Below are 72,089 nucleotides of genomic sequence, written 5' to 3' on the forward strand. Positions count from 1 at the left end.
AGAGATTGGACTTGCTTAAAGTTAGACAAGCGAAGGACACTGGACCTAGATTACCCACTCCCAGAATCCTTTGGGTTTGTGGCTTTGCCTCTTTCCTAATAACATTCTAGTTAGAGTGGCAGTGTGGGAGTTTATGAAAGTTGTTTGGAGTGGGAATGTTGTGAATGAATTCAAAGCCATTTCCACATAACAAATTTTAAAGTATACAGTGACCTGTGAGTTCAGCATTTTACAAGAATGGAAACTGAGACTCAGAAAAGTTAATGGAGTGATGAAGAATATTTTAATTGACTTCTTAACATTCAAACTGCCACCAATAGCTGGTGGCACTTTAACTTTAACTTTTAACTTTTTAAAAAGATACTGAGCTATGTATTAGTATCTTGTGGTTGGTATAACTAATTAACAAAAATTAAAAGTTATAACAAAAAACAAAGTTGGAGGACCAATACTATCCAACGTCAAGCCTTGCAATAAAGCACAATAGTCAAGACGGCGTGGTACTGGCAAAAGAATAGACAAATGGATCAATGGAACAGAATAGAGAGCTCAGAAATAGACCCCCATAAATATAGTCAATTGATCTTTGACAAGGGAGCAAAGGCAACACAGTGGAGCAAAGATAGTCTTTTCAACCAATAGTAGGACATCCACATGCAAAAAACATGAATCTAGATACAGACCGTACAGGCTTTGCAACAATTAACTCAAAGTGGATTATAAACCTAAATGTAAAACACAAAACTATAAAACTCCTAGAAGATAACACATAGGAGAAAACCTAGATGACGTTGGGTATGGTGATACCCTTTTAGATACAGTGCCAAAGGCATGATCTGTGAAAAAATAATTAATAAACTGAACTTGATTAAAATTTTAAAATTTTTCTCTGTGAAACAAAATGTCAAGAGAATGAGAAGACAAGCCACAGACTGGGAAAATAATGTTTGTAAAAGACGTATATGATAAAGGTTTTTTAGGATGAAAAAATGCAATAACAAAGATTAAGAATTTAATCAATATGTTTAAATGCAGATTGGAAACAGGTAAAGAGAGAATTAGCAAACTGGGTGAGAGATCAGGAGAAGATACTAAAATGAAGCACAAAAAGAGAAAAGGATAGATACTAGAGAAAAATATGTGAGACATTTAGGACGTAATAAAAGTGTAACAAAATGGAACTCAAGTCCCCAAATAGGAGCAGAAAAAAAGGAAAGCAGAAAAAATAATTTAAAAAATAATTGGCAAATTTTCCAAAACTGAACAAAACTCTGGAAACGAAAGACAAACAGAAAATTCTTAAAAACTGTTAAAAGGTAAAGATATTACTTAAAAAATAACAACAACCCATATGGTTGACTGTTCAACAGAGAAATGGAAGCCAGAAAACAATGCAATGCTATTTTTCTAGTGCAGAAAGGAGACAATTATGCCTCTATGATTCTATAAACAACACAAATAGCTTTCAAAAGTAAAGATGAAACTACAGTGTTTTTATTCAGGAAAAAAAACAGATAATTTGGGTTTGATGACCTTCAATAAAAGAAATACTCAAGAAAGTTCTTCAGACAAAAGAAAAATAATCCAAAGCAGAAATACAGAAATGTGAAAAGGAATGAAGAACAACTAAAAGAGTAAATATTGGGTAAGTATAAATAATTACTATAGAAATGACTTTGATAATATTATAATATAAGATCATTTGTGAGGATTAAAATATGTACAGAATGAAAGTACACACAATAATAGTACATAATTGAGGGAGATAAACGGAGCCAAAGTATCCTTAGCTCCTTGTCCTATCTGGAAAGAGATAGATGCTAATTTAAACTATTCTTTAATAAGTTAAAGTGCATTTTGAGATCACTATGTAATCACTAAATAAGTGTATAACTATAAGCCAATAGAGAGAGAAAGAAATGAAGTAATTTAAAAATAATCAGAAAGCAAGAAAGGAGAAAAAGAGGGACAAAGAATAGTCTGTAGAAATAGAAACCAAATGCAAATATAGCAGATTTAAGCCTAAGCATCTTTGTATTTATATTAAATGTAAGTGGGAAGAATGCTGTAATTAAATGATGAAGATTGTCAGACTAGATAAAATGAAAACACAATCCAGCCATGCACAATCCAACTACTTGCAAGAAACGTGATAATATAGCAACACAGGAAAACTGACCGGAAAATAACGGAGAAAAGTATGTCCCACAAACCAAAAGAAAACTCATGTTGTTATATTCACACCAGGCAACATGGACTTTAGAGAAAAAATTACTATAAAATGTGACATTTCATAATGATAAAAGGTTCAACTCACCAGGAAGTTGTAACCAGCCTGCATGCACATCCATGTAATAAGATAGCCTCAAAATAGGCAAAATGACAGGAATGAAAGAATAAAGAAATTCACAATCATAGTAGCAGGATATTGACAAATCTGTCTTAGTATCTATGCTGCATAACAAATAACCCCAAAACTTAGTGGTTTAAAGCAACGAACAGTTATTATCTCACAGTATCTGTGGGTCAGAAATCTAGGCACCACTCAGTGGGGTGGCTTTGGCTTAGGGTCTCTCACAAGGCTGCAGTCAAGGTGTCAGCCGGGAACTAGTCATCTAGTTGTCATCCAGCTCAACTAGAAAAGAATTCGCTTCCCAGCTCACTCCCATGGCTGTTGTCAGGCCTCAGGTCCTTGCTGGATACTGGCTGAAGACATCATTTACCTTCCATGTGACCTTAGGGCAGCTCACAACATGGCAGCTGGATTTTCTCAAGGAGCAGGAGAGAGAGGGTGAGGAAGATAGCAGGACAAGAAGACAAAGGTTATCTCTTTATAACCTAACCTCAGAAGTGACATTCCATAATTTCTGCTCTTCTATTCATTAGAAATGAGTCATAAGATTCAGGCAGGTGATTATACAAGGGTGTGGTAACCAGGAGGTGGGGGTCATTGGGGACCATCTTAAAGGCTGCCTACCACAATAGCTCTCTCAGTAACTGTAGCCGCTGTAGCTGAGCCCAAATGCGAGTGAAAGGGCTACCTAGCTGAGGCTGGCAAAGCATTTGGGCCAGATCAGTCAGGCACATGAGAAGAATCTTTTAACTTAAAAGCAGTGAAGAGCCACTTAACGGGAGTGATATAATCAGATCTCTCTTTTCAAAATACACCCTGGCCATAGCATGAGGAGAGACTGAAATAAGGAGAGAGTAAGGTGACACCAACTGATGGATTATTCAAGCCAAAGACAACAGTGGAGAAAGAAACATAGGAGGATTAAGATGCACTTAGTTGAAAGGATGTGGGGGAGTGAATGGAGTTATCAAAAGCAACATCAAGGTTTTCTGGCTTGACTACCTGGATGGATGGGGGTGTCAGACACTGAAATGGGGACACAGCACCAAGAGCCTGATGGGAGAGGTGAGTGATGAGAAGAGTTTGTAGATGCTAAGTAGACAGTAGGATTAGGCATGCAGGTGACTTGCCCACTGTCATGCACGTATCAGGTGGGTCCAGGCTTCCAACCAAGGTCCTCTGGGTCCCAAAGCCTATCTCCTGATGCCATGCTCAATGGTCCCTGCCAGCGAGGAGAACCAAGACCAGTTAAGGATAGAGACTCTAGTGAGTGGGGATGGGAAACAAGGTTGCCAAGGGTGGTGTTCTAGTTACTACTGCTGCATAACAAAACATCCCAAAACTTAGGGACAATAAACAATCATTTCATTATGATCAGTGATGCTGTGGGTCAGCAATTCAGACAGGTCACAAGAATGGCTTATCTCTGCTATTTGTTGTCTGGGGTCTCAGCTGGGAAGACTCGGGTAGGGGTGACAATTTTGGGGGACTGAAATCATCTAGAAGCTTCTTCATTTATATGTCTAACGATGGTATTAGCTGGCTCCTTAGCTGGGCTTTCAGCTAGAACTCTTCCATGTGTCCTTGCCATGCAGACTCTGTGTGCTAGTTTAGGCTTCCTCATAGCGTGATGACAAGATTCCAAAAACGAGCATCCCAAGAGAGCAAAGTAGAATACAGGGAATTTTTATGTTCCAGCCAGAAGTCACATCACATCACCTGTGTTGTATTCACAAGCCCACCTATGCTCAGGAAAGAGGGAACATTTACCCACTTCTCCATAGGAGGAGTGTCAAAGAGCATGAGGGGACATTGCTGCAGTCAGCTCTGGAAAATACAAACCATTGCCATTGAAAAGAGAGAGTGGGTTGGGATGACGGATGCTGAAGGGAGCACCAGCCAGTTCCCCATCAGGGGCCTAATGTAGAATCTCAAAGGAAGTGGGAACTCATTATGTGACAGAACAACCTAATCCTGTCTCTCACTGCCTCTTTGGTTCTGCCCTTTCTCGTCACCAACTTACAGTCAGCAGCTGGGAAGGAGGCAAGGGTCAGGAGCAGCTGGGAAGCTGAGCCACAGAAGGCAGTGTCTGGCATGGGGTCCACAGAAAGAAAGGGCTCACGACTGAGAAGCTCTGGACGCAATCTTGTGTGCTGGCAGCCGCTGCTCAGAAGAAAAGAGGAGGTGCATTCCTGATGTGGGAGTTTCTCCTGCTCATCCACTCTTCTCTGCCCTGACCAGGACCCAGACCAGGGCACACAGACGAGGTACCACCCCCTCCTTCTGGCTGCGATTCTGGGTGTGCTGTTTTCCCTGCAAGATGAACATGCCAAGCCCACACATGCACACACACACACACACACACACACACACACACACACACACACAAGCCTCCTCAATTCTCTAAAACTGAAGCCATCCTCCCCCTCCAAAGCTCCTTGCTCACCCTAAGCCACTTCCCCCACAGGGGTGCTCTCAAACTCAGGAGTGCTCATCAGACACAGCTCATTCTAACACTGACATTTCTGGAGTGGGGAAGGCAGGGCCCCGTTCCCGTGAGGCCCCACTCCCAGGAGCTCTCCTCCTGCACATCTGCGCAGTTCATCAGAGCCCAGTTGTTGAAACGTTGCAGAAGACTGAGCGCATCCTCCACTGCAGCAAAACTGCATCCCTGGGAATCTTGGATGAGGAAGGGCCCCCAGCACCTCTGAGATGGAGTGGGGGGCCCAACGGAAAGACCCTAGGCAGTAAGGGGGTCCGCCAGGGCCTCTCCAAGCATCTTTGGACCCTTATAACAGTAACTTCTTAGCTTGTGTCTGATTCCTGTTTCACAATCTAGAAGCAGGAACTGTCAAAATCCCACAGCCCTTTCCTCCCATAATAGTCACTTCCTCTTATATCAGGGAGAAAAGGCTTCCCCTCTCATCGCAGAGCACAGAGTCCTGGGTCTCTCCAGAACAGCATTCAGACAGAGCAAGCTCCAGTGGCCACCACAATGCCAGTCCCTGCCTCCCCGCCCCGCCTGCCTCTGCCATCCCTGCTGCTGCCTCTGCTGCTGGGACTCACAGGTAAGCACCACGCCCTCGGGCACCACTGTGCAGGGATGCTCACCTGAGTTTGGCAGTGGTACCATTTCCCCATAGGCACTAGATGGATGGATCTCTGTTCCAGGGCCTCTTTCTTTGTTGCCTCTTCCTCTTTAAGACATTTCTCTGAATGGTTTCTTTTATAATAGGATCTCCCAAAGAAATCCCCCCAGAATTCGTATTATTTGGAGGGTCCTGTCCTCTCCCATCCAGGTCCAGACAGGATTTCTTCCACCCAGGCATTTCTTAGTGACAGGGGATTCCCAGCCCTCCTCACCTCCCACACCCCTGACACCTTGTGAAGGCTCCACGACCCCCTGGGGCCTGATCTGCAGGACTGGGGCCATCCTGAGGGAGGAGGTGGAGGTGCAGCATCTGACTCCTCTGTCCTGCTCAAGACACAGACCTGGGAGGCAGGGCTGCCTTAGTAAAGATGGAGATGGATAGATAGATAAGTCACAAGTCCTACACACGCAATAAGGAACTAGTGAAAAAAATTTAACTGGTTCTGTTTAGACTATTAAGTATCCAGAATCTCAGAATCCTAGGATTATGTTCTTGATGTGGCAGTTTCTCCTGCCTGTCCTCTCCCTTCTCCCCAGAACTGACCGCAGACCTGGACAGAGAGGCGAGGCACCCTCCTCCTCCCAGTGGTATTAACATTTCAGTTGAGAGGACATCTAGTAAAGTGGATAAAACCACAGATATTTCTAGAAACAAACCTGCCAGGGTTGACATCCAAGTTCCATCACTTGTGACCTGTTTCACTTGGGACAAGTTACTAAACTTCTCTGTGACTCCGTTTTCTTGTCTGTAAAATGGGGATAAATAATAACGCCTTCGAATAGGGTTGTGGTGAAATTTAATCAAGTTGTTAATATATGTAAGTGTTTAGAGTGATTTGTGTTACACAGAAGCTTCTGTGGAGAGTCTGGCTATTATATCCTTCCAGGGTTTAGTAAATGCAAATACAAGCATATAAAAATGGTCTCACTAATTCTGGCCATTGCAGCACCCACTCTGTGCCCGTACCAAGCCCGTGTCCTCATTTAACTCACAGCAGTCATGGGAAAAGGCAATGACCCCCCACGCTTGACAGAAGAGGAAACTGAAAGCAGAGGAGGGGAGCGGCCTTCCCAGAATCACCAGGCTTCTCAGCGCTGGAGCCGGGCCCGAGCCCATGTCAGCCTGGTGCCCAGGCCAGGAACCTCCCATTGGACTGAGAGGGAAGAAGGTCATTCAGGCACAGTCCTAGATGTTTTTCAAAGGTTTTCAGTTTCAGTCTGACAACAAAACTGTAAGAGAAGTCCCCTGGGCCAGGCAGGGGACTTGGAGCTGACCTGTATTTCCTTCCAGGAGCAGCAGGTGAGGAGCTGCAGGTGATTCAGCCTGAGAAGTCAGTATTGGTGGCAGCTGGAGAGACGGCCACTCTGTGCTGCACACTGACCTCCCTGTACCCCGTGGGGCCCATCCAGTGGTTCAGGGGGACAGGGCCAGGCCGGGAGTTAATCTACAGTTTCAAAGGAGGCCACTTCCCCCGAGTCACAAATGTTTCAGACAACACAGAGAGAAACAACATGGACTTTTCCATCCACATCAGTAGCATCACCCTAGCAGACGCTGGTATCTACTACTGCGTGAAGTTCCGGAAAGGGAGCCCTGATGCAGAGGTTAAGTCTGGACCAGGCACCAGGTTGTTTGTGCGTGGTAAGTCCAGATCCCTGAAAATACAGCCCACTGCTCTAAGACAAATCACAAGTCAAGGCTCCCACCTTGTTAGCTCCTGGGTCAAGACTGAGGATAGAAGGTGGGGAAGTGAGAAGTCATGGTGAAGGAGCAGACAGAAATGTAATCCCAGGGCCATACATCAACAGAATCCTAACCTGTTAGAACTTTACAAATGTCAAAGGCCATAAAATGAGCTGGAGAGCAGACTCCAGGGCCAAAGTGCGTGAGTTCAACTTCTAACTCTGCCATTTACAAGCTGTATGACATTAGTGAGTTTCTTAAATTCTTTTGCTTCAGTTTCCTCTTCTATAAGATAGCGATAACACTAGTACTTGCATCATGAATTTATTAGGAGGATTAAAAATGTAAAACATTTAGAAGAGTGCCTGCAACACAATAATCATTATATTTGTGAATATTATCAGTATTCAGGATATTAAAACTAATCAGACTTTAAAATACAATCCAAAAAGCATGGAACCATAGATTCACAGGAAAAAGAATGATAGAATTATTGAGGCAGAAAATCATTGAAAACACTTTTTTTTTGGCTGAGGGACATTTGCCCTGAGCTAACCACTGTTGCCAGTCTTCCTCTTTTTTTTTTTTCTGCTTGAGGAAAGTTAGCCCTGAGCTAACATCTGTGTCAGTCATCCTCTACTTTGTACGAGGGTCACAGCCACAGCATGGCTAATGAGAGGTGTAGGTCTGAGCCTGGGATCCAAAACTGCAAACCCGGGCTGCCAAAGTGGAGTGTGCCAAACTCAACCAGTATGCCATGGGATCCACCCCTAAAAATCACATTTTTGATGTGAAATATGTAATCCTTATATTTCCTAAATTTTGTCCTTATTTCTACTAGTCCTGTGTATTCTTGGATGTCGTTCTGGCTGATAGAATAATAGCTGAAGACATAGCCTGCAAGTCTCTAAAGAGCATTCACAAAGGGGAGCCTGGGAAGCTGAGCAGTTAGCTCAGGTCTGTTTGTATTGATGAAGTAATGATTGTAATGTTTTTCCTGTAAAAATTGAGCATGATCACTTACTCTAACGGAGCCATAGAAACATACATCAGCAGAAATTTTGAATCTTTAAAATTTTAGCATGTCAGGGCAATAGAGAAACAAAGAGAATGATAGGCAGTATTTGGAGACAAAGAGAAGTCATACGATTTTCAAGAACTGGACATAAAAAGCAAGTTGTATGTGAACCATTTGAATGTGATCAGCATGAGATGATTAAGGGCAATGTTGGATACTAGAAGACAAGGAGTAGTGCCTTCAAATTCTTAAGGAAAATTATTCCCAACCTAAAATTCTATACCCAGACAGTGTGCCAAGTTTTCAAGATCTCCAAGACTACCTTTCATGAACACGTTTTTTTTTTTTAAGGAAGATTAGCCCTGAGCTAACATCTGCTGCCAATCCTCCTCTTTTTGCTGAGGAAGACTGGCCCTGAGCCAACATCCATGCCCATCTTCCTCTACTTTATATGTGGGATGCCTACCACAGCATGGCTTGCTAAGTGGTGCCAAGTCCATACCCAGGATCTGAACTGGCAAAACCCAGGCCACCGAAGTAGAATGTGCACTCTTAACTGCTGTGCCACTGGGCTGGCCCCCATGCACACTTTTTACTTTACCAAAGTAGGGGTTGAAGAAAGAAAAAGTAAGCCTGGGAACCAGGAATAGGGAATTGGAGACTCCAAGATAACAGCCATGCAAGAGGCATAGGAATGGTCACTGGGCCATTCCAAAATAGGAGGACTGAGCACTTTCAGAGGGGCATCTCAAAAAGATAGAATTGCTAGAATACTAAATAGTCTTCAAACTCATGCTCACCATTTCTAACACTATTTAACATTGCATTGAAGTATTAGCCAATGCTATTAGAAAGGAGAAAGAGATACAAAGTATAAGAATTATAAAGGAAATGGGAAAACTATTTCTCTTTGTAGATCATATGGTATCTGGAAAACAACAGAATTAACATTAAGCTTTACAAACAATAAGATAATTTAGTAATGTAGCATGTTATAAAACCAGCAAACAGAAATCAATAACCTTCATATATACCAAAAAAACCCAGAAGATATAATGGAAAGGATGACCACATATACAATAGAAAATTTAAATTAAATTAAATGCATAGCCCAATTTCTACCAAAACAGTGATAAGGATTGGATTTAATCCCCACTAAAAATCTAGGCAAACTATATGAAACAATGTTTGACAAGACATTCGATATCAGGCGACAAATGACAGTGATTTCTGAGAGATGAGAAACAAGTGAGGTGAGACCCAAGATTGCCTCTAGTTTACTCTCTGAGAAAGATTCCAGGCCTCCATGCAGGAAGAGAGAACTGAGGCAGAGCCTGGAGATCTCCCTGAGTTGATAAGAAGGAGCTGGTTGTCCAAAGAGAGGAAGGTGGCCAGAATTTTCCATGTAGGGTACCAAACACGACAGAGCTTCATGAGAGAGAACTCCAGAGAGGTTGAGTATTCAGCTGAGTACTGAAGAGTGTACGTACATGAGGACATACATATACATGAGAGTAGGTACATGGCCTCAGAGGAAAAATCCCTGGAGAGTACCGAAGGCCAAGAATACAGCCTGCTCCAAACAACCTGAATGAAAAGCTTCATAATTCATGGGGCATCTGGTAGAGTACGCAGAGGCTTCTGCATCAAAAGACGTAAAAGAATTAGCCCTAGACCAAATGATACTGTGGTCCTGCCTCACAAAGCTTAAATACAACACGTGAAGACACCAAACCGTTTCCAGGTAATTTAGCCATGTCCCAAAACGAGCTCAAGCATATTTATAGAAAAACAAAATATCCAATACTCAGCAAAATGAAACTCACAACATCTGGAATGCAATAAAAAATGACCAAGCATGCAAGAAGCAGAAAAATAAAATTTATAATGAGAAAAATCAATCATTTGAAACCCAACTAGAAAAGACAGATGACAGAGTTAAAGTGCAAGGGCATTTAAGCTATTATAAGTACACCCTGTATGTTCAAGAGGCTACAGGAAAGATAGAATATGTGAAGTAGAGGCATAGAAAATATTTTTTAAACATCCATATTGAACTTTTAGAGGTGAAACTGCAATGTTTAGGATGAAAAACAGACTGGATGGGACCAACGGCAGATAAGAAATTGAAGAAAAGAAACTAGTAAACTTAAAGACACAGCAACAGAAACTATCCAAAATGACACACAGAGAGATAAAAGACTGAGAAAAGATAAACAGAGCATCGTCAGCAGCAGGGAAACTGCAAGTAGCCTAATAAATATGTATTAAAGATTCCAAAGGAAGGAGGGAACAGAAAGAAATATTTGAAGAAATAACAGTTGTATGTTTCCAGGTATGATGCAAACTATGAACCCATGGATCCAAAAAGCTGAATGAACCCCCAGCACAAGAAACAAGCAGAAAACTACACCAAGGTACATCACAATCAAATTGCATAAAATCAATAATAAAGAAAAGATCATAACAGCAGCCAGAGGAAAGAGGAAATATTAGCTACACAGGAACTAAGATAACTATGACAGCAGATTTCTCATTGAAAATGATGCAAGGCAGAAGACAGTGGAGAAACATCTTTAAGGCGCTAAAAAAAAAAGAAAATATAGCAATCTTAAATATTTATGCACTTGATAAAAGAGCTTCAAAACATGTGACAGAGAAACTTATACAAATGCAAGGATAGACACATCCAACATTGTGGTCTGAGATTTCAACCCTCCTCTTTCAATAATTGGCAAACTAACTAGGGAGAAAGTAAAAAAGGGTCTAGAAGACTTGACCAGCACTATCCACATATTTGAGCTAACTGATATTTATAGCACACTCCACCCCAAAACAACAGAATATACACACTTTCCAAGTGCAAAGGGACCATTTACCAAGATGCATTGTAATGTGGGACACAAATTAAGTCTCTGTAAGTTTGAGTTAAGTTACACAAATGTGTTCTCTGACCACTGGAATTAGACTAACAATAACAAAAAGATTTCTGGAAAATCCCAGAACACTTGGAAATGAAATCATACAGATGTGAATAATGTGTTATAAAAGAAGAAATAAAAGGAAAATTAGTGAGTATTTTAAACTGAATGAACACAAAAGCACAGCATACAAAATTTGTGGGATGCAGTACTTAGTGGGAATTTATGGCACTAAATGCTGACATTAGGATAGAAGAAAAGTTTCAACTCAGTCATCTTAAAATTTAGAGAAAGAAGAGTGAGTGAAACCCCAAGTAAGTAGAAGAAAGGAAATAATAAATAACAAAACAGAAATCAGAAATAAGAAATGAAAAACTACAGGGAAAAATCAGTGAAATCAAAAGCTATTTCTTTGAGAAAATCAATAAAATTCATAAACTCCTAGCCACACAGTCAATTAGGGAAAAAAGAGAGAGAGGACACAAGCTACCAGTATCAGAAGGAAGGTGACATCACTGCAGATGCCACAGATATTAAAAAGATTATCATGGAACTTCATGAAAAACTGTACACCAATAAAGTCAAGAACTTAGATGAGGGGCTGGCCCGGCAGTGCTGCGGTTAAGTTCGCACGTTCCGTGGTTTGCCAGTTTGGATCCCAGGTGCGGACATGGCACCTCTTGTCAAGCCATGCTGTGGCAGGCATCCCACGTATAAAGTAGAGGAAGGTGGGCATGGATGTTAGCTCAAGGACAGTCTTCCTCAGCAAAAAGAGGAGGATTGGCAGCAGATGTTAGCTCAGGGCTAATCTTCCTCAAAAAAAAAAAAAAAAAAAGAACGTAGATGAAATGGGCAAACTCTTTGAAAGACACAAATACCAAAGCTTATTCAAGAAGAAATAAATAGGCTGATTATCTCTATATTTATTAAAGAAACAGAATTTGTAGTTTAAAAATCCTCCCACAAACAATAGTCCAGGCCCAGATGACTTCACTGAGGAATTCTACCAAACATTTAAGGAAGACATACTAACAATTCTACACAAATACTTCCATAAAATTGAAGAGGAAGTTAAGCTCCCCAATTAATCTTTAAGGCCACCATAACCGTGACACTAAAAGCAAATGAAGAAAACTGTGGACCAATATCCCTCATGAACATAGAATCATTATAAAGCTACAATAACCATACAGTGTATTATTGGCATCAATGCAGACAAGTAGAACAGTGGAACAGAATAGAGATTCCAGAAAAAAACGCATACAGTGGTCTACCTATTTAGAAAAATGTGTAAAGATAATTTAGTGAAGAAAGGAGAGTCTCTTCAACAATGGTGCCAGATCAACTGGAACATTAGGAGGCAGACCAATGAACAGAATAAAAAATCCAGAACTGTATACAGTTCCTCCCCCTGTACATAAAAATAAATTCCACATGGATCAGAGATTTAAAGATAAAAAGTGAAACTGTGCAAGTATTAGAAGAAACTGTGTGTGACTTTTTTTATAATCTGCAAGTGGGTAAAACATCCCCAACTATAATTCAAAATATGGAAACAAAAAGGGGAAAAAAAAAGATAACTTGACCATATTGTCAAAAAGAAACTTGCGTATGGATGTGTGTATAATATTTTGCAAAATATAATATAGAAAAAAAATCACTCCTAACATAGAGAGAGCTTCTAAATTTTTAAAAGAAAAAGATAACTTTATAGAATTATGGGCAATAAATAGAAAAATACAACTCATAGAAAATGAAATATGAATGTCTCAAACATATAAAAATGTGTTCAGCCACCTTTGTATAAAAGAAATACAAATGAAAACAACACTGGGACACCATTTCTCACCTATCTGCTTGGGCAAAAATCCAAAAGTTTAACAGCATACTCTTTTGAGGGAGCTATGGGGAAACAGATACTTCCTATTTTGTGGGTAGAAATGCAAAATCATATAACTCATAAGGTGGTGAATTTAGCAACATCTAGCAAAGTTGCATATTACGTATACATATTACAAAACTACACATTACCCGTACTACATATTAAATTGACACATTACCCATGACCCAACAATCCCACTTCTAGAAATTTGTCCCAAAGATGTACTAACATAAATGCAGAATGACTTATGCTTAGACTTTTCATTACAACACTGTTTGTAAGAACAAAAGATGAGCTGCTAAATAAATTATGGTACAGCCACACAATGGGGTGCTTTGCAACTTTAAAAGGAAGTTTTAAAGGAAGAACTTAGCACACGGCTTTAGAGGAACCCATGGATACCATCAAACAAGAAAGCAATGTGTAGAATGGTGTGTTGTGTACACTACTTTTTATTCTAAGAAGAGTAGGAAGAACAAGCATATGCATGTCAGTTCACACTTTTTTAAAAAGAGGAATAAACCAAAATCTAATTTAAAAAATTTACCTACAGGGGAAGGTAGGAAGAGATTACAAGGGATAGGAATGAAACATAGACTTTTCTGACTGTACCTTGATTTAGGTTTTGACTTAGTAAACACGTGAACATTTTAAATAATTAATAAACAAAATTCAAAATGAAAAAAGTATCTCTAAATATCTAAATTATTAAATCAACAATGAAACTCATTTAGCTATCTATAAATTGACGGCTTCACCAGACAAAGACAAATCATTTCAAGGGACTTTAAAACATAGAATTTTACCTTGGATTCACCAAAAAGCAGACCCCAAGACAAGTATTTGAGTGAAAGACCACCAATACGAAAGTGGTGAAGTCAGACAGTCAATAAAAGGTGTCCTCAAGCCCACTACCACTGTGAGCAACTGGAGCGTAATGCATTTGGGAAATGCTGGGAATGATACAGATACAGAACATCAGTCTCTGATTTGTCCATTTCAAGATGAAAGGAGTTTGGGATAATTATATACCAACTCCCGCTCACTCACTGATTGAGAGCTGCTCCCAGAGGGTCTTAGATGCCCAGTACTTCTAGTGTGCCATGTGCACAGGCAATCTTCCATAAAAGCAAACTTCTAAAAAGGTTTTCAGGTAAAAACATGCAAATAGTGGCATTTTCAAGTAGACTTGAGTGCACTGGAATTGTAAAACTCAAGGAATTTGAGTGGGCCTTGGAGATTGTATGCTACACATAATAATGTGCATCTATATCTCCAGTGAAACAAACCTAAGGACGAAAAGAACTCTCAAACTCTCTTCAATATTTATATTGCTTGGAAATAATATTGCTGTTGGTGTTCATGAATATTATATATATATTGTAGGACAAAGCAAATAAGTTGTGTTGATGTCCTTGGGAACTGGAATTGGGAATTGGGAACTCGGTATGAGGGACAGATACAGAATAGAGTCAAAGAAGTTAGGTTAAACAGCTGCATTAAATTTGAATTAGAACTATTGGTATTAACCCATTTAATTGTTTTTCTACTAAAAAATACTTACTTTATACTCTGTTCACCAAAAAGACTTGGAAACAAAGACAACCCAATACTAATGAGCACTGCTAGGACACCAATTATGGTTTCTAAATAGCAGGTGTCTAAAAGGAACCAGGGCTCCTTTGGGAAATGACTGATTTCAGATCTTGAAGAGGAAATGTGCAAAATGAGCCTGGAATATTCTGTTGTACCAGAAATCAAGGAAGCTACCAATGTCTACCAAAGTCATATCAAAAAGACTCAGCAAATAACATAAAGGAGAATCCCACCAAGATGGATCGATTTGAGCATTAAAAAGAATAAAGACTACAATAGATTGACATTCACTATATGTGTTAAAATCCATGATTTCATAATATTATGAAAATAGAAGAAATTTCATTGGTCACCTTTGGAGGTGCTAAGTCACCAACTCATTGTTCTGAAATCCAAAAGATGGTAAGCAAAGGCATTTTTCTGCCTTTCCCCAATGAACCATATGTCAGGGTAACCAAAAATAGTTGATGAGGGAAAGAATAATTTCAGTTAATGAAGACAGAAGGAATGGTAGCATTAGACAATCATCAGTGTGAAACTCCCAATGAAATGATAGATCTAGACAATAATTATCTATAGTTGTTAAAGACATTGGGCTAAAGGCTGAATGGGGAACTTTATAACAAGTGGATCAAGCTGACAGCACCCAAAGCCATTAATCAATCTGAACACCATAAAAAGGGAGACTGCCAGATATTACATGTCTCAATGTAATGCAATAAAAAGTTGTGAGCACCTTCTATGAAGTAGTCTTGCAAAAATTATGAACCTGTTCTAATCAACTAGATCCTCCATTTCCAACTACAGGCAATACATATAATAATAAGCAATTAGAAATTATTATTAATTATTATTAAATTTTTGTGTGATAATGTCATTTTGATCATGTTTTTAGAAATTCTTAACTCTTAGGTATACATGTGGAGGTAGTTGTGAATGAACTGATATAGTGTCTGGTATTTGCTTTAGAATAACCCAGTGATGATAGAAGTATAGATGAAACAAGATTGCCCATTTGTTGATGACTGTTAAAGTCCCACGATGAGTACTTTCTATTTTTATATGTTTAAAAATTACCATTATACAAGGTTTTTTATTTCATTCCAAGCCTGTGTACCCTCCTGAGAAGTCTTTCCACACTCCAAGGTATACAGTTTCCCTAAACTGAAGTCCACTACAATACTTAGCAGTTTCATACGTACTGGGAGGAGTTATACATATCTGGCAGAAAGTTTGGTGGTGAATTTATCATAGATTTCTAGAAAACTAAGCAAATGAAAAGAATGAAACCACACACCTAAAAGAATTAGAAAAAGAAAAACAAAAGCCAAAAGTAGTAGCAGGAAGGAAATAATAAAGACCAGCATAGAAATAAATGAAATAGAGACTAAAAAAAAAAAATAGAAAAGATCAATGAAACTAAGAGCTGGTTCTTTGAAAAGATAAGCTAAATTGACAAATCTCTGTCTAGGCTCACCAAGAAAAAAAGAAAAAGGGCTCAAATAAATAAAATCAGAAATGAAAGAGAAGTTCCACCTGATACCAAGGAAATACAAAATATCATAAGACACTATTATGAACAATTATATGCCAAAAGTTGGACAATCTAGAATAAATGGATAAATTTCTAGAAATATACTATCTTCCAAGACTGAATCATGAAGAAATAGAAAATCTGAATATACTGATTGCTAGTAAGGTGATTGAATTAGTAACAAACAAAAACTTCCCAACAAACAAAAGACCAGGACCGGACGACTTCACTGGTGAATTCTACTAAACATTCAAAGAAGGTGTAATACCTATCCTTCTCAAACTCTTCCAAAAATTGAAGAAGAGAAAACACTTCAAAACTCATTTCAGGAAGCCAGAATTACCCTGACACCAAAATAAGATAAGGATACCATAAAAAATACAATTATGGCCCAATATTGCTGATGGACATAGACACAAAAATCCTCAACAAAATATTAGCAAATAGAATTCAACAATACATTAAATATATCATATAATACAATCAAGTGGGATTTATTCCAGGGGGCAAGCATGGTTCAACATCCACAAATCATTCAACATGATAGACCACATTAACAAAATGAAGGATAAAAATCATGATCATCACGATAGATGCAGAAAAAGCATTTGAAAAAAACAACATCCATTCATAATAAAAACTGTCAACAGTGTGGGTATAGAGGGAACATATCTCAACATAATAAAGGCCATATATGACAAACATGCAGCCAACATCCCGCTCAACAGTTAAAAGCTGAAAGCTTTTCCTCTAAGATCAGGAACAAGACAAGGATGCCCCCCTCACTACCTTTATTCAACATAGTACTGGAAGTCCTGCCACAGCAATTAAGCAAGAAAAAGAAATAAAATGCATCCAAATCAAAAAGGAAGAAGTAAAATTGTCACTATTTGTAGATGACATGTACTATATATAGAAAATCTTAAAGACCCAACCAAAAAAACTGTTAGAACTAACAAATGAATTCAGAAATCTGTGGCCTTTTTATACACTAATAAACCATTGGAAAAAGAAATTAAGAAAACAGTTCCATTTACAATTGCATCAAAAAGAATAAAATATCTAGGAATAAATTTAACAAAGGAGGTGAAAGACTTGTACACTGAAAACTATAAGATGCTGATGGAAAAAAACAGAAGAAGACACAAATAAACGGAAAGATATTCCATGTTTATGGATTTGAAGAATTAATATTGTTAAAATGTCCATATTGTCAAAGCAATCTACAGATTCAGTGCAATCCCTATGATAATTCCATGCATTTTTCACAGAACTAGAACATACAATTCTAAGATTTGTATGGAACCACAAAAAATCTCGCATAACCAAAGGAATATGGACAAAGAACAAAGCTAGAGGCATCCACTCCCTGATTTCCAACTAAACTACAAAGCTATAGCAATCAAGAGAGTACAGCATTGGCATAAAAACAGAAAGACAGATCAGTGGAACTGGAAAAAGAGGTTGGAAATAAACTCTCAAATACATATACATGGACAATTAATTACTGGAAAGGAGCCAAGAATATACAATGGGGAAAGGACAGTTTCTTCAACAAGTGGTGCTGCAAAAACTGGGCAGCAACATGCAAAAGAATAAATCTAGACCACTAGCTTACACCATACACAAAAATTAACTCAAAATGGATTAAAGACTTGAATGTAAGTCCTGAAACCATAAAATTCCTAGAAGAAAACATAGGTGGCAAGTTCCTGGATATCACAGAGCGATATTTTAGCAATATTTTTTTGCATCTGATTCCAAAGGCAAGGGAAATAAAAGCAAAAATAAACAAATGGGACTACTTCAAGCTAAAAATCTTCTGCAAAGTAAAGGAAATCATTGATAAAGTGAAAAGTCAACTTACTAAATGGGAGAAGATATTTCCAAATCATATATCTTATGGGGGTTAATATTCAAAATTTATGAATAATTCATACAACTCAACAATGAGAAAACAAACAACATGATTTAAAAATGGGAAGAAGTATCTGAACAGACTTTTTTTCCAAAGAAGACATAGATGGCCAAAAGGCACATGAAAAGATGTATAAACATCACTAATAATCAAGGAAATGCAAATCAAAACCATGATGAGATATCACCTTAGGCTCACCAGAAGAGCTATTATCAAAAACAAAAAATAAGCATGGGTGAGGAAGTGGAGAAAAGAGAACCCTCATACACTGTTAGTAAGAATGTAAATTAGTGTAATCACTGTGGAAAACAGTATGGAGATTCCTCAAAAGTTTAAAAATAGAACTACCACACAATCCACCTATTCCACTTCTGGGTATTTACACAAAGAATATGAAAACACCAATTCGAAGAGATATATGTACCCGTATGTTCATTACAGCATTATTTATAATACCAAGACTTGGAAACAACCCAAGTGCCCATTGACCGGTGAATGGATAAAGATGTGGTATATATGTACAATAGAATACTACTCAGTCACAAAAAAGAATGAGATCTTGCCATTTGTGACAACATGGATGAATCTTGAGGGCATTAGGCTAAGCAAAATAAGTCAAATAGAGAAAAACAAATACTGTATGATTTCACTTATATGTGGAATCTAAAAAACAAAACAAACAAACAAAATAAAACAAACTAATAGATACAAAGAACAGATTGGTGGTTACCAGAAGGAAAGGAGGTTGGAGGGTGGATGAAACAAGGGAAGGGGGTCAATTGTATGGTGATGGATGGTAACTATACTTATGGTGGTGATCACTTTGTACAGTATACAATCATCAAATTATAATATTGTATGTGTGAAACTTATGTAATGTTATATACCAGTTTTACCTCAAAAAAAAAAAAAATGATGAGACCGTTAGAAACTCTCCTGAGAAAACAAAAAGCTGTGCAACAAAGGAAATATAATCATAATGTATTACATGGCTCAGTTGTGAACAATGCTCCTTTGGTGATAATAATATAAATGTTTAACTCTGATAAAATAAAAGATTTTGAAGTGTCTATGATAGGAGGATGTGAGGAGGGGAAGTGTGAATGGCAGGTAGAGGGATTTGTAAGAGAGTTAAGTCATCATCTTCCCTAGAAGTAGGTCTGCCTATAATACATAAAACTGAAAAATAGAGAAATAACAGTACAAGCATGGTATTTAGAAACATGGAGAGAAATGTCCAAAGAATCAGGTAAAATACTTAAAAGAGATTGATCTGTCATTTTTGCAAGGAGAGGAAGCTAGGGGTATAATGTTTTTCATTATATACCTTATATGACTTTTATACAATGTATCTTGGGAAGGAGGGTAAAGACAATGACAAGGTTGGATCTGCATTTCAGCACGATCACCATGGTCTGGTTTCTGAGTGTGGGCGGGAAGGTTGAGAAGCAAAGTCAGTGAGGCCAGTTGGCAAGCTGTTATGATAAGAAGAGTCATTAAAAAATTATGAAGAAAAGAAAGAAGAGATGAGAGATTGGGGTAAGTCCAGCTGGCTGAACCATAAGGGCAGGAATTGTACTAGAGAGTAATTTACCGTCTTCATTTATCTCTCTCTCTTCCTTGCCTTGATCAAAGCTAAGCCCTCTCTTCCCGAGGTCTCTGGCCCCTCCAACAGGGCCAGCCCAGGACAAGGAGTGACTCTAACCTGCAAATCAACTGGCTTCTTTCCCAAAAACATATATCTGAAATGGTTTGAAAATGGAGTGGAGCTTCCAGCCCTTCAGACTGACATCTTCCCACCTGGAGACGCTTTCTCTTACACCGTCGTCAGCACCACCCTGGTGACTCTTGCCTTCTCCTCACTCCACTCCCAGGTCACCTGTCAAGTGGCTCACAGTGAATTGCAGAGCCCCCTCAGTAGCCATGTGAACATCTCCAAATTCCTCCAAGGTAAGGATCTCCCACTCACCCAGAAGGCCAACCCTAGGTGACCACCCCATGTCCCTGCTTGAAGCACTTCCCCTGCGTCCCCCTTTTCACTCTTCACTCTTCAATAAGCCCTACATGAGGTGGTATGAGGTTCTCTATCTTATATGACCATCCTCTGCTCACACAATGCCTTGATCGGGTCCTTCTTTTTCAGAGCTCCCTTCCCTCTAGTGTATTTGAGAGGTAGAAGCTCAATCATTCATTCAACAAGTCTTTCTTGAGCATCTGTTGTGTGGCAGCTTTATTCTAGGTGTTGGGGAATCCATGATAAACAGAACATGTGTGGTTCTGCCTTGCTGAGTTCACAGTCATGTAAACTCCATCATCCAAGATGCAAACAACTATATGGTTATGACTTCTGACATTTGCTATGAGAGGAAAGAACAGAGTACTGAATGAACAGATGAAAACAGGAGAAATCTAGTTAACTCAGGAATTGCCTCATTGAAGAAGTGATGTTTGAGCCAAGATATGAAAGATGAGAAAGAGTCAGCCAAGCAAAACGTAGAACGTTGCTGGCAGAGAATGGGGATTTGTGGAGAGCGAGGCATGTTTGAAGAGCAGGGATAAGGCTCGAGTGGGTTAGTGTGAAGAAGGTGCGTGGAAAGGAAGAGGCTGGAGAGAAAGGAGTAGGGATCAGACCATACAGGGCTGCCAGGCCACAGCAAGGACATTTCTGCCACTTGGACTCTCCACACGGACTCTCAACACAATTGTCCAAACCACCATGCCACGACTGCTTTGCTGTCAGTCACTGCCTTTGAAACAAGCTTCTTAAACCCACCTTGGCATCAGGGGAGGGAACAATGCAGACAAACCTAAGCCTTCACCTTTCTTGCTCTGACACATAAAGCCAAAGCCCTTTACTGTTGTGTTGAATCAGACTTTGCAGAAATATGGAATGACAGGCAAAGGAAACGAACCTCACTCCTGTGTAAGTCCATCCGCCCAGGCCTTCACAAGGAATTTGCTAAGGGATCTGTACTCTCCTTAGCCACAGCATCCCTCCTCCCCCACCAATGACATCAGCATGGCAGAATCCCACTTACTTCCTGCAGATGGTGGATTCCTCCCAGGGGTCCAGAGCCCCAACTCTCGTTCTCTCCAGCTCCAGCCAGAGACAACCAAAGAGCACCCATTAATAGCATCATAATCTCCACACAACCCACCCCCGCCTCATTGCAGACAATATGTGGTACGATTGTAAAGAAGACTTTAGCTCCTCCTTAACCAAATTCCTCCAGCCCAAAGTGGGAGTTGGGCTTTGTGTAACCTAAAGACACCACGTGAGAGCTGCAGCCTGGAAATGGAATTCTAGCCTCCACCTCGAGCATCCCAAAGAAGCTGTTTGCCCCTGCTTCATCAAGATGAGGAAATCAAGGTCTAGACAAGAGAAGGGCCTTGTCCAAGGTACATGACTCTTTATTAGTGAGCTTTAATTTGAATCCAGTAACATACCTCTTCAGAAGACCATCTATGACCTCCCTCCTGTAAGAACTCCCCAAGCAGAGATACCAGAGAAGGACAGGGTCCCCTTCCCCAAGAGGGGTGGTTCAGTCATGATCTGCCCAGAGATGGGCATTGTGCTGCTCTTTCCACTTTCTCCAAACCCTTGGCTCCTCCTCCCTCCCATATAAATGAAGAGACTCCATAAACCCAGTCAGCCAAGCCAGATACCTGTTTTCGCCCAGTCCATCACCAAGTTCTATCAAATTTCCTTCCAAAATCTCTTCTCAGCTCATACATTTCTCTCTACTGCCACTACCCAGGTTAATACCCAAGGGCAAGCCATCATTACTCTTACCTGGATGCAACAGCCCCCTCTCTCATAGCCACCATGACCATCCACAGTCCATCACCCAACCTCACACCAGCCAAGGGCATTTTATCAAGGAAGCCAGGTCGTGTTCCTCCTTTGTTTAAAACCCTTCCACATCTCACCACTGCTCTTACAAAAAGGAAACAAAATCCTTACTGGAATGTTCAACAGTGATCTTCACCCATTTTTGTTCATTTAACCCTAAAATAATTGTGAAGAACCATGTGGCTCATAGTATATTTTAAAGTTAACATCTAAAATTGTTCATCGTATGCTTAAATAGCTGCAGAGCACATAACTCGTGGGATATTACAAATGTTACATCATTCTGAAAATACTCAATGGAAAAATAACATCATACTGATTTGACTTCCACCATCATCCACTTCAACGTACATAAACTAGCTCTTCTTTATAAATCAGAAATTTTACGTCATTCCATTTTCTTCCCAAATTTGTATTCCCATGCTAATTCCAGGGAGAACTTTGTCCCAGTGTAGCATATTTTATATTTGAAAGTCTTTTACTGACCACAACATCATCCAGTCATAGAGGACTATGAGAACACAGAGAACTAGCACAAAAAATATATACATGTAAGGTGAATTTCTTAAAGTTTTTTCTCAAGACCATAAGGCTCTAAGTGCTAAAAAAAAATTCTTTTGGATTGAATCACAATATTGATCAAAAGAACCCAAATATTTGACAAATTTTGATAAATCATTATTAAAGTAACCATTAAAGTGTTAACAGAAATGCAGTGCGATAGATGGGGGAGATTATGATGCTTTGATTAAAGCTGGCTTTCCGGCCAGTGATATTTTGAACTGTCCTTTTATTTCGAGTCCCGAAGTCTTTACACCAAGGGCAATGCACCATAGCTGATTCGGATGTGTGCAGGAAGGCCTTTCTTTTGTAACATGGGAGAAGGAGAAATGAGAAATAGCGAGGAGGAGAAGGAAGCAACCTCAGTGTTCATTCTCAAGCAGATCAACTTCAGGAAAGAGTCATATGAGAGTTCGGCATCTGGAAATTAGTTGTATTAAACTATCAAGGTATGTCTCCTTAGGATGTCCTTAAGTCCCCGCATCAGTACGTGCAGCACCAGTAAGTGCAGACAGGCTTCAAACTGGCTATGAGTGTGGCTTCATCTCGCTCACGCTTCCCCTCACTCACTTTGGTCATCTTTCTACCCTTGGAACATGCGAGGCTTCACCTCAGAGCTTCTGCCCAGGCCCTTCCCTCTGCCTGAGATGCACTTCCCCACAGCCAACCTCTCCCAGTGCCCTCCGGCTACTGACGCTCCCCCAGCCCCTTTGCCTAATGCTCCAGTTACCAGGACTGCATAACAAATTATCCCCAAACTTATTCCAACATTCTAAACTTAACCCAAATCCCCCAAATTATTATATTCACATATTTTGTAGGTCAGGAATTTGGACATGGCCTAGCGGGGATGGCTTCCTTCTGCTCCATGACTCTGGGACCTAAGCTGGATGATTCACAGGCTGGAATCATCTGAAGGCTCCTTCACTAACATGTCTGGCCATCGGTGCTGGCTTTCAGTTTGGGACATCAGTTCTTCTTGACATGGGTCTCTCCTTATCATCTTTCCATGTGGGCTAGGTTGGGCTTCCTCGTAGCTTGGTGGCTGGTTCCAAAGGTGAGTGTCTCAAGAATCCAAGGTGGAAGCTACATCAACATATCTGACCCAGCCTCAGAAGTCACAGAGTGTCGCCTCTGCTACACTCTGTTCATCAGGTGGTCACAAAGTCCTGCTCACCTTCTAGAAGAAGACTCCCCCTCTGCTAGGGAGTGGCAAGATTCTGGAAGACATTGCGGGGCTTGCTGTGGCCATTTTTGGAAAATACAATCTGCCACATGTAGTTAATTCCTCTTCATCCTTCATATTTCTGCTCAAAGTTCACTTTTTCCAGACACTCCCCCTAACCTGCCCCACCTCAAGACCAGGTCAGATGCCCCTGTGTAGGCTCTCAGAACCCCTATGGGGTCGTGTGACTGCTTTTTTCCTCCACGTTATTCCCCCACAGAGTGGGAGCTCCATGAAGCAGGGCCTGTGTCTGTTTTGCTCGCTGCTGTATCCTGAGAGCCAAGTCTAATGCCTAGAAATGTGAGATGCTCCTTGAGCATCTTTCGTGTGAAGGAAGAAAGTAACAAAGGAAGGGCTGTTGTTTCAGTTGTACCCACAGTGAATGTATCGACATACCACGTCCCAAGTCTCCAGGCGGTCATCCTCATCTGCCACGTGCAAAGGTTTTACCCCGATGGCATACAAATCACCTGGCTGCAGAGGAACAGATGCTCCAGAACCTGTGAGTCCTTCTCCCCCACCAAGAACCCAGATGGCACATTCAGCCAAGACAGTTATATCCTGGTCAACGCCTCAGAGCACAAAAACCTGTTCACCTGCCAAGTGGAACTTGAGGCTCAGACACTGGTCCAGGCCAGCGGGCAGCTGAGCGAATTTAGAGAAGTTCAAGCAAGTTTGGGTGAGTAAGGCTGGAAAAACCAAGCAGTTCAAGGCTCAGACCTGGAGACAGACAGGCTGGGTTCAAATGCTGGCTCTGCATCTTCCTCATGTGTGACCTTGGGAAAGTCACTTCACCTTTCTGAAACTCAATTTCTTCATCTAGGAAATGGGATGGCATTTATAGCAAGTTCTTCAGAGAGTGATGCCTTAGGTACCAAACAGCAGTGAGCGCTGCTGTCATCACACAGCTGCATCCTGATGACACCATTTACCAGATATGGCCATGAATAACTAAGATAATACAAAATATCTTTCCCCAAGTCTCACCCATCCTCCCAAAAGCCATTCAGTTTCAATTACTGAGCATCTATTAGATACTTTCCTCGGGTGCTCCCATTTGATACAAAAACATGACAAAGTTCGTATTATAATTCCCCTTTTAAAGGTTAGGAAAATGAGGTTCTGAAAGGTGAGGTGACTCTTGCCAAGACCAAGGTGCAGTCTTAATACCTGAGTCTGCAATGGGGCTGAGCCTGCCTGGGGGTTGAGTGATGGAAGCAGGAAGCAAGCTCATCCTCATATCTTGTGTCACAGGTGCCAGAGCATCCAGCCCCCTCTTTGGGACCCTCCTCCTGCTTGGCTGGAAGTTGTTTCCCTTGACTGCACTTTCCATCATCTATGTCCTCAGGAGGAGCCTCCTTTCCAAGTAAGGGGGACCCCAGATAGGAGTTGGACTCCCAGGGGTAGAACTTCAGGCCAGCAGGAGGCACTGTGAGGTGAAGCCACAGGATGCTCCAATTTCATCTCTACCTGAACGCATGTTGAATCCAGAGAGTTCCTGAGAGTTGCAGCACCAAATCTTCAACCTTCCCCTCTGCCTTTCACAGCTCCAGTTTGAGGATAAAGGGGGAGCATTCAAGGAGGGAGAGAAGGAGGGAGCTAGTGTGGAGAGAGTGCTCTTGAGGTGGTTTCTGAGCGGAGGTCTGAGAGGAACAAGCCCTCGCCCCAGCTCCCTGCTTCCTCTGTGGGTCACGGGCACTACAAGGCCCTCCTCAGTGACATAGGACCCCCAGTCTCCTCCTATCTTTTTCAGGAGGACTGACCCAGGAGGGACACTTGCCATGATGCCAGTATCTGCTACCCCAGCTTCTTCTGCTTCGTAAGCCTTCTGAGACCTGTCCATCACTGACAGCCCCTCCCTGTCTCCTGTAGCCCCCAGAGTAGGTGACAGCCAGGACCAGGAAGGTCAGTAGTGAGAGGTGGGCTCTCACATCCCCTGCAAGAAAGAAGCTTCTCTCAAGATTCAGGGCACGAAGTCAAGACTCTGAGCAAGAAACCAGCAGAGGCAGGACAGGCTCCTGCCCAGGGGGAGACACACACCTGCCATTCTGAAAGCCCCTGCCCAGCTCCTCAAGGAAAGCCCACTGTGGGCACAAAACCTTTACAGCCCCATCATTCAAACTTGGTTAAAGGAATCACTTGTGGCCAATAAACATGTGAAGAGGAATCCAATCTCATCAGCAATCAGGAAAAGCCAAAGCCAAACCACGCTGAGACGCCATTTTGTCCCTATTCAAACAGCAAAAATAAAAAAGCACCCGGCTCTTTCTTACCTTGCTGATGGGTGTGTAAAGTGTCACAGCTGCTTCAGAAAACAGTCTGGAAAATTTTAAGTTGAACAATCACATACCCCATAACCTGGCATTTCCACTCTTGGGTTATACCCAAAAGAAACTCTTGCACATGTGCACAGGAGATACGTACAAGTACCTACATGGTAGCATGGTTTAAAATTAGAAAAACCTGAGAGAAATCCAAATGTGCATCTAGAGGATGATGGGCAAACGATTTAGTACAATCACAGGATGGAATGTTGTACAGCAATAAAAATGAATGAACTACAGCTACACACAATAATATGGATAAATCTGAGCAAAAAAATATTAGCGGTGAGTAAGTCCCAAGGGTTTCATGCAGCATGATATTCTTTTATAAACCTAAAAAACAGCTAACAAGTGGCCTTTGGGAATACACATAAATATGCTAAAACCATATTTTTTCATAAAAGAACAATGAACTCAAGATTTAAAAGAGTAGTTGCCTGAGGTGGGAGAGCGAGAAGGATGAAAAGCGTGGGTACATCTAGGTAGATGGAAGTTAATATCAGGATTCTAGCTTCATTGCTGGGTGGTGGCCTCACGAATGTTTATATCATTATAAACAAAAAAGATAGAATAACAATATAAGATTGATAAATAGGTATGTAAGTAGGTAGGTAGGGAGACGGATGGAAGATTGGAAGGGATAAATGGAGAAAGAAAGGGAGAGAAAAAAGAGGCAGGGAGGATGGATGGATTGATGGATGGATGGATGGATGGATAGGTAATTAGAGTAATAAAAGAGGGTCATTCACGTATCAATGATGAGGGTTTCATGCAGCAAGATTTATGATAGGTAAAGTTCTATGTACTTAAGATCCAAAGGAAAAAAATAAATGAAAGGACATTACCTAGAGAACCCCAAGATCCCTTCCTATTATGTCAATTGGCGATTCTACATAAGGAGCAAAACACAGTTAATAGGTGCACCATGGGTCTGGAACTTCACATGCTTTATCTTATTTCATCCTCATTTCAATCCCACAAGGTGGACACTCTTCCCCAATTTTCAGGTGAGGGATTTAAAGCAACCTACTCAGTGTCACTCAGATAACAAGGGGTGGAAAAAGAAACCCGGGTTCAAACCCAACTCTGCTCAGTGTTTTCCAAGGAGCCTCGCTGTATATGGTTCTAGGGACAGGTGGGGAGGTCCTGACGCATCCTCATCCTACAGCTTCCTGACCTCTCAGGCCTGCTGTTCTGCACTCAAGCCCACTCTGTGCCTCTGGGCGGAGAGAAGGAAAGAACACTTATTTATACCTTCCAGGTTTGACAGGTGGTCCTGGAGTAGATTTAGGGTTATGCCTGAGCCCCTATGTGACCCTGGTGAAGATCTGGGGGAGGCAGTGAGGTCCAAGTGCTGGAGAAAGGATCTCTGAAAAAAGATAAATATACCCAGGGAAATAAGCATCCTGCTGTATTTGATTCACTGTGGCCTTGAACCTCTGTAGTCACAGAGATGGAGGCACTGAGCCCACCTCCATCACCCCTCAGACATGAATCTCCTCTTCAACATTTTCTACTCAAAGCAGAAAAGCTTCAGCCTCAACATCCCCAAACCTGACCTCCAATACGGGGAGCCTCGGGGATGTGCTGGCCTCCTTCTCCTTCACCTCTGTCCTGGAAGCAGGCCCAGGACAAGAATGAGGCAAGCAAAGTGTTGAGGGAGCAAAATTTAAAGAGACTGTTTATTAGCGTTGAGCAAGGACAGTGTCAGCACTTGTACAACCTCAACACCTCACATTTCGAGTCCTAGATGCCCTTGGTCTCCATTCCCATGAATTCTTCTCCCTCCCATTAATCTTCATGGTTGTTCAGACCCTCATTGGCACTTACCTAGATCGTTCCAACTTCCTCCTCACAAGTCTGCCTCTGGAGTCTCCAATCCATACACCACACAGACATCAGAATAAGCTTTTAAAATTTTTCTCAAAGTCTTTAGATAGTTCCCAATTCCCTAAATCATACCTCAAGAGGTGATAGGGAATGGCCAAGGTGTTACATACTTTGAAACAAAAAAAAATAAAATGAAGCATCCAGAAGTGTCCCAGCTTGGACATGAAGATTCTTCATCCCTTTAAGGAAATAGCTCATGTCCCAAGCAAGCCCAGTCCAGAGCTTCCACACAAATAATTGCTCATTGCAAAGAAGGCTCTGTCTTTATTCCACAAAACAAATGTGATGAGTGCCTTGAGCTATGACGGTGACAGCAGAGTTGGAGAGAAATTGACTAATGGGAGGTGTATTTATGGGTGGAAATGAGGGGACATGTTTGGGGACTGAATGTGAAAGTAATGAAGAGGGAGGAATTGGGGATGGCTTCCTGGCTAGGCTGAGCAATGAGATGGGGAAGACAGGTGGAAGAATAGCTGTGGTCGTGGGAACTAAGGGTTCAGTTTCGAACATGTTAAATAGATTTGTTTGTTGGTCTTCCAAGTGCAGATGTGGAGTACGCAGACAGACATACACATCTAGAGTTCAGGAGAGGAGTCAGAGCTGGAGAGATACTTTTAGAGTCACTGAGTCTGGAAAGCAGGTTGTAGGGCATCCAATCAGCTAAAATAGCCAATGTTCCTTTTCCATCCTTCTCGCCTCCCCAAAGCCTTTGGATACGACACAGTCTCCAGGCTCTGGTATAGAAGGGGTACTTATGTAGGCATGGACTGGAAGGAGAAGCAGAAAGACAAAATGTTTCCATTTGCCATGGTGGCATGATTGTAGATATATTTTTCTTTTACATTTTCATATGATCTCTGCAGGAATTAGGAATGTCCCTTTTGTCCCCTGTCACCTTGAGCTATCCTGGAGATTTTCAGGAGACTGGAGACTGGGGAAAGGACTGCAAAGAGAGTGTCTTATGGGGAAAACTTTCACAGGTGGGCAAGTGAAACATCGGAGATTCCAAGACTATAGCGTTATGGTCAATCTGAGCTGGAAAAGCTCTTGATACCACCTAGTCCAACCCATCCTCCCCACCCCTAGTTTACACATGGAGAAGCTGTATTTTGGAGAAATAGGCGTCACGATCAAGATTTTTAAAAATGCAACTCTAAACCTACCATTCCAAATGTGAAAAAAGCATTACATTTTAAATTTTTTCCATAATTTCTATTTTAAGCACCCTTTCCATGGACTTAATCTTGGTCAATTCAGGATCTCCTCAATCAAATCAATGTCTCCCTGCCCTCTCCACCCCCAGTGGTGTGTAAGGTGCCTTTATGACATCCGTCCATGCAGGCATATGCGAAGAGATCCATCACCCTATACTGCCCTTGACTACAGAGCCACACAGCTGCCCCTATCGTTATCATCTTCCTGATCTCAGGGATTCCCAGCATCCACTCACTTTCAGCTCTGCTCACAATCCTCTCAAGCACATTGGAAAATCTGGCTACCTGGGACCTCTGGAAAGGCTGCAAGGTGATCTCAGGTCCTCTCCACTTAGTAAGAGCACCCATACCATTCTGCTCTTCTGTTGCCAGGCCAGGCTGTAGACAGGAACTCCACAAGCCACGTCACCAGGAAAAAAGACAGAAGTCCTCCTGACTCTCCAATTCAAATTGGACCTGGGGTTTGAGGACCCTTCTCAGGACCCTACCAGTGTTCATTCCCTCCAGTTCCCCTCTCTCTCCCACATATCCCAAAGTGTTGTCTACTCTCAAAAGGTAACTGGATGTGGGGCGGGGGGGAGGGAGGTGGATAGGGAGGGGGTGCCTCTTCACCTGTGTTTTCCCAAACTTTTGCATCTTTCATCTGGATCTCAGCTTCTGAAACTCAAAGTTGCATTTATCCCCTATTTCTGCAATGACAGTCTTCCTTGAGACAGATGCATTACATTTATATGCTCCCTAATTGGGTCACAATAAAACACAACACTGAGGGGAAGTCATCAGTGAAAACTGGACCACAGAGCTCTGCAGTGACGCCAACAGGCATGTTTTGTAATTACTTATCAGAAGCCTATACACTGTAAAATCTGGTGCATCCCTACTCTGTGGATATACTCAAAACCATTGCTTTATATATTTAGGTGCTCCTACATTGGGTGCATAGATATTTACAGGTGTTATATCTTTTTGTTGGATTCTTCCCTTTATCATTATGTAGTGTCCCTCTTTGTCTCTTGTTACAGTTTTTGTTTCAAAGTCTATTTTGTCTGATATAAGTATTGCTACCCCTGCTTTCTTTTCTTTTCTTTGCCGTTTGCATGGAATATCTTTTTCCATCCCTTCACTTTCAGTTTGTGAGTGTCTTTAGGCCTGAAGTGTGTCTCTTGTATGCAGCACATATACGGGTCTTGTTTTTTTAATCCAGTTGGCCACCCTATGCCTTTTAATTGAAGCATTTAGTCCATTGACATTTAAAGTAGCTATTGATAAAAATGAATTTATTGCCATTTTATTCCTTTTTTTTTCCTGCGTGATTTACTAGTTCTTCTCTGTTCCGTTCTTTTTCTCTTGCTCTCTTCCCTTGTGGTTTGATGGCTTTATTTAGTAATATGTTTGATTTCTTTTGTCTTTCTGATTTACTTACTTATTATAGGTTTCTGATTTGTGATTACCATGAGGATTCTATATAATATTCTATGTATATAACAGTCTATATCGAGTTGATAGACTCTTTATCTTGACCTCTTTCTAAAAGCTCTACTTTTTCACTCCCCTCCTCCCACATTTTATGTTTTTGAAATCATATCTAATCTCTTGTTTTGTGTGTGTCTATCAATTACCCTCTTATCATTGAAATAGATAATTTTGGTACTTTTGTCTTTCAACCTTCATATTATCTTCACAGGTGGCTGACCTGCTACCTTTACTATATTTTTACCTTTACCAGTGATTTTATTGCCTGGTTTTTGGGGGGGGGGGGTGGTTCTTGATAATTTTTTAATCCCTATTTGTGGTCATCGCTTTCCCACTTAAATAAGTCCCTTTAGCATTTCTTGTAAAACTGGTTTCTTGGTGATAAACTCCTTTAATTTTTGCTTATCTGGGGAGCTCTTTATCTCTCCTTCCATTCTGAATGACAACTTTGATGGATAGAATATTCTTGGCCATAGGTTTTTTCCTTTTAGTACTTTAAATATGTCATGCTATTCTCTTCTTGCCTGTAGGGTTTCAGCTGAGAAGTCTGCTGATAGCCTCATGGGCTTTCCTTTGTATGTCACTTGTTGCCTTTCTCCTGCTGCTTTTAGGATTCTCCCTTTATCTTAATTTTGGACATTTTAATTATAATGTGTCTTGGTGTGGGCCTCTTTGGGGTTATCTTGTTTGGAGCTCTCTGTGCTTCCTGTACTTGGATGTCTGTTTACTTCCTTAGGTTAGGAAAATTTTCAGCTATTCTTTCTTCAAATAGATTTTCTGCCCCCTTGTCTCTCTCTTTTCCTTCTGGGACACCTATAATACAAATGTTAGCATGCTTGATATCGTCCCAGAGTTCCCTTAGACTGTTCTCATTCTGTCTAATTCTTTTTTCTGTTCAGCTTGGGTGATTTCCCCTAGTCTTTCATCTAGCTTGCTGATTCATGCTTCTGTATCATCTACTCTGCTATTGAGTTCCTCTAGTGAATTTTTCATTTCCAGCACTGTATTCTTCATTTCTGATTGGTTCTTTTTTATATTTTCCAGTTCTTTGTTGATGAGCTCACTGTGTTCATCCAGTCTTCTCCCAATATCTGTGAGCATCATTATGAGATTTTGTTTACACTCTTTGTTGGGTAAGTTGCTTATTTCTGTTTCATTTTGTCCTTTTTCTGGGGTTTTGTCCTATTCCCTTGTTCAGAATGTATTCCTTTGTCTCCTCATTATGCCTCTTTCTCTGTGCTTATATCTATGTATTAGGTGAGTCGGCTATGTCTCCTGATCTTGGAAAAGTGGCCTTATGTATGAGATGCCTTTTGAGGCCCAGCAGTGTGCTTCCCTCCCACCACTGGTCCAGATATCCAGGACTGACCCCTTTGTGGGCTAGTTGTGTCCTTCTGCTGTGGCAGAGTTGCTCTTAATGCAGGTACCCAGGGAGTCTATTCTTTCCTTCCCTGGCCAGCTGTTTGTAAATCTGGTTTGGGGAGCCTCAGCACTGTTGGGTACAGGGTCTAACAGCACACTCCTGTTAAGTTTTCCTGTTAATTGGGTTGGTACCCAGTGTAGCTGGTTGCTAGGCTCAGGGGCTTGCAGTTGCTATAGGCCTCAGGCCTACAAGGCTGTTGTCAGTTCTTTTAGGAGTGCAGCTGAGTGGGGCTGACCCTGGGCAGGGAGTGCTCAATTGTTTCAGGCTTTGGAATGTGGGGCTGATCCTTTTTATGGCTATTTGTGAAACACAGGACTTCTGATAAGCCTCACCCCCTACAGGACCACACACACCGTCAACACAGTCCTGGCTTGTGTACACTTCCCAGCTCCCTGGAACATACCCTGATGCCCCATTGCAGAGGCCCCCACATCTCCACCAATGCCCCCACAGTTCACCTGGTCCTCACACAGGCCCTGCCCCCAACAGAGGCAGACACACTCACCTGCATGTAGAAGATCAAGGCACCCAGTCAATGCAGGCTGACAAGTAACCTGAGGGCTTGCTGTTGGGCATGGCTTGTCCCTAGGGTGGGTGCCTGCCCTGGCTGAACTAGATTAAATCTGCACTCTAGTGGATGTGGCAGACCCCTGGGCTAACAGGCCAGGGGAAGAACTTCAATGGCGGCTGCCTGTCTGTGTCAGCATGCCTGGACTAGGTGACAATAATGGCCACCACCAATGTCTCAGTCTCCAGAGAGGTCTCTCCTCTCACCGAGATGTACCCAGAGCCTACCAGCTAAGTCTCTTTTCACCAAAGGACTGTCAGCCTTCTTTTTGGTGATTTTAGGTTGCTGAGACAGGTGAGTTTGTGCATGGGCCCTTTAAGACCCGGGTCTTTTTGGCTTTCATCCGATAGCTTTTCTGGGGGTATTCCCCACTGCAGTTAATAGCCAGCAAAGTCAGATAGTAAGACCCTCATCTCAGTTGTGCTGAGTCTGAGGATGCTTATAGCAGATCGGGGCCCAACTCAGGACCTCACTAATCCAGGGAGGGCTGCATACCTTAGGGCGACTCCTGCCTGGCTGGGTTAGAAACTCCGCTGCTCCTGAAGGTGGCTTTTTTCTCTCCAGAAGAAATTTCTGCCTCTTCTGCCTTAGTCAGGACTGTCCCTTGTTGTGGGGTTTCTTTTTATCCAGTTTTCAGTTTCTATCCAGGGTAATTTTTCCAAAAATAGTGTAACCTGGTTGTGTTCATGGGAGGAGATGAGTTCAGAGTCTGCCGTCATCTTGACTAGATCTCTGTACTCAAAACCACTGAAGTGTACATTTATATAGGTGAATTTCATGATAGGTGAATTATATCTCAATAAAGCTACAAAAGAAAAAAGATGAAGTTACAACATGAAGATCTTGTATAAAGTTATTTAGTTTCTTTTAAAAAAAAATAAACACCTATTTGACTTTGAGGGAAAAAAATCTAATGCATCCAACCATACAAAATAGCAACTCTCTATGTACTTTATCCCCAAAAGTTTTTAAGATTCTTTCATTATTAAAATTCAGGAAGGGAGAAAAGAATGAATCTTATGAAAACTATTTGGGACCCTCATTTTTCCCAAATTCCCTGATGAACTGACCTCAAGCTTGGTGTGAAGAAGCAACATCTTCGTAGAGGGAAAGTTCAGACAGCAGGATATATTACCTGATTCTCAGAACCTAAAGCTGTCAATCTCTTGCTGATAGTTTCTAAGATGCGGTAGTAAAAGTATTAGACTCCTCCGTATAGAAGAAGGTTTCTTACTAAATCCACTCTCTGTGCATAGAGGCACTCAACTACCGCAATTTTTGTTCCAGAAGCCTCCAGCTGACTTCCCTTCACATCTGATTGGTCAGAATCTCAATGTGTGTCCCAGCATTAGCCAATCACTGCCCAGAGGGTGGGGCTGCTCATATACTGCTGTGGTCCAATGAAGATCCATCTCCTGGGGCTGGGGAAGGGCCTAGGCTCTGCTGAAACTCATTACTGGATAGAATTTGGGGGTTCCACTAGCAAGGCAGTAGGGGATATGGCTGTGGAAAGGCTCAAAGAAGGGCGTCTTCTACAGAGTGGATGGTGAATCCAGTGAATTGTGGAAAGCTGTATCCTAAGAGGATGCAACACTCCAGAGGTGTTGGGACCTGGGGCCAGGGTGTCTAGTGCATGTCAGAGATTTGACTCCGAGAACCACAGCCATTATACTACAGCCCAAGGGTGGGGTGGAGAGCCATGGAAAATAGCTACTATTCACTTTCTCCATCCTTGGTAGAGACAAGTGCTCAGACTGGATTTAACTGGAGTTAGAAAAAAATATGATTTTTATTAATTACAAAGGAAAAAAATAACTTTACAGTGGAAATGCTTGGCAGACATCTTTACCAAATGTCAAAATGAATATCATCAGTAATAAGACAAATTGAAATTGTATGCTTCCTGATTGTATGCAGTGAGAACACAGCTTCACTTCTGGAAAAGATACAGAATCTGACTCTAATCATGAGGAAATGTTAGAAAAATCCGAAATGAGAGACATTCTACAAAAAACTCACCTATGCCTTTCAAAAGTGTCAGGGTCATAAAGGAAAGAAAGAGGAATTGTTCCATATTAGAGGAAACTAAACAGACATGACAACTAAATAAAACTGGATCCCTTTTCTATAAAAGACATTTTGGGGACAACTGGGAAAACTTGTAGAGGGTCAGAAGATAATTTGATAGCAATGTTTCAATGTTAATTTCCTCATTTGGATAATATTGTGGCCATGTAGGAGAATGTTATTTTTTGTAGGAAATACACACGAATATTTGGGACTGATAAGGCAATGTGTCAGCAATTTATTCACAGATGTTTCTGGAAAAAATTTCTTTTCCCTATACTTGCACATTTTCTTTAAGATTGAAATTACTCCCAATTTTTTAAAAAGTTTGTTAGATTCTGGTGTCATGGATGAATTTATTTCTGTTGCAAAAAGAATAACCAGCTGACACGTACTAACAGCTTACTGTGTACCAGACTCTGTTCTGTGTAATTTACATGTATGAACACACGACAACCAGATGAGGTATAACATTTAATTATCTTCATTTTGTAAAGGAGGAAACTGAGGCACAGAAAGGTTCAGTAACTTGGCTGGGGTCACTCACCTGGTAAGTGGGTGGTTGGGACTTGAACCCAGGCAGTCTGCTTCAAGCTCTCTTGCACTTGACCACCACAGAATCTCCTTTGATGCTCTTGTCCAGTCCAGTGACTTAATAACATTGATAGCCCAATGACTCATAAATTTATTTCTCCAGCTGGGACCTCTCTTTTGAATATTATCTCTTATAAGCAATCTAAATAATTGTTTGGAACAGGTAAACTAAATAGATATAAAAAGATAAAAGTGTTGGGGGAAATTCATAATTATGTGTCATGGCATATGTACTTAACTTCAAAATGGTTTTGGTAACTTACAACCTTACAGTTCTGCTAAATTAAGTTAAATGATAGAAGTTGAGCATCTAGGTCATTTCCACAAAATATATAATATTGGACACCAATTATTAACCATAGATTTATCTACCTTTGGCTTCATATTACATAGAAACTGGAGAAATACTTGGATTTATTGATAAACGTTTTGTACCATGCTAAGAATTTTTCTATGAGAAAGCACATATTTCTAGACAGTATTTGTGGATCTGTCAATCCACAGGATTCCAATACAAAAATTAAGGAAAACAAGATGTATATTTTCAGTAGAGAAGATTTAAGGAATGGAGATAATTTTTGTTTTGTTTTGTTAAGAAAGATAAATTTGTACTATGATAAATTACAAGGAAGGAAAGAAGGCATGGGACAAATTCTGAATGTAAAAAGGAAAGTTATAAAGGTTTGTGGAAGAGGAACCCTGATAAAAGAATTTTGTGCATGGTCAAGTTGGCTAAGATAAAATAAATGTAATTAAGTAAATAAGTTTTAATATCAGAAATAAGTTGGTGGAATTAGAATTTTTTCTCTCTTTTAATAGTATAATATTCTTGAACTTTTAGTCTGCTATTGATAAAGAGATTATAAAAGATTTTTTGTTATTTTTGGGTAAGACTATTTAAAAGACAGAAAATCTATGTTTTGTCAAAATAATTTCCTATGTTCAAAAAGCTGAGGTCTCTATTAAGGTTTTAGTTAACTTTTCAACTCAGTATGGTTGCCTTTAACATCTGTTGTCACTTTGGTTAAATGGATAACTAACCATTGTTTCACAGAGAACATTGTTTCCTATTTGACAAGTGCTTTGAAACTTTTTCATATTTTTGAAAAACTTCTCCAAAAGTTCAAATTCTAAATAAAGGCTTTCTTTTGACCTGAAAGTAACTTTGAGAATTTCCGATGGACCCTGGGTCTTCTCAAATAATATGTTCTTAGAGATGTTGTCAAGATGGTGGCATAGGCAGACTCTGAACTCACCTCATCACATGAACACAATGAATTTATAACTACTCTTGGAACAATTACCCCTAAGAGGGAACTGAGAACCGGATAAATGAACCCTCACAACAAGGGATGGTACTGATTGAGGTGGAAGAGGCAGAAATTCGTTTCTGGAGAGAAAAAAAGCCATCTTCTACCCATGGCACTTCATGGCTGGCTGGGGGAAACATTAAGGTATGAAGCCTTCCCAGGAGGAGTGGGGGATCTGAGCTGGGGAGCATTACCACAATAAGCATCTTTGGACTCAGCACAACTGAGATGAGTGTCATAATATCTGACTTTGCTGGCTATTAACTACAAATGGGGAATACACCAGAAAAGCTATGAGACATAAGGGGAAAAAAGAAAGCCTGCTCTTAAAGAACCTATGCAAAAATTCACCTGTTTCAGAAACAAGCTAAAATCACCAGGAAGAAAGGTGCACAGTCCTTTGGTGAAGAAAGACTCACCTGATAGGCTCTGGGTGCATCTTGATGAGAGGTGAAGACCTCTCCAGGGACTGAGACATTGGCTGCAGCCATTACTGTCACCTAGTACATGTGTGCTGACAGAGACACTGGTAGACACCAATGGAGTTATTCACCTGGCCTGTTAGCTCAGGGGTCTGCCAAACTCACTAGAGCATTGATGTAATCCAGTTCAGCCAGGGCAGGCAGCACACCCTAAGGACTCACCCCACCCAACTGCAAGCCCTCAAGGAACTTGTGAGCCTGCATAAGTTGAGTGCCTGGAGCCTCAGTAACTGGGTAAGCACTTCTGCCTCTGTGAGGCATGGAGTGTGCAAGGGGTATGCCTGTCTTGGTGAAGTATGTGGGGCCTTGGCAGTGGGGCAACTGAGTCTTGTTCAGTGGGTCTAGGTGTGCATACAGGGCAGGACTTTGTTGATCAGGCCTATGTTTCCCTGTGGGTGGTGGGGCCTGTGAGCAGCAGCAACATAGGAGTATGGCCTCCTGAAACAATTTTCAAATCCTGAAACAATTGAGTGGTCCCATGCCTGGTGCCGGCCCCACTCAGCTGCAACCTTGAGAGAGTTGGCAACTGCCTTACAAGCCAGAGGCCTGCAGCAATTGTAAGCCCTTGAGCCTAGAAACCAGCCACACTGGGAGCCTACTCACTTAACAGAAAAATGCAACAGGAATGTGTTATTCGACCTTGAAGCCAAATGTGCTAGGGCTCCTCACACCTGAGAAAGTGACTGAGAGGACCACTGCAGCCACACAGCTGAGCATTACAACCAGAAATCCAGGGGGACAGCCTAGCTTCCCCAGGCACCTGCAGGAAGAGCAACCCTGCCGCAACAGAAGGATGCACACAGCCCACACAGGGGACACTCCTGGAACATTTGGAAGTGCTAAAGAGAGGGAAGCACACTGCTGGGCCTCATAAGACATCACTTACATAAGGCCACCTCTCCAAGATCGAGAGACGTAGCTGACCAACCTAATACATAGATATAAGCACAGATAAAGAGGAAAAATGAGGAGACAAAGGAGTAGGTTCCAAGTAAGGGAACGGGACAAAAAAGCAGAAAAAAACGAAATGAGCATAAACGATCTACTTACCAAGGAGTTCAAACAGTCATAAGGATACTTATGATCACGGGTGAAGAATGGATAGATTCAGTGAGAACTTCAGCAAAGAATTGGAAAATATAAAAAAGAACCAACCAGAAATGAAGAAGACAATAATGGAAATGAAAAATTTACTAGATCGTCTCAAGAGAAGAGTAAATGATACAGAAGAATGGATCAGTGAGCTGGATGAAAGACAAGAGAAAATCACCCAAGCTGAACAGATAAAAGAAAAAAGATTTCAAAACAATGAGGACAGTCTAAGGGATGCCTAGGACAACATCAAGTGCACTAACATTCATATTGTACGTGTCCCAGAAGGAGACGAGAGAGACAAACGGGCAGAGAATCTATCTGATGAAATAATAGCTGAAAAATGTCCTAACCTAAGGAAGGAAACAGACTTCCAGATACAGGAAGCAGAGAACACCAAATAAGATAAACCCAAAAAGGCCCACACTAAGACATATTATAATTAAAATGTCAAGAATTAAAGATAAAGAGAGATTCCTGAATGCCGCAAGAGAAAAGCAACAAGTTACATACAAAGGAAACCCAATAAGGCTGTCAGCTGATTTCTCAGCAAGAACCTTACCAGCTAGAAGGGAGTGGAATGATATTCTAAAGTGCTGAAAGGAAAAAACCTACAGCCAGGAATACTCTACCCAGCAAGGTTATCATTCAGAATGGAAGGGAAGATAAAGAGTTTCCCAGACAGGCAAAAACTAAAGGAGTTTATCAACAAGGAACCAGCTTTACAGGAAATGCTAAAGGGACTTATTTAAGTGGAAAAGAGAAGACCACAAATAGGAAGAAGAAAATTATTTTAAAAAGCTGTGAAATCACATGTAAGGCATATATACAATAAAGGTAGCAGATCAACCACCTATGAAGCTAATATCAAGGTCAAAAGACAAAAGTACTAAAATTATCTGTCTCCATGATAAGAGAGTAACAGATACACATACACACACACACAAAGAGGTTAGATATGACATGAAAAACATAAAATGGGAGGAGGGGAGTAAAAGAGTAGAGCTTTTAGCAAGAGCTCAAACTGAAGAGACTATCAGCTTAAAATAGATTGCTATTTAGGTAGGTTATTATATATGAACCTCAAGGTAATCAAAAATCAGAAATCTATAATAAATGCACAAAAAAATTAAGAGAAAGGAACCCAAACATAAAACTAAAAAAAGTCGCTAAGCCACAAGGGAAGACAGCAAGAGAAGAAGAAAAGAACAGAGAAGAACTACTAAAACACCCAGAAAAAACGTAACAAAGTGGGAATAAGTATACTGTTATTAATAGCTACTTTAAATGTCAATGGAATAAATGCTCCAATTAAAAGCATAGGGTGGCTGACTGGATAAAAAAAACAAGACCCATATATATGCTGCATACAAGAGACACACTTAAGACCTAAAGACACTCACAAACTGAAAGTGAAGGGATGGGAAAAGATACTCCATGCTAAGGGCAATGAAAAGACAGCTGAGGTAGCAATACTTACATCAGACAAAATAGACTTTAAAATAAATCTGCAACAAGAGACAAAGAAGGCCATTACATAATGATAAAGGGAACAATCCAACAAGAGGATATAACACTTCTAAATATCTATGCACCCAACATAGGAGCACCTAAACATATACAGCAATTATTTACAGACACAAAAGGAGAAATAGACAGCAACACACCTTTTGAGATTGACTTTGTTGACTCAACATAATGCCTTCAAGAAACTTGCAAGTTGTTGCACATATTCATAATTACTCCCTTTTATTGTTGAGTAGTATTTCCTTGTAATGGAGGCAACTCAGTTAGGTTAACTTTTCCTGTATTATTTAACATTTTCCTTGTTTCTTTTCTATTACAGAGAAAGCTACTTTAAACATTCAGGCATGGGTTTTTGTGTGGACAATGAGTTTTCATTTCTCTAAGATAAATGCCTAAAAGATTAATTGCTGGGTCATATAATCCACTTCCTCTCCTGAAAGAATTCAGGAAAGGACTCCCTTTATTGGATGCAGGCACATACAAGTTCTGAGGTCCACATTGAACAGTGCATTTGGGCTAAGTTTCACCAGTTACATCAATAAAGGGTTGGAACAGGGAGTCATTTCAGGAACAGAACTGATTTCATCCCAAAGTAGAGCAGGCCCTGGCAAACCCTCCTCCTTCCTCCAGCTGAGTAGCTCTTTGTCGAGGCTGGTGCAGAGTGAGGCCACAACCGGCCACATCTTAGGATCCTGGGCTTGGGAGTTTGGGGCACAGCCCACAACCACAGATCATTCTTGGCCTAGAGCCCTCAGATAGGTAATCACCATGAAGACCTCAAGATAGGTTGAGGGGCCCAGTGGAGAGAGCAGAGCTCCAGGTATGGAGGAAGCATTATTTCTGCTAGGCCTGTCCACATCTCTCAGTAAACTTAAGATGAGTAACTCCTCAGTTGTAACCACCTTCTCTGCCTGACTCCTATTTTACAACCTAGAAGCAGGAACTGTCTGGAATCTAGAAGCAGACTGCTATCACAGCCATGTCACCCCACAATAGGCACTTCATCTTATGTCATGGGATGTGGGGCTTCCTTCCCTTCCACAGAGCACAGAGGTCAGGGTTCTCCCAAGCACACCCACTTGGACAGAGCAGCTCCTCAGGCCTCCATGATGTCCATCTCTGCCTCCCAGCCCCATCCACCTCCTCCTTGCCTGCTGCTGATTCTACTGCTGGGACTCACAGGTGAGCATTCCTTGGGGTAGAATCCCCTCCCTTTGCCCACGGAGTTTTAGGGCCTCCAGATAAACATGGGTACACCACCCAGAGCTACAACAGAAGGCCCAGGACTTGGCATTATCTGAGAGCATGAAGTCATGGATCTGAGCGTTTTCTCTGTGGATCCATCACCTTCAGTTGGTCACCAAAGGCATCGAAACAGATGATGCTTCAACAGCAAACAGGAAGAACTTTGTGTGTGTTAACTTGGTTGACTTCACAACAAATGTGTGTGATAGCTATGACTATTATCCCTGATTTACAGATGGGGAAACTGAGGCAGAGAGAGTAACTTGCTCAATGTCACCTACCTAATGCAGTGGAGCAGCCAGGATTCATGTCCAGGTGGACCAGCTCCAGAGTTCAGTCCTTTAACCACATTATGCTGCTTGGCTTCTCAGTGGAGGCTAATTGCAGAAAAACCTGAAAGCACAGAGAAGCAAATAGAAGAAATTGAATAGTCATCAGCATCATGGCGCTGAGAGGTCAGCAGAGTCCAGTTCTGCTGTGTGCACTCGCAGACCTGTGTTAGTGATATGTTGGGTGGTTCCTATGTGCTAATTTTTTACTGAGATTTTAATATGTATTATATTTTCATTTAATCTTCAAAACAAGCTTGTATATTACCATGCTATGCCACACTTGTACATCAATTTGTGTGTGTGTGTATGAGCGGGTGTGAGGAAGTGTACACATACACATAAGGAATTTTTGGAAAGGATTTTCGTATTGTTTTCTTCAAGTTATTTCCAGTCTACATGAAATGCACATTGGAGAGATGTTTAACTTTCCCCGTCTCTCAGCCAACATCCCTCCTACTTCTCCAAATTTACCCCTTACCCTCCCCGAACTCTTAGAAGAAGGAAACTTTTCTCTTTGTGCGTTACTATCTTAGAGTCCATCTTCCATGCTGGATAGAGGTGAAGAGGATAAAAGATGCAGAGACTCCTGCCTATATGATTTGTATCTATAGTTATATCTATATCCATATCCATATCTGTATCCATAACATGTAATTCAGCTGAAGTTTCCCTCCCTCAGGGAATCTAATGAGCAATAACTTTTCAATTTCTTAAACACTCCCCACATGCCAGACACTGTTGGAAATGCCTATGGCTGTTACCTCATGTAATCATTATATCCAAGATAGATTCCCTTGTCACATCTACCTTACAGATAAGAAAACGGAAGCACAGAAAGGTTCAAGGGCCTTCAATGGTCAATAGGAGAGCCATGATTTGAACTCAGGCAGTTGATTCTAGAGCTCATGGGTTTAACCATTATCCCACCTCCATTCCATGAGATTTCTGCAGCTTCTGCCAATGGATGTTGGGAAGAGTGGTATGGGTAAGAGGGTTTGTGTTTTTCTTCTCCTGGGCTCTTCTGCTTCTTGAGTATATGCAATTTGCTTTTGTTTTTCACCAAGTCATCTTCATGGGGAACTCAGAATCTGACATAATATCCATGGAGATTAACCACTTAAAATAGGCTTCAGGTTTTCAGAAAGGTGTCACGCTGGGCAATTCACACATGGTACAAATATTAATTGGATAACTACTATGTGCCAGGAGGTGATATAGGGTCTTGGGGTGCATTGGTGAATAAAAGAGACAAAGAAGTTGCCCTCATAAAGCGAATATCCTAGTGGGGGAAATGATAGTAAAAGTAAACACGATAAGTAAGTAAAGAACAGAGAGTATTAGAAAGTGATAAGTGTTAAGGGAGAAATTGAGTACTACTGGATAATAGCATTGGGAGACTCTGTATGTGGGAAGTATTTAAACAGGGTAGCCTGGGTGTGGACCACTGAGAAGAGGAAATTTAAGCAAAGGGAAAAAGAAGTTGCAGAAGTGAGCCACGTGGAGATCTGTGGGGGTATCCCTTCTGACAGGGAACAGTATTTGCAAAGGCCCTGAGAGTAGGGTATTCCTGCTGTATTTAAGGATTTGGGCTTTTGCTCTGAGTGACATGCTGTCACTTCAAGGTTTTGAAGAGAGAAGTGACATGATCTGACATGAGTTTGAAATTATTCTAGCATTTAGTTGATAATAGAATACAACAGGGATTAGATAGAAGGAACTAGAACATTTAAAGATCACTGTCTTTATGCAAACAAGAAGTGGCTTGCACCAGGACAGTAGCTAGTAAAGATAGGGGAAAGAGGCCCGATTTCAGATGCCTGTTGGAGTGGAGCCAACAGGATTTCCTGACTCATAGGACTGGCATGAGAGAGAAGGATCCAAGGTTTGGGACCTGAGCACCTGGAAGAATAAGGATGTCTCAGCTGAGACACAGAGGGCTGTGGGGAAATTCAGGAGTTCAGTTTGGGACATGTTAACCGTAGATGTTTATTTCCATCCAAGGAACAAGTCCAGTGGGAGGTTGACATACAAGTTCAGAGTTCAGGGGAAAGGCCTGGACCAGAGATGTAAATGTGCGAATTATAGACACGCAGCTGGCAGATGGATCTCGACCCTCTGGTCCCTCTTCTGTCCTCCCTCCTCTGTTCCTTCCATTTCTCCTCCCAGATCCATCCATATTTCTCCCCATTTTTGTCTTAGCAGTTCATCTTCTCTGGTGGCAGAGACTTCAAAATCTTCTTCTCCAGACTTAAAAATCCAAACCAGCTGCTATTCTGGACACAGCAAAGAACATCCTGTAGTGCCATGTGCCCTCCTTAGAGGCAGCTTTGGGTACAAACAGTGCTAAGTGGGTGGGTTTCACCAGCTCACACCCTGCAAAGGTGAACACAAATTTTCTATTAAGGAGTAACTAAGAAATAGAAAAGAACAGGATTTATTTGTGGTGCCAGATCAGCCTGTTCCTCTGACTTATATCCCTGCCACCAGATCCCATGCCAGTCTTTTAGGAAACCTCAAATAAGAAGGAAAGTTTCTGTATTTCTCTATGTGTCTAGAAACTAGCTAGTCACTGAGCCAGTGAAATGGACCTGGAAAGTCTTGCACCTGCAGTTCAAAAATTGGCCGAAAGGTGACTCGTTCCTCCAAACAATGACTCATTGTTCAAAGACAGCCAACCGCTCACAATTCTTTTCAAACACAAGTTTGAAGTCTGCTGTTTCCTTGCTTGCTCCCATGGTCTTATCTCCCCATTCAAGTGCAGGTTTCTCTAATCTATCAGCCTTTGGGAACACACATTTTACCTTTTTCCTTGAGCCATTTAGTCCAGTTAAAAAACTCTACACAGGGAGAAACAAAGGAAACACAGGCAAACTGGAAAATGAGCGACAGAATGACAGCATTAAGCCCTCATGCATCAATAATCACCCTCAATGTAAACGGATTGAACTCTCCAATAAAAAGACACAGAGTGGCAAGATGGATTAAAGAACAAGATCCAACAATTTGTTGCCTCCAGAAAACACATCTCAGCTCCAATGACAAACACAGGCTCAGAGTGAAGGGGTGGAAGACAATACTCCAAGCTAATAGCAAACAAAAGAAAGCAGGTGTCACAATACTTATATCAGACAAAACAGATTTCAGGATAAGGCAGGTAAAGAGAGACATAGAGGGCCAATACATAATGATCAAAGGGACACTTAATCAAGAAGAAATAATGCTCATAAATATCTATGCACCCAACACAGGAGCACCAAAGTTCATAAAGCAACTATTAACAAACTTAAAAGAAGATATCAAAAATAACACAATAGTAGCAGGGGACCTCAACACCCCATTCATATCAATGGACAGATCATCCAGACAGAAAATCAACAAGGAAACAGTGGAGCTAAACAAAAAGCTAAAACAGTTGGACTTAATAGACATATATAGCACACTTCATCCCAAAACAGCAGAATACGCATTCTTCTCAAGCGCTCATGGAACATTCTCAAGGATAGACCATATGTTGGGAAACAAGGCAAGCCTCTATAAATTAAAAAAAATTGAAATAATAACAAGCATCTTCTCCGATCATAATGCTATAAAGCTAGAAATTAATTACAAGAAAAAAGCTGAGAAAGGCACAAAGATGTGGAGACTAAACAATATGCTATTGAACAAGCAATGGATCATTGAAGAAATTAAAGGAGAAATCAAAAAATACCTGGAGACAAATAAAAATGATAACATGCCATACCAACTCATATGGGATACAGCAAAAGCTGTATTAAGAGGAAAATTCATCGCAATACAGGCACATCTTAACAAACAAGAAAAATCCCAAATAAACAATCTTAAACTACACCTAACTGAATTAGAGGAAGAAGAACAAACAAAGCCCAAAGTCAGCAGAAGGAGAGAAATAATAAAAAATCAGAGCAGAAATAAATGCTATTGAAACAAAAAAGGCAGTAGAAAGGATCAATGAAACAAAGAGCTGGTTCTTTAGAAGATAAATAAAACTGACAAACTCCTAGCCAGACTTACAAAGAAAAAGAGAGAGAAAGCTCAAATAAACAAAATCAGAAATGAGAGAGGAGAAATAACAACAGGCTCCGCAGAAATACAATGGATTATAAGAGAATACTACAAAAAACTATATGCCAACAAAATGGATAACCTAGAGGAAATGGATAAATTCTTGGACTCCTACAATCTCCCAAAGCTCACTCAAGAAGAAGCAGAAAATTTGAACAGGCCAATCACAAGGAAAGAGATTGAAACAGCAATCAAAAATATCCCAAAGAATAAAACCCCAGGACCAGATGGCTTTCCTGGGGAATTCTACCAAACTTTCAGAGAGGATTTAATACCTATCCTTTTCAAGCTATTTCAAAAAATTAGGGAGGATGGAAAACTTCCTAACACATTCTACGAGGTCAACATCACGCTGATACCAAAGCCTGACAAGGACGCCATGAGAAAGGAGAACTACAGGCCAATATTGCCGATGAACATAGATGCAAAAATTCTCAACAAAATTTTGGCAACCCGAATTCAGCAATTCATCAAAAGGATCACACATCATGATCAAGTGGGATTCATACCAGGGACACAGGGATGGTTCAACATCCGAAAATCAATCAACATGATACACCACATCAACAAATTGAGGAATAAAAACCACATGATCATCTCAATAGATGCAAAGAAAGCATTTGACAAGATCAGACAGCTATTTATGATAAAAACTCTGAACAAAATGGGGATAGAAGGGAACTACCTCAATATAATAAAGGCCATATATGACAAACCCACAGCCAACATCATACTCAATGGGCAAAAACTGAGCGCCATCCCTCTGAAAACAGGAATGAGACAAAGATGCCCTCTATCACCACTCTTATTTAACATAGTACTGGAGGTTTTGGCCAGAGCAATTAGGCAAGAAAAAGGAATAAAAGGAATCCAAATAGGGAGGGAAGAAGTGAAACTCTCACTGTTTGCAGACGACATGATCTTATATATAGAAAACCCCAAAGAATCCACTGGAAAACTTTTAGAAGTAATCAACAACTACAGCAAAGTTGCAGGGTATAAAATCAATTTACAAAAATCAGTAGCATTTATATACTCTAGTAACAAATGAACAGAAAAAGACCTCTAGAACACAATACCATTCACAATTGTAACAAAAAGAATAAAATACCTTGGGGTGAATTTAACTAAGGAAGTGAAAGACCTATACAACAAAAACTACAAGGTTTTTCAGAAAGAAATGGATGATGACATGAAGAGTTGGAAAGACATTCCATGTACATGGATTGGAAGAATAAACATAGTTAAAATGTCCATTATACCTAAAGCAATCTACAGATTCAATGCAATCCCAATCAGAATCCCAATGACATTCTTTACAGAAATAGAACAAAGAATCCTAAAATTCATATGGGGCAACAAAAGACCCCGAATTGCTAAAGCAATCCTGAGAAAACAAAGCTGGAGGCATCACAATCCCCAACTGCAAAACGTACTACAAAGCTACAGTAATCAAAACAGCAGGGTACTTGTACAAAAACAGGTGCACAGATCAATGGAACAGAATTGAAAGCCCAGAAATAAAACCACACATCTATGGACAGCTAATCTTCGAGAAAGGAGCTGAGGGCCTACAATGGAGAAAAGAAAGTCTCTTCAACAAATGGTGCTGGGAAAACTGGAAAGCCACATGTAAAAGAATGAAAATTGACCATTCTTTTTCACTATTCACCAAAATAAACTCAAAATGGATCAAAGACCTAAAGGTGAGACCTGAAACCATAAGGCTTCTAGAAGAAAATGTAGGCAGTACACTCTTTGACATCAGTATTAAAAGGAACTTTTTGGACACCATGTCTTCTCAGAGAAGGGAAACAATAGAATAAACACATGGGACTTCAGACTGAAGAGCTTCTTCAAGGCAAAGGAAGACAGGATTGAAACAAAAAAAAAACACCAACTGGGAAGAAAATATTTGCAAGTCTACATCCGACAAAGGGTTAATCTCCATAATATATAAAGAACTCACACAACTCAACAACAAAAAATAAAACAACCTGATCAAAAAATGGGCAGGAGACATGAACAGACATTTCTCCAAAAAAGATATACGGATGGCCAATAGGCACATGAAAAGATGTTCATCATCGCTGATCATCAGGGAAATGCAAATCAAAACTACACTAAGATATCACCTTACACCCATTAGAATGACAAAAATAACCAAACAAATGGTAACAAATGTTGGAGAGGTTGTGGAGAAAAAGGAACCCTCATACACTGCTGGTGGGAATGCAAACTGGTGCAGCCACTATGGAAAACAGTATGGAGATTCCTCAAAAAATGAAAAATAGAACTACCATACGATCCAGCTATCCCACTACTGGGTATCTATCCAAAGAGCTTAAAGTCAGCAATTCCAAAAGTCCCATGAACCTCTATGTTCATTGCAGCATTGTTTACAATAGTCAAGACGTGGAAGCAACCTAAGTGCCCATCAACAGATGAATGGATAAAGAAGATGTGGTATATATACACAATGGAATACTACTCAGCCATAAAAAAGAACAAAATCATCCCATTTGCAACAACATGGATGGACCTTGAGGGAATTATGTTAGGTGAAATAAGCCAGGTAGAGAAGGACAATCTCTGTGTGACTCCACTCGTATGAGGAATTTAAAAATGTAGACAAAGAGAACAGATTAGTGGCTACCAGAGGAAAGGGGGTTTGGGAGTGGGCACAAAGGGTGAAGGGGTGCACCTACAACACGAATGACAAACAGTAATGTACAACTGAAATTTCACAAGGTTGTAAACTATCATAATCTCAATAAAAATTAAATTTTAAAAAAAACTCTACGGGGGAGATCACCTTGTATTAATACACGTTTTTTATTGTGGTAAAATATACGTAACATAAAATTTACCTTTTTAACCATTTTTAAGGACACAATTAATGGCATTAGGTACATTCACAGTGTTGTGAACAATCACCACCATACATTTCCAGAACTTCTTCAACATCCTAAGCAGAAACTGTTCCCATTAAACAGTAAGTCCCCGTGCCTCTTTCCACCGCCAGCCCCAGTAACCTCTGCTCTCCTTTTGTAGCTATTCATTTCCCTGTTCTAGGTACTTCACATGAATGGAATCAAAGACTTATCCTTTTGTATCTGGCTTATTTCACATAGCATAATATTTTCAATTTTCATCCACATTATAGGACATCTCTGAATGTCATTGTTTATCAAGGCAGAATGACATTCCATTTTATATATGTACCACCTTTTATCTTCATCTCTTGAATGAAATTTGGGTTGTTTCTACTCCCTTTTGGTTATTGTGAAAAATGCTGCTATGAACATTGATGTACATGTGTCTATTTGAGTAACAGCTTTTCATATTTTGCAGTACATACCTAAGAGTTGAATTGTTGTAAATTCTATGCTTAACTTTTTAAGAAACCACCACTGTTTTCCACAGTGGCTGCACCATTTTATATTCCTATCAGCAGTGCACAAGGGTTTCAATTTCTCCACATTTCTACCATCAATTATTTTTTTTATTTTGCTTTGCTTTGTTTTGTTTTTGATAATAACCATCCTTAGGGATGTGAAGGAATTATCTCATAGCAGTTTTGATCTGCATTTTTCTAATGACTAGTGATGTGGAGCATCTTTTCATACACTTAGTGACAATTTCTATATCTTCTTTGGAGAAGAAGTCCTTTTAAAGCTTATTCAAGCCCTTTTAAACCTTAATTGGTTTGTCTGTTATTTTGTTGTTAAATTGTAGGAGTTCTTTTTATATTCTGGATGTTAATCCCTTATAATTTGGAAATATTTTCTCCCAGTCTGTGAGTTATCTTTTTGCCCTCTTAATAAGCATCCTCCAATGCACAAAAGTTTTTAATTTTGATGAAGTCCAATTTACATATTTTTCCTGTTGTTGCCTGTACTTTTGGTGTCATATCCTAAATGTAATGATATTATATTTATCCTAATTATTTATAATTTATCTAATTATACTTATATAAATATATATTATATTATATCAAACCCAATATCATGAAGATTTTAATCTCTGGCTTTTTTCTCATAATTTTATACTTTTAGCTCTTAGATTTAGGTATTTGAGTTCCTTTGTGTGTATGGTGTAAGGTAGATGTCCAACTTCATTCTTTTGCATGTGGATATCCAGTTTTCCCAGCATCATATTTTGAAAACACTGTCCTTTCCCTGTTGAATGGTCTTGGAATCCTCATTGAAAATCATTTGACCATATATGTGAGGGTTTATTTCTAGGCTCTCTATTCTATTGCATTGGTCTCTAAATCTATTCTAATGCCAGTACCACACTACATTCCTTATTGGAGCTTTAAAGTAAGATTTTAAATCAGGAAGTGTGAGTCCTCCAACTATATTCTTCCTTTTAAGGATTGGTTATTTGGGGGTCCTTTGAGTTTTCATATGAATTTTATAATGTGTTTTCTATTTCTGCAAAAAAATAAAAACATTTCTGCAACCATGATTTTGACAGGGGTTATAGTGAATCTGTAGATTGCTTTAGGTAGTATTCAATATTCATCTTAACAATATGAGTCTTCCAATCCATGAACATGGGATGTTTTTCCACTTATTTATGTCTTCTTTGATTTCTTTCAGCAATGTTTTGTACCTTTCAGTATATAAGTCTTTCATCTCCATGGTTAAATTTACTCCTAAGTATTTTATACTTTTTGATACTATTGTAAATGGAATTGTTTGCTTGATTTCCCTTTTGGATTTTTCATCACTAGTGTATAGAAATGCAACTGATTTTTTCCTGTTGATTATGTATCTTGAAAATTTACTGAATTCATTTATTAGCTCTATTAGTGTGTATGTGTGTGGGTGTGTGTATGTAATCCTTAGATTTTCTACATATAAAATCATGTTGTGTACAAACGGAGGTAGTTTTACTTCTTTCTTTCCAATTTGAATGTTCTTTATTTGTTTTTCTTGCCTAATTATTTTGCTGGAACTTCCAGGATTGTGTCACATAGAAGTTAAGAAAGTGGCCATCATTGTCTTCTTCCTGATCTTAGGGGAAATATAATTTCCATGTATTCCTAGTTTATTGATTGTTTTTATCACGAAAAATGTTGACTTTCATCAAATGCTTTTTCTGCACCAAATAAGATTATCATGTGGCATTTTCTTTCTCTTCATTCTATTAATGTAGTATATTATGTTGTTTGATTTTCATATGTTGAATCATCCTTGCATTCCAGGAATAAATCTCACTTGGTCATGGTGTAAAACTCTTTTAATATGCTGTTTAATTTAGTTTGCTAACATTTTCTTGAGGATTGTTGCACCAGTTTTCTTAAGAGAGATTTTTCTGTAGTTTTCTTACAGTACATTATCTGGATTTGGTATTAGAATAAGGCTGGCCTGCAATGAGTCTCAGAATGACTCTGAATAAGTTGGGAAGACTTCCTTACTCTTCAAGTTTTCAGAAGTGTTTGAAGAAGATTACTGTTAGTTCTTCTTTAAATGTTTGGTAGAACTCACCAGTGTATTCTAGTGGTCTGGGGCTTTTTTTAGTTGGGAGATTGTTATTATTGATTCAATCTCCTTGCTAGTTATAGGTCTATTCAGATTTCCTATTTCTTCATGATGTAGCCTTGGTAAGGTGTGTGATTCTAGAAATTTGTTCATTTTATCTAAGTTGTCCAATTTATTGGTGTACAATTCTTCATAGTACTCTTTTATAATTCTTATCTCTACAAAATTTTAGTAGTGTTCTTTTTTCTTTATTTCAGCATTTGGGTCTTCTCTCTGTTTGTTTTTTAAACAATATATCTAACGTTTTGTCAATTATGCTGACATTTTTGAAGAACCACTCTTGGTTTTGTTGATTTTCTCTGTTGTTTTTCTATTTAAATTTTATTTATCTCTGTACTAATCTTTATTATTTCCTTCCCTCTGCTAGCTTTGAGTTTTGGCTTAATTTTGTTGTCCTTTTTCTAATTTCTGAAGGTGTATAGTTAAGTTATTGACTTATGATTTTTCCGCTTTTTAAACGTAAGCTATAGATTTCCCTGTAGCACTGCTTTCACTGTATCTCATAAGTTCTGGTACACTGTGTTTTTGTTTTCATTTGCCTCAAGGTATTCTCTAATTTCCCTTGTGATTTTTTCTTTGACCTATTGATTTTTAAAGAGTGTGTTGTTTGATTTGTATGTATTTGTGAATATTGCATTTCTCCTTTTGTTATTCTAGCTTTATTTTTCAAACTCTTTAACCAGTGCACTGCTTGAATAGCACTTCTTCCAGAATTCAGTAAGCTTCCTTGTCATTCAACCTGTGTGACAATGCTACATACATAGGTTTCTGTTATGGGACCTGGTTTCTGAAAGTCAAGAGAGATGTGTGTGTCAGACAGAACAATGGCGCCCTCAAAGAGGTCTATGTGCTAATATCCAGAACCTGAGAATATTTTACTTCAACTAGCAAAAGAAATTTTGCAGAAGTGATTAAGTTAAGATTCTTGATATGGGAAGATTATCCTAGATTAGCAAAGTGGCCCCAATATATTCATAAGGGTTCTTACAAGAGGGAGGCAGGAGGAGTGATGTCAACATCATGACAGCATGAATTGTTCCCCTTTGTCTTTCCCCTCTAAGGTGCAACCCATCAGGCATCCATTGACCAACAGAGGACTCCCTGCACAGCACACCAGAATGCCTAAGTGATCCAGGCATCTATACATTTGAAGATAGTTGGACTGGACCTCTGGGAGGCAGTGGAACTATGGAAGCAGCCCCCTCCCCCTCCCCTAGTGGTGGAAATCCATAACGTGGATCCTCACAGCAGCAACCACTCCAGTGACCACAGGCTGTAAGGTTAAACTTAGCATTTGCAGCTTGTACCCTGTCCTCCCAACCCCAGCAGTGGGGGTTCCTGGACACATCCTGAGGGTTCAGGACATGGAACACAGATAGTGACCCAGTTCCCTCTCCTTCTTCACACAGTGGCACACGTCTTTCCATAGTGTGGACAACCTCCAAGGTATGTATTTCCCTGGTGGCGGCTGGATGCCCTGACTGGAGTTTTCAAAGCAGTCTGCCAAGCGCTAGTGACCAAAGGCTCCACAACCAGTGGCAACACTCACTCTTGGCTTGCCCTCTGTCCTTTCCAGTGGTAGTGAGTGACACACATGTCTTGAGGCTTCAGGAAACAGAGTAGAGCCAGAGACCCAGCTCCCTCCCCCAGCAAGAGCACTGATCTTTCCAGCAGTGGGGACAGCATCCAAAAATGAATTTCTGCAATGGGGACAGGCTGCTGTGACCTGTGGTTTCAGAGCACACCAGCACACTCCAGTGCTGGCAACAAGAGGCCATGACTTCTGCTCCCTGCAGCAGTCGTGTTGGGTGGCACACACATCCTGAGGCTTCAGGACACAGAGCAGTGCTAGCATCATAGCCCCCTCATGCTCCCCTGGCAGTGGCACCAGTCATTCCAACATGGGGACAGCAACCAAAATGCAGACCTCCCTGGTAGGAGCAGGGTGCCCTGACCCAAGCTCTCAAAAAGGATATTGGCATGTGCCAGTGACCAGAAGATGCAGGACCAGCAGCAACACCTCTGGCTCAGCCCTTGCCCCTCCCCCAGCAGTGCCCAGTGGCATCTGCTACCTGAGGCTTCAGGAACCACAGCAGAACTCATGATGCAGCTGCCAGGGGTGGTACCCCCAACACCAGCTCTACCTGGAGCAGGGGCTGCATACAAGATTCCAGGCCTCTAGTAATGACAGCAACACCTGTGAACCCAGCACCCTTAGCAGCAATGCTGCCAACATTCCCAGATAACCCAGGAGCAGCAGCACGGGCAACGCATGGGGATGCAGCACTGAAGCCTGTGCAGGGCCCATGAGGAGCCAGCAGGGGAACACAAGACTCAGGTCACCCTGACAGCAGCAGAAGTGCTTGCAGCCTGCTGAACCTGGTGTTGACACTGAGACTGCAGTGACATCCCAAGCAGCAAGGCATCAGCAAACTCAGAGGCACAGGTGGCCCAAGGAAGGCACTAATGACACCTCTAGCAGAGGCAGTGGAGAGTGGAAAGGGCAGGCTCTCAAATAGAACCAGAAGCAGCTCAGAAACAAAGGAACAAAATCCTTGCCCAAATGAGAAAGGTGGTTACTACCATAAATGTGCCTGTAGAGGATAAAATCATCAAGTAGCATGAAGCACCACAGACTGCAGAACAGAAAGAGAATGATAACACTCCAGAAACCAAACTTGAAGTCACAGATGACTACAATATAACTAACACAGAATTCAAAATAGCTGTCGTGAAGAAACTCAACGAGTTACAAGAAAACTCAGAAAGACAGTACGATGAGCTCAGGAATAAACTTAATGAACAGGAGGACCTCACCAAAGAGATTGAACCTCTAAAAAGAAATCAAATACAAATACTGAAGATGAAGAACACAAAGAGATGAAAAATAAAGCAGAAAGCATTAAAAATAGAGAAAACCATAAGGTAGAGAGAATCAGAGACTTTGAAAGAAGAAATCTACAAATGACTGAGGTGGAGGAGGTGAGAGAATTAAGATGTTTTTTAAAATGAAGAAATTCTTCAAGAAATATCCTACTCAGGTAGGAAAAGTAACATAAGGATTATAGGTAGCCAAGAAGGAGAAGAGAAAGAGAAAGGAATTGTTATTTAAAGAGATAACAGCTGCAAACTTCCCAAACTGGCAAAGAAACTGGACATACAAGTACATGAAGATAACAGAACTCCTAATTTCATCAGTGCAAAAAGACCTTCTTCAAAGCATATAATATAAAAACTATCAAATGTCAATCACAAAGAAAGACTATTAAGGGCACTCAGAAGAAAATGACCTAAAAAGGAACCCCTGTCAGGCTTTCAGCAGGTTTCTCAGCAAAACCCTACAGGTCAGGAGAGAGTGAAATGATATATTCAAAATAGTGAAAGACAAAAATGATCAGTCAAGAATACTCTATCTAGCAAAATTATCTTTCAGATATGACAGAGAAATAAAGGGCTTTCCCAGATAAACAATGGTGAGGGAGTTCATCACCACTTGACCTGCCTTACAAGAAGTGATGAAGGGAGCTCTCCTACCTGAAACAAAAAAGGGAAGGTTTACAAATCTAACAGCAAGGAGATAAATAGACAGCCAGAATCAGAAAATAGGAGCTTTGTATCAGAATGGGTTAGTAAACACTTAATTATAGCATACAAGATAAAGGGAAAGAAGCCATAAAAAATAACAATAACTGTTAACTTGGTCACAAACTCACAATACAAAAAAGAATAGTTTGTGAAAACAAAAAAACAGAAGGGGAAGAGGAAAAGGACAGAACTTGCATAGGATAATGGAGCTTAGACGGATGGAGCTTTATTGGAAAAAGGAATATCCCATCTATGAAATCTTTTATACAAACTTCGTGATAACCATGAAACAAAGAATCAGAGCGTCACAAATCATAAAGAAAAAACTGATAAAAACATCACAGAAAACCAAGAAACTGAAATGGCAATCATAAATACAAGGAAAAAGAAACAACGAGAATATAGAACAACCAGAAAACAAAAGACAAAACAGCAGTACTAAGCCCTTAGACGTCAGTAACCACCCTAAGTGTAAATGGATTGAATTCACCAATCAAAAGAAAGAGAATGGCTGGATGGATTGAAAAACAAGACCCAACAATATGCTGCCTCCAGAAAACACATCTCAGCTTTAAAGACAAACATATGCTCAGAGTGAAGGGATGGAAGATGATAGTCCAGGCAAATGGCAAACAAAAGAAAGCACATGTAGCCATAGTTATATCAGACAAAGGAGAATTCAGGACAAAAAGATAACAAGAAACAATTCATACGGCTGTCCTGGATCAGCCAGCTGTAACGCCTGTGCCTGCTACACAGCACGTTTGGTTGCCTTGAACACTTGGTCTGCAGCATCTGTCCAGTTCCATAGGACTCCCTTCTTTACCAAAGCATATAGGGGCCTCACCACGTGGGCTAAATGAGGGATAAACACTTGCCAGTACCCCAACAGGCCAGGAAAGGTTTGCAATTGGGCTACAGTTGTTGGCAGGGCATATGCCTATGTTTTGTCAATGATTGCCTCAGGTAACACCCTTGTCTTACTTAATCAGACAACCCCCAAGAATCTGACAGATAAACCAGTCCCTGGATTTTGGGGTCATTGGCCGCCCAACCACATGTTGCCAGATACTTCTTCAGGGAATCAACAGCCTGCTCTAGATCTGCAAGAGAGTCAGAGGTTAACATAACATCATCAATATAGTGAAATACAAGCACTGTATCACTGTGAGCCCAAGCAGCTAAACCCTGAGCTATGAGCCCATAACAAATAGTGGGGCTATGCAGGTATCCTTGCGGCAACACACAAAAAGTCCATTGTCTGCCATCCCAGGCGAAGGCAAACTGATCTCGACTCTCAGCCGCAATATCAATGGAAAAGAAGGCATTAGCAAGGTCCACGACATAGTACTGTCCCAATCGGACTGTCAGTTGATCCATTATGTCATGCACCGAGGGCACAGCGGCAAGCAATGGAGGGCTCACTTTATTTAATTCCCAGTAGTTCACAGTCATAGGCCACGTGCCATCAGTCTTCCTCATGAGCCAAACCGGGGAAGTATAAGGGCTGTGGGTGGATCGCACGATCCCAATCTCTTTCAACTTTACAAAAGTCTGTGTGATCTCCTCATGTCCATCCAGGAGGCAATACTGTCAGGTGGTTACCACATGTCGTGGCACCAGTAACACTTGTGGCAGATGGTGTGTATGCCCCCAGACAACAGTCTTAACCACACACACCCGTAGGCGGAATTTGTCCATGGTCATCTGGCCATGTCCTTGCAAGAAGTCCACCCCTGGAACACACTCAGGGATAGGAGACACACACACTGTGTACACTCAGGGTGGCAAATGACCAATGCCAAGGGACAGAGACAATGGCTTCAATTTCACGGTACGGCCTCCATAGCCGTCAATATATGCCGGCTTCCCTGGAAACGTATCCGGGTTGCCGTAAATCAGACTGCAATCAGCTCCAGTATCACCAACGCCAGCACACGCTGTGCATTGGTGGGGGACCAGTAAATCGCAAGTTCCACATGTGGCCTCCGGTGGTCCGGGGATCCCCCAAGCCGGGCACCTCGGCCTTCCCCCTAGTCAAAGAGGTACGAGGGCTCTCCTCCTGAGAGCTGCATGAAGTCCTGGAGGCTCACTTGCCTACTCTTGCTGGGATTCTTTCTCGTTTCCACAGTCTTTTGGAACTGCTGCTCAGGCTTTAACTGGTGCCACAGCGCCACCAAGACAGCATTCGGTTGCCGGACTATTTTCGTCTGATCAAGGCCTGCAGGTAGCAGGTCTATCCACATTTGCATATGGGTAATTCGCTTGGGCCCTTTCTCCACAGAGCCTACTCTCAGCTTGAGCACCACCAACCGTGCGACATGCATAGTTTTCTCCTTCTGTCAGCCTTTGACGTCGCCCAAAGTGGCCATTGCAGTGGTTACCTCATGGATCCGGTGCCCCACATAGGGTGCCAGAATCACCACCAAGGACCCAAAAGCATTAGACAGGCCAAGTTAAGGACCAGATCCTTCATCCTGGACGTAAAGCACTCATCATTGGGCCCCCGGGTATGAAGGTTAAAAATGGCTTGCCGCATTCCCAATTCGCGGATAACTGGAACCAGTTCGACATAAGTCTGCCATCAGCTCACAGTCTCCGGGAGCTCCCTGGCATTATCCCACGCAGTCTGGGTAGCAGCCGTCACCCACTCCATCATGGAGTAATTTCCCTGCCCTTGGCATAGCCGGCAGCTGTTCTGGAGCAGCTGCCAAAGGGAGGGGTGCAACGTGATGGAGGCTAGCTTATCCATCTCATCAGAGGCACAGATTATACTATCCGCCCCCTCATCCCACAGCCACAGGAGCCAGGCTGGTATGGGCTCACCCAGTCTGCGCTGCTTACACAGGTCCCACAGTTCCATTGGCATATAGGCGGTATACGCCGTGAACTCTCTCATGATCCGGGCTCTTTGGGTGACACCTCCTGGACACAACGGATGCTCATGCTTTACCTTTTGCTGGATTACTGGCCAAGCATGAAGAGGGCATGCTTCCTCCATGTCCCAGCCCTCAGCGTCATCCACTGTCTTGCTGCAAGGCACCATGTGCAGCTCCTGTTACAACTGCCACACCCACGCCTCCAGGGCTTGGAGTTCCAATATGCGGGCTGCATCCTGCAGGGCAGAATCCGTGTTATGGCATAAGGCTGTCAAAAACAGCCAGCCCGCCCACCCATGGTGGTTCAAGCCTTCTCTGGCACCTGCTCCCCTAGGCTACTTAGGCAGAGCCTTCTCAATGCTGACCAGGGTACCATCCACAGACTCTGATCCTTCCGCAGGGGCCCAATTCCATAGGACCTCCCCCACTGGGAACCACATACTAGTGGGTGGCCACATGTCTGTCCCATCAACCTCAGGAGCCGTAGGTCCACTCACCTCGGAATCCCGCCGACTACGCCAAGTGTATGCAGGAGAGAAACAGCCGAGGACTGGACCACAGGGCTCACGGAATTGAAAAAAGGCGCAAGCAGCCGATTGCAAGGCAGACGCTCTTTATTCACTCTGGCCCCAGATGGTGGGAGTGCAGCAGCTCCCCTGTGGCTGCTTTTATATGACTACTAGACAAAAGTGGCACACAGCCAGTAGATGACATACAATGTTTACATTATGCAGGTTACATAAGGTGTTTACATACATGGTTGGCCCGTGCACTGCCTGCAGCAGGCATGCTGTCACATCTGCCCAGAAGGTGCTCCAGTCTGATTGTCCGTAGTACCTCCATTTCCCTTTAACATCCAGCCTCCTCCCTACAGCTGTGCAGCTCGGGGAGGCCCAGATATTGGGCTCATGCAGAAGGTGGACCACACCTGCCCATCATGAGTTTCCAGAAGCCCCTGGCCCAGATCATGTACCAGAGGCTCCTATAAAGGCAAGAACTATGGAGTTGGGGAGAACCTAAGATGGTATGAGGCTCAGGAAAGAGCACAAGCCTGCAGGAGGTGTGCCCTTCACTCTGGAAACCCTACACATTTCCAGCAGCACTTGTCAGCATGTAGCAACCTATCCAACCAATTAATTATTGCAGAGAAAAACTATCAGAGTCCCACGGCCTTTCCTCTCATCACAATCCCCTTCCTCTGACATCATAGAGGCAGGAACTGTCCTCTCTCCTCAGAGCAGAATCCAGTGCATCTCCAGGACCACATTCAGACAGAACAAGCTCCAAGGGTCCCCAGAATGCTTGTCTGTGCATCCCCACCCCACCCACTTCTGCACTCCCTACTGCTCTGACTCACAGGTGAGTGGGACCTCAAGTGTGTGTGATGCGGACTCCCTCTGCCTCTTTACTGTGTTCTCCTCACCTGTTCCTCTAGAATTTCTTTTGGGAGGGTTTTCTTTGTCCCAGCCCAGAACAGGCAGAATTTAGAGCACTAGACTGGGATGGCCCCCAGCGCACAAAATCTCCCAGGGGCTGTGTCTGTTCCACACCTTCTGTGCAGGTAATGGACTCACCTCCACGGTCACAGGGCTGAGCACAGCACACGTCACAGCTCTCATCCCCCCGCCCCTGGGAACAGAGGATCTGTCTTTTAAACTTATTACACCACACAAATGCTATCTGCTCAATGGAGAAAAGCATGTCAGAAAACACGAAATTATAAAGCGAGAAAAGAATCCACAATGCCTCCATCCGGAGATAATCACTGCTAAAATTTTGCAGAGGTTTGAGTGCTCACAGAACATTGGTCAGAAGTGGTCACCAGAGGTCTCCTTGGGTCAGTGATGGAAGCTCAGCCTTGCAGGCTCGCCAACAGAACTGTAGAATTCTGCCTCTACTTGCTGAAAAAGCTGAGGTGGCATGTGCAGTCCACTCCCCAAGGCCATTGGTCCATGTTGGACCAGATGGTTTGAGTCCCAATTGCAGGTGGTTTACAGGACTCAGACCAGATGAAAGAGAAAGGGGGACCTTTATCTGAGCAGGTTGAAGGAGGAAGGAGTGAAGGAGTGGATGTTGAAGGAGAGAATAAAATATATGAGATAGGTAGGCCCACTGGAGCATTTTAGCAAACATTTAAAGAGAAATCAAAACCAATTTTATACAATCTCTTCCAGAAAATAGAAGAGGAACACTTCCCTACTCATTTTATGAGGCCGTTGTTACCTTGATACCAAAATCAGGTAAAGACTGTACCAAAAAAAAACACCAAAATTACAGTCTAATATCTTTCATGAAGTTAAATGCAAAAATCATCTACAAAAATATTGGCAGATAGAATTTAACAATGTCTATATTATTTACCATGACTTATTCAGATTTACTCCAGGCATGCAAAGCTGTTTCAACATCTGAAAATCAATCATTGTAATCTATCACATCCACAGGTTAAAGAAGAAAAATGGCATGATATGTCAATTGATGCAGAAAAAGCATTTGACAAAATCCAATACTCATCCATACTGAAAACTCTCAGCAAGCTAGAAATAGTGGGGAACTTCCTAAATTTGATAAAGAACGTCTACAGAAAAACCTACAGCTGTCTTCATACTTAATGGTGAAAGACTGAACATTTTCTCCCTAATATAACAACAAGGTAAGGATGTCCATCCTCAGCTCTTATTCAATATGGTACTGAAGTCATGGGAGAGAGAGAGGAAGAGAGAGACGGAGGGAAGGAAGGAAGGAAGTAAAATGGAAGAAAGGAAGGAAGGAAGAATGGAAAGGTGGAAAGAAGGGAGAAAGAGAAGGATGGAGGAAGGAAGGAAAGAGTGGAAATTAATAAAAGACACCTTAACTAAATTGGAGTCAAGAAGGATTATGGGGAGAGCTCTCACATCCTATCACGCATAGTCAATTACTTTAATCGGAAGACACTCACCCTAAAACTACTTTACTACTGAAGGAAGATTTATCTCCCCAGTCGGCAACATCCCACCTGATGAGAGTCAATGACAAGCCGTTGCCGCTCTGAGCTGTTACTTTCCTCCAATGGACTTTCATTTAAACAGCCCCTTTCCTACTCCCCCTTTTTTCCTATAAAAGCAAGTTCCCTTCCTTGTTTTCTGGATTTGCCCATGATTTGCCATAGCATGCACATCCAAAGTTGCATTTCTTTTGGCTATTCCCAAATAAACTCATTTTGAGGGTAAAATAACAGGTGAATTTGTTTTTCAGTTGACAAATATAGTGTCAGAAAAGTGAGATCCAAAGAAGGCAATCCTGGAGAGAGGGAAATCCTCAGAATAGAGCAAGGTACCCACACCGAGTCCCTTGTGCTCATCCCTTCTGTGACTTGCTGCCTCTTTTCGGTTTGGTGAGTCTCCTAGGGGATTCTGAGCTCCTCTCTCCTTACATTTTGAACTCTCAGGCTTTATTCGGGATCTGGAGAGACTTTGTTCTCCCAGTTCAAGGTTATGTTCTTGGGTTCAGGGCATCATCCTTAGTGAGTACTCTGTTATTTTCTGAAGGTGGCACAGTCCTTTTGGGGCTCTGCCTTGTTAAAACTCCAGGAGTTTCTCTTTTTTTTAAAAAAAAATTTATTTTATTGAGGTTACGTTGGTTTATAACACTATATAAATTTCATGTGTACATTATTATATTTTGACTTCTGTATAGACTGTATCCTATCCACCACCAAGAGTCTAGTTTCCATCCATCACCATACATATGTGCCCCTTACCCCTTTTACCCTCACTCCACCTCTTTTCCCTGTAGTAACAACCAATCTGTTCTCCATTATCTATGCATTTGTTTGTATATCTCCCACATATGAAGGTACACAGTAATTGTCTTTCTCCATCTGACTTACTTCACTAGCATAATATCCTAAAGGTCCATTCATGTTGTCAGGAATGTCATGATTTCATCTTTTTTATGGCTAAATAGTATTCCATTGTGTGTGTGTGTGTGTGTGTGTGTGTGTGTGTGTGTGTGTGTGTATAATTTTTAAAGAGCTCTCCATACAGTTTTCCATAGTGACCACATCAGTTTACATTCCAGTCCTTGTGTATGAGGGTTCCTTTTTCTCCACATCCTCTCCAACACTTGCTATTTCTCATTTTTTAAATAATAGCCATTATAATGGGTGTGAGATGATATTTTATTGTAGTTTTGATTTGCATTTCCCTAATAACTAGTGATGTTGAACATCTTTTCACATGCCTGTTGGCCATCTGTATATCTTCTGTGGAAAAATGTCTGTTCATATCCTCTGACCATTTTTTTAATAGAGTTACTCATTTTTTGTTTTGAGTTCTGTGAGTTCTTTATATATTATAGATATTAACCCTTTGTCAGATATATGATTTGCAAATATTTTCTCCCAGTTGGTGGGTTGTCTTTTCATTTCGCTGATGGTTTCCTTTGCCATAAAGAAGCTTTTTTGTCTGATGTAATCCCGTTTGTTTATTTTTTTCTTTTGTTTCCTTTGTCTGAGGAGACATAGTATTTGAAAAGATACTTCTAAGACAACGTCAAAGAGCATACTGTCTATGTTTTCTTCTAGCACTTTTGTGGTTTCAGGACTTACCTTCAAGTCTTTAATCTATTTTGAGTTAATTTTTGTGTATGGTGTAAGATATTGGTCTACTTTCATTCTTTTGCATGTGGTTGTCCACTTTTCCCAAAACCACTTATTGAAGAGACTTTCCTTTCTCCGTTGAATGTTCTTGGCTCTTTTGTCAAAAATTAGTTGTTCATAGATGTTTGGGTTTATTTCTGGGCTTTCAATTCTGTTCCATTGATCTATATGTCTGTTTTTATGCCAGTACTATGCTGTTTTGATTACTGTAGCTTTGTAGTATATTTTGAAGTCAGGGAGTGTGATAACTCCATCTTCATTCTTTTTTATCAAGATTGCCTTGGCTGTTCAGGGTCCTTTGTTGTTCCATAGGAATTTTAGGATTCTTTGTTCTATTTCTGTGAAAAACGTCATTCGGTTTCTGATTTGGATTGCATTGAATCTGTAGATTATTTCAGCTTTTAAGGACTTTTTAACTATGTTTATCATTCCAATCCATGAGCCCAGAATATCTTTCCATTTCTTTGTGTCTTCTTTAATTTCTTTCAATACTTTCTTATAGTTTTCTGTGTATAGTTTTTCATCTCCTTGGTTAAATTTATTCCTAGATATGTAAGTATTTTGCTTGTGGTTGTAAATGAGATTGTATTCCTGATTTCTCTTTCTGCTAGTTCATTTTTAGTGTATAGAAATGCAACTGATTTTTGTATGTTTATTTTGCACCCTGCAACTTTACTCGTCATAAGTTATTTCTAATAGCTTTTTGATGAATTCTTTATGGTTTTCTCTATATAGAATCATGTCATCAGCAAATAGTGACAGTTTTACTTCTTGCATTGCAATTTGGATACATTTCATTTCTTTTTCTTGTGTAATTGTCTTGGCGAGGATTTCCAATACTATGTTGAATAAGTGTGGTGAGAGTGGGGATCCTTTTCTTACTCCTCTTCGTAGAGGAATGCCTTTTTCATCATTGAGTATGATATTGGCTGTGGGTTTGTCATATATGGCCTTTATTATGTTGAGGTACTTTCCTTCTATACCCATTTTATTGAGAGTTTTTATCATAAATGGATGTTGAATCTTGTTGAATGCTTTCTCTGTATCTATTGAGATAATTGTGTCATTTTTTTCTTCCGTTAGTGCATCACATTGATTGATTTGCAGATGTTGAACCATCCCTGCATCCCTGGAATAAATCCCACTTGATTGTGATGTATGGTTCTTTTAAAGTATAGATGCATTTGAGGATTTTTTTTTCCTATGTTCTTTCATGATGTTGGACTGTAATTTTTCTTTTTTGTGGTGTCCTTGTATGGTTTTGGTATCAGGGTAATTTTGGCCTTGTAAAATGAGTTAGGATGCTACCTGTCCTCTTTAATTTTTTGTAAGAGTTTGAGAATCATAGGAATTATATCTTCTTTGAATGCTTTATAGAATTCACCAGAGAAACCATCTGGGCCTCCGTTTTTGGTTTTTGATTACTGTTTCCATCTCTTTACTTACAACTGGTCTATTCAGGTTCTCTATTTCTTCTTGATTCAGTTTTTATGGGTTGCATGATTCTAAGAATTTATCCAATTTTCAAGGTTATCCAACTTGTTGGCATATAGCTTTTCATAGTTTTGTCTCATAATCCTTTGTATTTTTGTGGTATCCTTTATAATTTCTCCTCTTTCCATTCTGATTTTATTTATTTGATCCTTCTCTCTCTTTTTATTAGTGAGTCTAGCTAATTGTTTGTCAACTTTGTTTATCTTCTCAAAGAACCAGCTCTTAACTTCATTTATCCTTCCTATGGCCTTTTACAACTCTATTCCATTTATTTATGCTCTGATTTTTATTATTTCCTTCCTTCTTCTGACTTTGGGCTTGATTAGTTCTTCTTTTTCTGGTCTTTTTAGGCATAGTGTTATATTGTTTGTTTGAGATATTTCTTGTTTTTTCAGGTGGTCCTGCATTGCTCTGCACTTCCCTCTTAGTACCACTTTTGCTGCATCCCATAAGTTTTGGTATCTTGTATTATCATTTTCCTTTTTCTTCAGATATTTTTTTATTTCTCTTTTTATTTCATCATTGATCCAGTGGTTGTTCACTAGCATGTTGTTTAGCCTCCACGTAGTTGTGACTTTTCCTGTTTTCTTCTTGTAGTTGATCTCTAGTTTTGTGCCATTGTGGTTGGAAAAGATGTTTAATACCATTTCAATGTTCTTAAATTTATTGAGACTTTTTTTGTTTCCCAATGTATGGTCTGTCTTTGAGAATGTTCCATGTGCACTTGAGAAAGATGTGTATTCTGCTGCTTTTGGATGGAATGTTCTCTATATTTCTGTTAAGTGTATCTAGTCTAGTGTTTCATTTAAGGTCAATGTGTCCATCTTGACTTTCTGTTGGATGATCTCTCCATTGATGTAAGGGGGGTTAAAGTCCCCTACTATTACTGTGTTTCTGTGTATTCCTCTCTTTAGGTCTGTCAATAGTTGCTTTATATACTTTAGTGCTCCTATGTTAGGTGTATACATATTAATAAGTCTTATGTCTTATTGATGAAACGTCCATTTTATGATTATATAATGTCCATCTTTTTGTTATGTTCTTTGGCTTGAAGTCTATTTTGTCCAATAAAAGTAGGGCAACAACTGCTTTCTTTTGGTTGTCATTTGCCTGGAGTATCACCTTTCATCCCTTCACTCTGAGCCTATGTTTGTCTTTAGAACTGAGATGGGTCTCCTGGAGACCGCATGTTGTTGGGTCTTGTTTTTTCAATCCATTCAGCTATTCTGTGTCTTTTGAATGGTGAATTCGATCCATTTACATTTAGAGTGATTATTGATATATGAGGGCTTAATACTGCAATTTTTTCTTTTGTTTTCTGGTTGTTCTATATTAACATTGTTACTTTTTCCTCATATGTCTGACTTCCATTTCACGTTGGTGGTTTTCTGTGATGTGTTTCTCAGTTTCCTCTTTTTATATATTTTTGACTCTGCACTGATTTTTTGTTTTGTGGTTACCATGAGGTTTCCATAAAAGATCTCACAGATGAGATAAGTCTTTTTTCTGTTGGTAGCATCTTATCTCCATTACCTATACAGCTTCTGTCCTTTTCATCTTCCCTTTTTATGCTTTTGTTGTCACAAATTATCCTTTTCTGTATTTTGAGTTTGTTACATTGTTGAAGTGGGTATAGTTATTTTTGATGCTTTCTTCCCTTTAGACTGTATGTTATAATTGTTTACTAACCTATTATGATGTAAAATTGCAATTTTCTGATTCTGTCTATTTATCACCATGCACAAAGGTTTGTATACCTTTGCCTTTTTGCTTCAGGTAGGAGGGCTCCTTTCAACGTTTCTTATAAGGTAGGTCTCATGCCAATGAACTCCTTCAGTTTTGTTTGTCTGGGAAAGCTTTTATTTCCCTGTCATATCTGAAGGAAAACTTTTTTGGACAGACTATTCTTGGCTGATAGTTTTTGTGTTTAATATTTTGCATATATCATTCCACTTTCTCCTGGCCCATAGAGTTTCTGCTGAGAAATCCAATGATAGCCTGTGGGGGTTCCTTTGTAAGTTCTTTTATTCTCTCTGGCCACCCTTAATATTCAGAGTCACCACTGCCAGGGGAAGGGGCAGGGGCTGGGTCACCACCAATGCTGTGTTTCTTGAAGCATCAGGTGTAATCACCACCCACCACTGTTGAATGAGGGGTATGCTATGGCACGAGTGCCATTACTGCTCCTATAGCTTCTAGTCTTTGGCACCTGTGCACCTTTTGAAACCCCAGATCAGGGCACCACTGCCAGTGCTCATGGTACCTGTCTTCTGGATCACCACTGTTCAGGGACTGGGAGGGGGTTGCTTCCCTGGTTCCACTGCTTCCCAGTGGTACAGTCCAGCCACCTTCAGATGTGTAAATGTATGGATCTTTCAGGCATTCTGGTTACCATGCATGGAGTCCTTTGTTGGTCAATGGATGCCCCTCTGGTTGTAGCTCAGAGGAGAAAGACAAAGGTGACAAGTCTCTCCACCATGATGCTGATGTCAGCCAGTTTTTCTTTGGCTTTGATTTTCTTTTTGAAATCAGAGCTGGGAATCCAGCAACTTTCTTTTGTTTTTAGAACCTGTCTGGATCATAACTAGGACTGGAAACTTTCTTGGGTGGGAAAGGTCTGGAGACCCAGTTGGCCTGATACCACAGCCATTGCCTTTTCCAATCCCATCCATACCTTTGGTTCCAGGAAAGAGGGAACTGAAAGTCTGAGTGACTCACCCAGTCACAAGGACAGACCTGACTACAGCCTCCAGAGATTGTTGGTGATAAAACTCTCAGGCATTCACCCTCAAATTCCACTCCTCCTCCCTCCTCCACTCCCCTACCAAGAAGAAGGAGTGGGACTTCCCTTCCCAAATGCCATACAATCTTCAGGTTGAAAGATCTCTGCCTTAACACTTGACTGCAGGAAATGGCAGAGATTAGGGTCTGCTGGGATCCAAAGTCCCATCTAGGAAGGCTATTAATCAAGACAGATTCAGCTGAAATTTCCAGAAGTCAGTTTTAAAGAGAGACCAGAACTATTGGCTGAGCTGGGAACAGGTTGGATCCAGCTGCAGGATTCTTATTCTCTCTACTACTCAATTCTCTCTCTCTCTCTCTCTCTCTCTCTCTCTCTCCTTTCTCTGCCTCTTTTTTTCTCTCTCCTTTTCATCCTCCTCTTCTTTTGCCTCTTTTCCTTCCCCTCATCCTAATCCTCTTTCTTCTCCTCCCTCCATCTCACCCTTTGTTTCCTCAGATGACTTTCTCCACTAGTGAGAGCTGCTCTCTAACAGTTCAGACCCAGTGGAGAGTGTTGCTTTTCTTGGTCCAGCTGGATCAACTTTGGAAAATGAATGACTGGCTGCGAGGAGATTAGGGGCAGGGAGGGGAGAAGCAAGGATTAGGATTGGCCAGGCCTGGGTGAGCCAGGGGTAAGCAGGGTGTGGACTTACAGCTCTCCAGAACCACGTGAAGTAGGCAAGGACAACCTCCCACAGGAATGTGAGCCTCTGTGCCTGCCTGCGTGTTTCATAGCCCATGCCACTACCAGTGAAAGGGTGGGCAGGATGCCAGACTGGAGAAATAATGCATCTTCACAACAGCACCGTGACCTGCATTCTGTCTCTCCCTCACAGAACTGGCCTTCACCTGCCTGCTGTAAGAATTTTCAGGGGATGATCCCACTCCCTACTCAATTTATCTGTGCCCCTTTTTTGTTGTCCAACAGAAATATGAAAAACATTCACTCTGGTGGATGTGTGGATCTGAGTGAAAAACTCCAGACTGGTCCTTCTGATGGGAAACAAATAACATTATTTCTTCACTGACTCACTCTGATTTTTTTCCTCTCTGTCTCATTTTTCTCCTGGCCTCTATACAGTATACCTGGCCCACTGCTGCTGGCGATGCAATCTTGGGCTGAGTGTGACCCCAAGGCTAAGCTCCTGACCTCTTCTCTGTTCCATCTGCTTTCACGTGACCCAGGCTGCCAGCAGTGAGGGGCTTGTCCCTTTTCAGGGACTGAGGGCAGAGCTGAGCAGTGGTCACAGGCACAAACCCTGGGGCCAGACTGTCTGGCTAAGAACCCCAGTTCTGCCACTGACTAGTGTGGACATTGGACCGTTTACCAATCCTGCTTGGGCCTCAGTTTCCACCTCTGTGAAACGGGATGGTAATAGCTCCCCCTCCTAGGGCTTCTGTGAGAACTCGGTGAGTCAGGCAGAGCCCACAGCTGCGTTCTGGGATATGGGTGTTTGTCGTGAGCTGAGGGTGGGAATCAGCCCCTTACAAACTGCAGTAGTCCCTGTAGCTCACTGTCTGGACTCTGATATCAGCTTCAGAATCAAACTCCTATCAGACATAACCCTTAAACCCTGTGGAAGAGGAGGCACTGGGGCTTCTCGACAGAGACACTGAGAATTTGTTCACAGGGATTGGGGCAGTTCCTTGCCCTCTCACGGGAGGGGTAGCTCCTTGCAGGCAGGAATGGCCACTCTTACAACTTGCAAGGCCCCTTCAGTGATCTGAGCCGGGCACAAGCATCAAACTGAGGGACACATCTTCAAGACGCCCCACACCTCAGGCTCCTGTGACCTGGCTTAGAAACAACCACAAGCTGACAAAGCCCCAGACCAGCGTCACCCTAGTGGAGACACCTGTGATGTGACCAGCATCATGCTCGTCCTGCTGCAGGCTGGCTACGTGCTCTGTCTCCTCCTCTGCCAGGTCGAGCACAGGTCAACACAGATTTTCCAGAAAAGCATCGGCCTGGACCAGTACCTCCAGGGAAAGGACTTTCGCTTTGCTCAACACGGTTAGTGCACAGTTGGCTGTGGACATCTCTGAGCCTCAGTTTCCTTGTCTGAAAAATGCATAGCCATCCCTTTTGTGGCAAAGATTCAATGCCATGATTCCTGTAAAGGACTTAACACATGACTTGCTCACGCTAACCACTCAGAAGTGGCAACTGTTGTTGTTACTATTCATTATTATTACCATTAACATCACCTCTCAGAACTCAGTTATCTCAACTTTAAAATGATGACAAAATATCTACCTGGGATTTAATTTTATTATTATCATCATCATCATCATCATTATTATTATTATTATTATTTTATACAAAGAGGTTGTAAAGGTCTTTGAAACATAAATTTTAGAGAATAAGATGTCTTTTGATCCTTACTCATACCTGGGTCAGAGCCTAATTTCTCATCTCTTTTTTTGTTGTTGATTTTCCTGGCCTGGACCAATGAGTAGCAGGTCTGTCAACTCAGTGAGGTCGTGACGTATCATGTCCAAAGGAATCCTAGTGATCGTCCCATTGTTTATGACAACTCTGAAGTCAGAGAAGGCAAGTGAGTGGCCCAAGGTTAGACAGCAGTAAAATTAGTTCCTGAAGTGTATATGGGACTTTAAAGTGTACAAAATGTTTTCCTCGTAATTTGCTGTGTGTATATCATGGAAGTAAACACATTATTTTACATGGATAAAATATTGATGTTAATGTCTCTAACGAGCCCAGCACATGGTCAGTGAAGCACGGTTGTGTGGGTTGACTCAGTTACTGTGCACCGCTGCCCTCTGCTGTTTCCCCCATTCGTGGTTTACAGAAGGAACCTGGGATTCAATGATGGAGGGCTGCCCGAGGTTGTAAAGCTGGCGACTAGAGACTGACATGAATTCAGGCTTCTGACTCTGCCATTTACCAGCTGTGGGATCTCCTGCTAGTTGCTGAAGTTCTCTCAGCCTTTGTACATTTGACCATAAAATAGGAAAATGATAATTCAGGGGGTCCATTTTATCTCAGTATTTTTTATGTAATTCCCTCGGAATTAGGACAATTTTGTAGAGAAGCAAAAATTATAGAAAATACAAATATTCACAAATGAATTGCTTACTAATAAAATTAGCCCCCACTCAGAACCCCTCCCTGGTCTACACTGCAGGCATCTCAGTTGGGTCTCCAGTCACAGAAACATCTTTGTGGGCATCTGTATTTGGATTCCTCTGAAACCAGAGTCTGAACCTAGGACTTGGGTGCGGGTTGTTGGGAGATGATTCAGAGAAGCTGGGAGAAGGGATGGGGAGGATGAGACAGGAAAGGTGGGACACCCAAGAACCGGTGAGTTATTGAACTAGATGCCCCTGTGAATGACTGAGGCTCAACACTCTGGGGGACCCTCTGAGGAACTACATAGACAATTCCTCAGGATTGTCCCAGGCTGGAGGAAGGCTCGGATGTTCCTGCATCGGCTGGTGACATTTTAAGGTTATGGGGAAATCCTGAAGCAGAGCATCGGGCAAGTGTTTGGGAATTTGAGGTGAGATGTGGCACCACCCAGCACCACCCCCTGAGATCTCGCACCTGGGGCAGGTGGTGTGGAGCCCAGAAACCTCTGCTCTAGGAGTGGGTCTTGCTTTGATTGAAGTGTGGCAACATCAGGCCACACAGTGCAAATGGAACCCACACCCCCTGCAAAGCAAAATCAGAGATCTGGCAAAAGTTGCTTTTAGAGAATCAATGCAAATGATGTTGGGGAATTGCTGGAATCACAGGTGGAGACTCCGAGTGGTTGAAGATGGAAGAAGAAGAAAACGATCTCTGAGCCTAATGATTCTGTGGGCACTTCAAAAGGGAACACTTGGATTAAAGGAAACCCCTGTGAAAATTGTGGAAACACTCAAATTTTTTCAAACCATTTTTCAAAATTACCTTGTAATAATTGTACTGTGAATGTAAACGTCCCATAGTGGATGTCCCACAGTAATTGCTTTCTCTGGGTTGTGTCAGTGCGCCCTGCAGTGAGAGTGTCCCAGTTTTCACTCTCCTCAGATTTGGTGGCTATAACCTGCCGCGTGCAGAGGTTCTATCCACAGAATGTGCATCTCACCAGACTGGAGAACCGTCATATGTTCAACAGAGCTGAGCAGGCCACACACAAGCAGAATAGCGATGTGACCTACACCCTGGAAAGTTTGCAGTTGCTCAGTGGGTTGGTGCAGGGGTCTGAGTGAGTGCTCATGTGTAAAGTACAGCATGAGGCACAGACACTAATCTGGGCCAATCTCATAGTGTCCGCAGCAGCCTACACACATACAAGCCCACTGGGAGCTCAGGCAAGCGCACCTCTATTCTCATGAGCAGTTGGTTCACCTCTGTCCCCTGAGTAGAGTCAGGTATTTAAACTCACAGAGCACCATTTGCTGTCTCCTTCTGCCCATTGGTTTTTAGGTCCAAAGATGCCTGCCCTTATTTTTGTGGCTTTCCTCCAGGGCTTCAAGGTGCTTCTGGTGATGAGTTTTTAGTCACCTACATCCACTGGGGGCTGAAGCTGTAACAGGTGCATTGGGGCAAGCCTTATTCCTTAGTGAGGGAGGTCATCCCATCATGGGCTGGCAAGAGGAGTAAAGAGGGAGCCCACAGAGTCACATGGTACCTACAAAGGCGATCCAGCCTCAAGAAAAAGTTGTAAACATTCTTATTTTCTCCAAATGTCTCTTAGAATTCTCAGAGCCTTCCAACTCTCATGCATTGGTAGTTCCCTGAAATTTGAAGGGTTTCAAATGAAGTTCCTTGGGACCCTGAACCTGGGGGTCCAAAGTGTAGAGGTGGGATGAAAGTCAAAGCTTTGAGAGCCACACTCCGTAGTACACCTATAAACTGTTAAGTATTTCAGTTTTTATATGATATGTCTTTGGAATGAATAAAGAAACTATTACTAACATCAATGACTAGAACTAATCTAAGGAACGTGGAGGTGCTGTCTAGCAGCAAAGATGAATGTGAGTATGGGAGAGAGTTCAGAAGTGAGACAGACGTGTTGGAGTATAATGAGCAGGGTCTTCATTTCTGATCCATGCCATTAACCTAAGACAAACAAAAATGCCTGCCACATAGTAGGTACTCAATAAATGTTTGTGGAATTATTGTTTGCATAAATGAATGAATGAATGACTATTTTTCCCTATAACTCCTGCATGCCCTGTGATCCATTGCTTCCTGCCCTCTCCAAGGGGCTCAAGCGAGAAGAAGCTGCAGGGACCTGTAGGTAAACAAGACCCCTGACCTTCACTCTGCCACCCCCACCTCCACCACGGACGTGCTCCCTTCCACACACCCTCTTCATGTTCCTTCTCTCTGATATTCAGAGATGAGTCAAGGATGGACTTTGGTCATGGAGACTCTGGGATGTCTAGACCCTGATGCATTGAGCTTTCAAACTGACCCTACCTCCACCCAAAAGATAGGCAAGTAGATGAAGAAAATAGGTTTCCATCCTGCCCCCGACCATGAGGAACCCTTAATTTTCAGAGCAGTTTTTACTTTTGTCCAGAGCTTTTGAAGCATAATTTCATTTGAACACATACGTATTTTGAAATCACTAAGTCGAATAAGCAATTTTCTATTCTGAAATATATAAAGAATAATATAAAAAATATCCACGGACCTACCAATCTATCTTTGCAAAATACTAACATTTTTCCACTTTGTTCTTCCGGTCCTTTGAAAAACACTGTCTTCAATTAGCTGTTTATCATTCTCAAGTATGATTTTATACTTTTACAACATGTGTAGGAATCCTTAATGAATATTTAATATTACTTTGCATGTTTTGAATTTTATATAATTGCAGTT

General features: G+C 41.2%; 1 protein-coding gene across 1 annotated transcript; it reads left to right on the forward strand.

Annotated features, from left to right (window-relative positions):
- Nucleotides 1–4,286: 4,286 nt before the first annotated feature.
- Nucleotides 4,287–25,968, forward strand: LOC111769970 (signal-regulatory protein beta-1-like). Its single transcript, XM_023626245.2, has 7 exons — nucleotides 4,287–4,620; nucleotides 5,257–5,421; nucleotides 6,796–7,146; nucleotides 19,693–20,007; nucleotides 24,064–24,375; nucleotides 24,951–25,062; nucleotides 25,450–25,968. The coding sequence occupies exons 2-7, from the start codon at nucleotides 5,349–5,351 to the stop codon at nucleotides 25,517–25,519; spliced, it is 1,233 nt and encodes a 410-aa protein (XP_023482013.2). The 5' UTR covers nucleotides 4,287–4,620; nucleotides 5,257–5,348; the 3' UTR covers nucleotides 25,520–25,968.
- The last annotated feature ends 46,121 nt before the right edge of the window (nucleotides 25,969–72,089 follow it).

This window comes from Equus caballus, chromosome 22, assembly GCF_041296265.1.
Source record: "Equus caballus isolate H_3958 breed thoroughbred chromosome 22, TB-T2T, whole genome shotgun sequence".
NCBI classification, from domain to species: Eukaryota; Metazoa; Chordata; class Mammalia; order Perissodactyla; family Equidae; genus Equus; species Equus caballus.

Excerpts from the sequence above, each read along its gene's own strand:
- LOC111769970 (XM_023626245.2), top strand. The coding sequence starts at position 5,349 with ATGCCAGTCCCTGCCTCCCCGCCCCGCCTGCCTCTGCCATCCCTGCTG. Across the intron at positions 7,147-19,692 it reads CACCAGGTTGTTTGTGCGTG|CTAAGCCCTCTCTTCCCGAG; the intron begins GTAAGTCCAGAT and ends CCTTGATCAAAG. Across the intron at positions 25,063-25,449 it reads AGGAGGAGCCTCCTTTCCAA|GAGGACTGACCCAGGAGGGA; the intron begins GTAAGGGGGACC and ends TATCTTTTTCAG.